At 56.5% G+C, this 58,228-nt stretch overlaps 1 protein-coding gene across 1 annotated transcript; it reads left to right on the top strand.

Annotated features, from left to right (window-relative positions):
- Nucleotides 1-7,626: 7,626 nt before the first annotated feature.
- Nucleotides 7,627-50,643, top strand: LMX1A (LIM homeobox transcription factor 1 alpha; the record flags this gene model as incomplete). The annotated part of the gene is made up of 8 exons (XM_082003230.1): nucleotides 7,627-7,702; nucleotides 8,310-8,496; nucleotides 44,205-44,437; nucleotides 49,359-49,528; nucleotides 49,681-49,758; nucleotides 49,871-49,940; nucleotides 50,081-50,251; nucleotides 50,483-50,643. 8 exons carry the CDS (start codon nucleotides 7,627-7,629, stop codon nucleotides 50,641-50,643), a joined length of 1,146 nt encoding a protein of 381 aa, XP_081859356.1.
- Nucleotides 50,644-58,228: the final 7,585 nt, after the last annotated feature.

Below are 58,228 nucleotides of genomic sequence, written 5' to 3'. Positions count from 1 at the left end.
ACTCTACCATCTTAAAAAGAAACCTATCTTAAAAAGAAACTCTTGGACTCTTTGAATTTTTTTAGGTAATTTAAAAAGTGACTTTTTAACGTGCTGCTTTTTTTTTTTTTTTTTTGCTGAGCTAGTCTAGCCACAGAGGGAAGAAGCAAAGTGCTTCATTCTGGACCAGGTGGACTATTTTGGAGTTACCTAAACCTGATGTGCTCATGGATAATTTTCATTTTTCTGAAACTTCATGCATCTGGTTCTCAGACTCCCCCCCCACCACTGAAAAAAAGGCTCTTCAACCCCAAATTTTTAATCTCATAGCTCCATAAATGAAACTTGCAGGGAGGGAAAGCACAAGACACTAACAAAAACCTGCCTCAAAGGTACTGCCTGGTCTTTCCCCTGCTCAAATGGCACTGCTGGAGCTTCCCATTGCAACCCAGCTAACCAGAGTCAAATGAGTTAAAGACATGAATTTGTTCAATACATGGAGCTTATTCTGGTGGGAAAATGTCCTCCCAGGAACCCAGCAAAACTGCCTGTATTATTATTCATAAAACAGGTGTAGTGTTAAGTGATCTGCCCCTTCTGACCCTCTCAGCAGACAGTGCAGTGAGATGCAGCCGTGCTTCATCTGTCTGCGTGACAGATTGCAATGCTGCTGCTCGGCGACTCAGGGAGGTTTGGGGGAAAGGAGGAGTGACAACAGGAAAGAAAGAGGATAAAAATGAAACATTTTGTTAGAACTCCCACATGGGGCTGTGATTCATTCTCCAGTATTTCATTGTGAAAACAAGAAAGTGAGAATCAAAAACGCAGGAGAAAGAAACAAAAAATCTAAATTTATAGAAACTCTAAAATTAATTTTTTTTATGATACTGGAGAAAAAAAAAAAACAGGGAGAAATTCAAGAGAGATGAAAAGCATTGCCCAAGGGGCTATTTTTAATTGAAAGGGTAATTTTCTGGTAAAAGGGAAGTGTTTAAAGACACAAACTATTCAACCTGCTTATTGTAAAACCTTTGCCAGAGTTTGAGAGACTGCATGCAGACTGTGCTGGGGTGGTACCTGCACTGTGCTGCTGGTTAAACAAAGCAAGAGGTTACCTCCAGCCTGGGTGGCTACAGGCTTCCTTGTCTATGAGCTGTCGGCTTCTGAGGCCTGGTCCCTAGCTAGCTGGGTTTGGGTTTCTTTTCTGATTATAGAGCCCTGGGTTTCTCTTGACCTGTCGTCTTCTCAGGTTTGATGGTTTAAATCAAGGAGGTTGGTTGGCATTAACAGGCTTAGTGAGAGGAGGGCTCCAGGAACTGATGCCACTGTCTGAAGATAGACCATGTGGTATTAATGCTTTTTGTTGAAATAGAGGAAAACCTGAGGGTCCTCATGCCTGCAGCAGCCCTCGTGCTAAGATGGTGTCTGCGTGCTATCGTGGAGCCCTGCAGTGCTCAGTGGTAACTTGGAGCGGGCTCTGGGATGAGCTGCTGCAGCCTAGTGGGCTGAGCCAGCTGGAGAGGACAGGATGCTTCCACATCAATAGTGCTGACTCTTTCAGGAGCTCACAGGCTCTCCTCGGGACACAGTTGTGGTAGCTGTGATCCTAAGTGTTTGCATGGAGCTGCAAGGTTGGAGTTTAGCTTGGCCAAGACATCCAAAAGTGCTTTGGGCCATGCAATAGAGGTTTAACGTAGATAAGTGTGATGCCTCTTGGTAGCTTAATTAGAGTTCGTGATGAGGGATTCAGAGTCCCTGATATTCCACAGTGGCAGAACAGCCCAACATCTTGGCAACGGAGTAAAATAAGCTGGACAGAAGAGCAGGATCCAGCACCTAACCCAGATGGCCCTGCACGTGCCTGCTGCAGTCAGTGCAAGTAGGGCTTGCCAAGTCCCGTGACCGATTCACCTGGGCTGTCTTGATGCTGATCTCAGTCCACTGTCTGCAGGCAAACCCAGACCATGGCCTGCAATATGAACAGTCGCTTTTTGAAGTTGGAAGCCACTCAAAGTGGCTGTTCGTGGCTCCCGGACACCCCTACTTTTAGCAGTCCACCCTGAGAACCTGGAAAGGTGGTCTCTGGGTTGTGGGCCACAAGGTCTCCACGTTGCACTTTGAGCAGGGCTTGTCCTCTCTCTCCAGATGACTCATGAGGTTTTTCGTTTTTTTTTAATTTCATGTTCTTGATCATCTGCTTACTGCCCACCCCACCACACACTCCCCCACCCTGTGTTTGGTAAGACCACAAGACACGGAATATGGCCTCTATAAATAAGAGACCGCTTGCTCATCTGGAAGCGTCGCTAGCAGACAGCTGTCCTATGCAGAGGAATGGAGTCACTGAGCAACTGAGCTCTAGCTGTGATCATCGCAAACCTGAGGTTTGATGTGGTCTCCTGGATTTGGTCCTAAGCCTTGGGTTCCTTGCTCATCTTGTGGGCCTCTATACAATGGTGTCAAAACGCGGCCCAAGAGCGGTCCTTCCCCCAGCTTTGCAAAGCAAAGGGGCTAGTCTCTACAGCCACCCTGAGGAGCAACTCCCCCAACAGTTAGTAGTAACTCACTGGAGTAGTTTTCCTTCAGCGTACATTGCTGCAAAACAGCAGCAGCTTGGCATGGCTGGAGCTTGCCCAATCTGCAGCCCTGCAAAAACCTAATTTTCATGAAATAGTAGAAATCACAGTAATGGATAAGCCAAAGAAAACTTCTATCCACGCACGTATGTTCAGCTGCATCTTGTGTGGAGTTATAGCTGCACAAAGAATTAAAGAATAGCACTGCAGAACTAAAAAAATCAAGAAATACCAAGTTAACTCTCTTCCACTGTAGGCATTTTTCCTTGCAGACATATGTCATGATGGTGCCTTTAAAATCCAGGCATCAGCCACTTTTCAGCCCTAACGAGAGCACAACGGGGTCTGGCTACCTACCCTTCCTACTGAAACCCGGCTCCTCCTATCTCCTCTGAATTTTGCTCTTGCCAGATTCCAGTTGCTGGGTCTTGCCACCTCTTTTTCTGAAGATCCAGACATTGTTTTCCCCATAAAAACCCTCATAGCCTCAGATTAAGCTCTGGCATTTTTTTCTGTGCTCTGGGAAGAAAAAAAAAAAACCACCAGGCTCTGGGAGTGGCTGCTACAAGGCAAAGTGTCATATTCTCTCTCCCGCTATACATCACATCTCATGAGCCTTCTGAGTTAGCAGCAGGTCCCCCCCACCATGGACAACCTTTGTTTTAATGCACAGGCCAGACGTTTCAAAGCATTTATTAATTCTGAGCTCCTCGCTCTGTAGTGCTCCATGAAGGGGACTTCAAAAAATGGTGGGTTTAGCCACTTATGATGAGGACCTTGGAAAATGAAAAAAATCCTTCATCTCCATTGCTTGTGCTGAGCTGGATTTGTTTCTTGCCCAGAAATGAAGCCGGTGTGTTTTCCTGCCCTGCCTTCGTTTGGGTTCTGTAGTGGCTGCTTCAGTTTTTGGTGAAGTTCAACAATTGCAGTTCTGGATTGGGAATAAAAAAAAAAATTAAATCCTAAACTATAAGGATTTGAGCTGGTTTGCATTCAGTTCAGCTCTGGGCTCCCTGCTGAATTTAGTGGTTCAAGGGCACATCCTACAGACCCCGGGTGACTTTCAGACACATGCTCACGGCGTGACTCAACGGGGTGCTACCACCACTGGCCTTTCCTCGAGGACCTCTTGTCTGGGCCGGACCCTGGACTTCTGGACTTCTGATGCCCTCCACCATCCCACCTGAGCTCCCCGGAGATGTTGTCTTTGCTGCCTGGTTTCTCTGCTTGTCCCCTTTCTGTCCCTCCCAGCTCTCTGCTGTCCCGTCAAAGGCCATCAAAAAAAGTCCCATCAAAAGCTGGGGAGGCTGTGCTGCCTTGGTACCCCCTGGAGCACCAGAGGGCATGGGAGGAGGAGGAAGAGGAGGAATTATACTGATTAGGAGACACGTGGGGCTCTCCAGAGCTGCTGGTGGCGGTGGGAAGCAGTGTGTGTTTCCTCTTTCAGGGGGTGACGGCTTTTATTTCACGGCGAGGTACATCATGGTGGAAAAGGATGATACAAAGACAGAGAAGCCCTGATAAATGTCCAGGCGTTTGTCAGCGTCAGTGGACAAGGACCATTCTATACCTGCGCGAGGCCAGTGGCTGCCACCCCACACCTCTCTCGTCTCTCCCTGTGCCCTCTGTGGAATTAGCTCTACCCGAGACAGGCATGGTTTGGGGGATTTCAGTGGTAAAGGGAGAGGATTTTATCACCCCGGGGATACTGGACAGCATTGTGGATGTGGGCTTGATTTCGAGCTTGCCTCTCTACCCAGGGCCAGCCCACCCTGGGTTGGGTGGAGACCCAGGTGCAGCCCACCCTGGGTTGGAAGGAGACCCAGGTGCAGCAGCTGATGCCTGTGAAGGGCTGTGAGTGTGGGAGGAAGGAGAGGGTGGTGTAGAGGGATGTCTCGGAGTGGTGGGCAGTGCTTTCTCTGCTGGGTCAACTTGGCTTCAGGCATTAAAGGCACCCTGACGATGCTAGGCATTGTGATGCCCAATGCCTCCTGTCCCAAGGGAAGTGGCTGGAGTGTGTGTAGGGAGCAAAACTCATTGTCCTCCTCATCTTCTTTGGTCTCCTGTGTGCCTGCTTCTGGGTCTAGCCCTCCCCGCTCCTGTGTGGTTCTGCATCTGCATTGCTGGGCAGAGTTAAGGTGATGTTGGAGGAAGGATCTGGCTCCCTGCTGTCTAGGACCACATCTGTTGCTGTGACTGTGGTTACTGACTCTTGGAGCTGAGTACTGTTGGTCTCCTTCCAGCAGTGAATGCCATGGACCTGCTGGTCCACCCAAGCTCCTTGGCACAAAACGTGAGCGCTGGACAACCCTGGTGGTTAGACTGTCGGGGGAGATGTGATCTTTCAGCACTGCAGACTTGTTAATTTGGTAGGCAGCTACTGTTTAATGCTGTTTTTCCCACACCACCCAGTTTTTGTAACACCTGGCTGCCTGCAGACCCTACAGCTAGAAGGAGAAAGCCTAGTCCTGCTTCTTCTCTGGTTTAATTCTCTTCTGCTGCTGTGGGCTGCTGCACCTAGGTCATCCCTGGGTGAGCTAATCGTGGAAACCCTGGCCTTCAGCGGCTGCAGGGAGCTGGCTGAAATACTCCCCCCATCTTCTGTAGGGCCATTGCTCGAGTTGAAAGTGTGCTTTGGGAGGGGAAGGGTGAAATTGCCAGGAGACCCTGTAAATGCTATCACTGAGGGGGGTTGGCGTGTTTTTCTTGCATATTTTACTGATTCGCCCAGTGACCATCCTTTGCACAAGACGGGGTGTGCTCCAGTACCTGTGATCTGCGTGTGAGCTGGTGGATGTGTGTAAATCAGGGGCAGCAACACGCTGCTGCAGCCCCCTCGGTGCTGTGCACTGGGGCCATCCCTCGAGCCTGCTCCTTCGTTAGGCTGAGCTGGGGATTGTGCACAAGAGCTGCCAGGTAAGGCAGTCTCCAGATCCCTCCTCGCCTGGAGAGGAGGAAGAGGAGGAACAACACAACGGGATGACAACGTCCAGGGGGAAATGACTCCCTCCCAGCTGTTCCTGCATCTCTCATCGGACAAAATCAGGTGGGCAGTTTGAGTATATAAGCAAGGTGCCCTGTACAGGGCCAGGGTTTTTGGCAGTGCTGAAGGATGGCATTCCCACCCCGTGGGGCTGACCCCTGGCTGTGCAAGGAAAATCTATTGCCCTGCACAGCTCTGCAGCTGGGCTGGGATGGCTGTGCTGGTTTGCACAGGGAGGAAAAGCAGCATGTGGTGCCTGGAGCCCTGGTCATGCTGCAGTCCTTGCTGGGCTGGTGTCTTGGCAATGTGGCTCCAACAGACCCAGAAACTTGGCTGGAGCTGCTCGGAGACCTTCAGGAAAGACAAAGACAGAGGCCTCAGAGCCCCGTGCCTCACTGCTGCAGCTGCAGCTCAGCCCTCCTGGATGCGAAGGATCATCACGCTGACCTGATCAGGTACCCTGATCAGGGTACCAATGCTTTCCTGCCCGGGCTCCCAGTGTAGTTATACTGGGACACAGTGGGGCTGTCCCAGGACCCCGTTTCCCTCTCCCATGGGATGCTGGCAGGGTGGTGATTCACCCTTGCTAACCTGTGGCCTCACTCCTTCCTATGAGCTCCCAAAGGACATGACCTTGGTCCTTGCATCACCCACCTCATCCGGCTGTGGGGAACTCTTGGTGACGAGGATCCCTCCCTCCCCCCCGGAGAGGCTGGGACCGCTCCAGCCCCTCGCTGCCAAGGTCACCGGTGAACACAGGAGGTGAGGCCCCGAAAAACCTTTCCCCTCCCCACCTCGAGGCAGCCGGGCTCTCCCCCGCCGGGCCGCTCCAGCAGCGGCAGGTACGCGGCCCCGGACCTGCGGGGCCCGTGAAACCCCCCGAAAAATAGCGATCCCCCTTCCCCCGGGGCAGGAGAGAAGAGGAGAGCCGGGCGGGACGGGAAACCGCCGGGGCTGAGGGAAGGCTCCAAGTTTCGGCTTCCCCGGCCGGGTGGGATCTTTCCTCCGTGGGTTTCCCCTCCCCAAAACCGGAGCGGCTCTTCCCGGGGCCGCCTCTCGCCGCGGTCGCGGCGATCACCCCTCCGGGGCAGCGCTCCGGCTTTGGGCTTGCTTTCTTTTATTTTATTTTTCTTCCTCCCCTCCTCTCCCAGCACTCCTTTCCCTTAAATTCCCCGGGGCGATGCGATGCGATGCGCAGCGCGGGGGAGCGCATCCCCGGGCCGGGGAACAGGCTTTCCGCCCCCCCCCAAAAACTCTCGACCGGGGCTTCTCCTGGAAGGGGAGCTGATTTCCAGCGGGTTTCACTACCGGGAGAGCAGCGGTGGCGGGCACCACCCTCCACCTTTTTCCTTTTTTTCTTTTCTTTTCTTCTTTTTGGCTTGCTTTCTAAGAAAAAGAGAAAACCCAAAAAGCCGGGGAGCGGAGCGGAGCCGGGGCTGCCGCGGCCGTGCCCCCCGGAGCCGGGCAGGGCCGCCGGCCCCTCGAGGCGTGGCGGGGCCGGTGCCTGCAGCCAGGCAGGAGAGCGGGGAGGAAACTTAATTTCGAGTGGGGTGGAGAGGGGAGGGCAGGGGGTGGGGGTCGGGCAGGGAGGTATCAGCTCCAGGAAATGTGCCTTGGCAGCAGTCGGACGGGCGCTTCCCCGCAGGTCGGTGCGTTCCGCTCCGCTCCGGAGCCGTCCCGGGCGCTGCGGCTCAGCCCCCCAGCCCGGGCAGCTCCGGGGGCGGCAGGACGCACCCCCCGCGCCCCGGTGGCTGTGGACACCCCTCCCGCCGGCTCCCCGCAGGAAGGCACCTCCCGGGCCGCCCCAGGTGAGCGGCGGAGCCCCGCCGACGGCAGCCCCGCGTCCTCCGGTCCCGCTGCCGCGGGGGGTCCCGGCGCCGGCCGCCCCCCACGTCGGGGCCTCGGGGCCGGTCGGGGGAGGCTGCGAGCCCGCCCCGGGGCAGCGGCCGCGAAGCCGGAGCGGGGGCCCCGGGGGGGAGGAGGGGAGCGGGGAGCCCCGGGGGCGGGCGGCCGGCGCTGAGCGCGGCGTGTCCGGGCTGGCTTGGCAGGCGGGCGGCGCGGCCCCCTCGCCCGGCCCGGCTCACCACCATGCTGGACGGGCTGAAGATGGAGGAGAGTTTGCAGAGCGCCCTGGACCCCGCCGCCCCCTTCTCCTCTCTGCTGGGTAAGTCGGGGGAACCCCGCTCGCCCTCCCTCCCGGGGACCCCCGGGGTGGGGCACGGCCGGGTGGGCCCCGAGCGATGGGCACGGGGAGGGGGGCCCGGGCAGCTTTTCCCCCGGCTTGTTCCTGCCCGGCGCCGCGCCGCTCCCTTCGCCCGGGGGGTGCCCCCGGCGCCCGCCTTCCCTGCTCCCGTTTCGTTCCGCCAGTGCGTTAAATTGTGTGTGCCCCCCCCGCCCCCCCCAGTGCAACGAAGGCCTTTCCTTCGTATCGAACGATAAAGAATTGATTTTATATTTTTCTTCTTCGTTTTAACATCGCTTTGAAACAATCGCCCTCTTTCCGAGCCGCGGCTCCGCCGCCGCTTTTCCAAGAGGAACGAAATTGGGAGCGATGTTTCTCCCCCGGAGCTCCCCTAAGGCATAGGTCCCCCCCGGATCCCGGAGGAGCACCCCCCACACCCCCCCGCCCCCCCAGCACCCCCCCCGCCTGCGTAGGGGAAGCGAGAGCAGCGGGGTCCTCCATCCCTCCATCCATCCCTCGCCCGGTCCGTCTCCCCGGCCACCTCTCCCTCCACCCACCCCTGCCCGCCCCCCCGGGTCCTTCCCCACAGGCCGAGCCGCGACCCCCAGGTCGGTGTGCGAAGGGTGCCAGCGAGTCATTTCGGACCGGTTCCTGCTGCGCCTGAACGACAGCCTGTGGCACGAGCGGTGCGTCCGGTGCGCGTCCTGCAAGGAGCCCCTGCAGACCACCTGCTTCTATCGCGACAAGAAGCTCTACTGCAAGCTGGACTACGAGAAGTGAGTGTCCTCCATGCCCCCCGGTGAGCTTGCCCCACTCCGCTCCCCACCGCTCGCAGAGCCCCAGCCCGAAAACGTGGGGGGACGGGGAGCTCAGCGTTCCCCTGCCCGCTGTGTCCCGAGAGGCGTCAGCTTTACGGTCACCTCCTCGCACCCCGGGTTCTCCCCTTTTTAGAGGTGTTGTGTTGCGCTTGGCTCATGCCTTGGGAATTTAGGAGCCTTTTGTCGGGAGTCTGTGAGACCCCGGTAGCCCTGGGGCCGCTGAGGGATGGGGCAAAGCGTTTTCCCGTCTCCTCTGGCTTTATTTTCCTACTGAGCATCCGCAGGAGGAACGTTACATCCTCCCTGACCCGGGCCTGGACGGGGCTGTTTTCCTAATATCCCCACAGGCAGAGCAATGCTATTGCTCCCCCGGTCAGGTGGGGAAACTGAGGCACTCGGCAGGGAGAAGGGAAGGCCCCACCGAATTCGGAGTGTTTGCTGTGACGCGCCGGAGGCTTTGCCTGCGTCTGGGGCCGTGATGGAGCAGGAAAATGGATGTAGGTGGTTAAAGCTTCCAGCCTCGATGCTTCCCCTTTGTCAAGTGTGGGGCAGGGGCAGGGGGAAAGGCGATGAGAAAATTATTTTTCTTTCTTTTTTTTTTTTTTTTAAAGAAGAATCTTTCCATTGGGAATAGGGAGAAGGCTGTTGATTCTGTCCTTTCCTGCAGCTGCTTTCGTTTTTTCCTGCTCATCCCGCTCTTGCCGTCCCTGCTAGACCCCGTTCCCTCGCCGGGTTTCGGAGCCGTTAAATTTGTGTTGCCTCCGGGCGGGTTGTTTCTTGAGGACTGTGTAGATGGGGGGGCTGGATCTCTCACTATGGTGATAGCATGGATGCTGGAGCCCCGCAATTTAATTCCCAGGGCGCTGTTTTATGAGAAAACAGTTGTCGGCGATGCTCTCGTCCCTGGCCTTCGGCGGGTTAGCGAGCGTGCGGGGGGCTAGCTCTGCTCCAGGCCTTTTTAAAGTTTTTTCCTTTAAGTCCCGTATTATGGGTCTGAGTTTAATCACTATGGATACAAGGCAAATTGAAAGCAGAATTTGTGCGCGTGACCTTGTTTTCAAATGTTTACGAAAGAGTGGAAGAATTAGCTGTCGCGAGAGTGGAAAGGAGAGAGCTGCATTACGGGTTGTTTTTAGGCAAAAATTTGTCAAGATTGGGTGCACTGCTTGTTTGTCCATGGAAATTTGGCTACCAGATCCCATAGGTTTCCATCACAATTTGATTCACGTTTTCTGCTTTAGCAGCGCCTCTGTTTGGAGCATTAAGGGGACGCTGGGGTAAATATTGCCGCCGAAATGCCTTTCCAGCTCGCAGCACGCGTGGGTTTTACTCTCTGCGTGTTTGACTGTGGCTTCTGAGCACTGGAAGCCGGCTCCAACGCGAAACCTTCCTCCTATGTCTCTTGGCCGTGAAAGAAATCGGTGCCGCAGTTGGCTTCTTGCTGTGCCCATCTTGCTGTCGGGATGGACAAGGATGATTGCGGGGGGAAAAAAAAATGTCACCAACATTTCCAAGGCTCCGGCAGTGGCACGGGGTATCCTGGCTATTTCCCGGCTGCGTTTGGGTCGGTAACTTCTGCTTTTGAGCCGGGGAACGGGCTCTGCGGCAGGCGGCTTCCCCGAGGCGTGATGGTTTTAGCTCTCGGCCACTGCCAGCCTCTTCCCCTCCTGCACCCATCTGCCTCTTGCTCTCATATTGTTGTCCCCTTGAATTTTATTTTATTTTATTTTTTTGGCATGGGGCTGCAGGGCTGTGTCCTTGCTCCCTCTGTGGTCCCGGCTGCTCACCCCATGGGGCTCTCCTCCGTGCCGGCGGTGCGACTCCTTACCTGGGGATGGCAAGGCCACGGGGCAGAGTCCCAAAGAGCCGTTTCCTTCAGCCCGGTGGAGCTTTGCATGTGAATCTGTATTTAACAAAAAAACCTCTTTCTTTGCCCAGACTGCCCACCCCGTCTTTGGGCTGAGCATTTTCCCGGTCCCGGGTGCAGGAGCACCGTGCCTACCTCCGCCGCGGCGCAGGAGCCGATACGGGGGCTTTCACTGTGAAACACGCTGCTGCTCTTGGACCGAGCTAATTATCTCGAGCTGAGAGCTGGTTAATTATCGCGGGTGACTGACGCTCCTTGCGCAGCGCGGTGGTGTGAAGCGGCCCATCCTCCCCGCGGTCGCGCCCGCGGAGCCGGGCTCGGGGGGCCTCTCCGTCGGCACAGCGGCGCTCGCCGGCTGGGAGGGCTGGGGTGTCCGCGCCTGAAACGCCGGTGCCGGGGGTGTCGGGGAAGCGGTCGGGATCCTGCCTGCCAGTGTCGTGGTGGTGTTGGGTTTAGTTTTGGTTTCTCGTTGGGGTTTTTTTTGGTTTGGTTTGGGTTTTTTTGTTAATTGAAAGAAGGGATTTCTCTTCCAGATGGTGACTGTTGGGATGTTTTACCAGAGATGAGTAGGTGCAGTGTTTTCTGACACGTATCTTCGCTCTCTGTTTGAGCTCTGTTTATAACGAGGCTGCAGAGGGTTAACGACGGAGCGTCAGACGGCAGAGTTATGCCTTTAGTTATAAATACGGTGTTAACGGGCTGTGTTAAGCGAGCGTCCGACTTGCCGGACGCTAGAAATTGAGGAATCATTTATTAAAACAGATGTTTTGCATTTCTTTTGTCTTTCATAAAGAGGAAGACGTTGAGAGAGGACCTGGAGAGGGATGGATTAAAGACTGGGGACACCGGGACGGGTCTCGGCATCTCTTTGGGGTGCCCACGGCCGCGGCTCAGGACCTGGGGGCAGTTCGGAGAGCGATGCTGGCTGGGGACTCGGGGGGCTGGGGGTCACTCTTGGACCAGTTTCCCCAGCGCTGGCGGGGAGAGCTTCTGGGGAGGGACCGCTCGAGGCCGTGCCCCTGGGACAGCGTCTATTTGGGGCAGAGGACATTCGTTACAGAACATCCTGAATCCCGCGGCAGCCCCCGGCGCTTGTCCAAACCTGATAAGTCTCAACTATGACAAGGTTCAGGCTTCGCCCTGGCCGGCTCCCCGACTGCAGGGCGGCCCCGGGGACGCGCCCCGGCGGGGAGGCCCCCATGCTGGTGACTGGGGGGTGGGCTTTTGTGGTGGCAGATTTCGGGGAGGGGGCTGTGGTGTGCAATGTCAAACCTGGCCATAGATGGGGAGGGGTGCCGGAGGCGACGGGAAGAGCGGGGCTTGCGAAGGGGGCTGCCCGGGGGGCTCAAAATCCATGTGAGGACGGGAACAGCTGAGCCCCGCTCGCCCAGAGGCCTTCGTGGTGGGCTTGCATGGGGCAAGCAGAGCCAGAGCCATCGGGAGGACCCGGAGCCGCGGGGACATCCCCGTCCCGAAGCCCCACCGCGGGCGATGCCGTCGGCAGGCAGGAACCCCGCCGCCCGGTTCTGGGGGCCGGGGGCGCTGACGGCGGTGCGGTCGTGACGGGGGGCGCAGCTGGGGAGCGTGGTGACGGCGGGACGGCTTGGCACGTCCCCAGCCACGGCGCAGAGCCCCGGCCCCAGCCCCGGCTGGCAGGAGCAGATGGCCAGCACATCTCCGAGCAGGCCTGGCATGTGGGCGCCGGCAGCGGAGGGGCGGCCGCAGCCCCCGACTCGCCGCCGCCGTGCCGGGCTCCCCGGCCGAGGGAGGCAGTTGTGTGATGCTCGCCCTGTCTTCGCACGGCTTGACGGCTCTGTGCCGTTGCCAGCTTCTGCGCCGTTGTTGCAAAGCTCCCCCCGCTTGGCGGGCGCTCCGAAATCCCCTGCTCCCAGGGTCATGGGGTTGCGTGGGTGCCTCTGCCTCTTCCTCCGTGAATTAAAACGAGGAGGCACATCCAGCTGTGAAGGAAAAGAAAAAAAAATCCTTCCAGCCTCAGAACGTGCACAAAAGAAAACGCGTGTGAAGGAGCCCGTCGGTGTTGGGTTTTAAAATCACACCCAGCGTCTTCGTATGGGGGATGAGCCGGAACCCCCAGCAGCGTGGTCCCAGCAGACCGCGGCTGGCTCTGCCCAGGGAAAAGGTGGGATCTGCCCGGCTCGGGGCAGCGCAGCCTCCTCTCGCCCGCTGGAGGCTCGTCTGGCAGCTGCTGCCGTAGAGGGGAGAGGTGGAAGAGCTTTGGAGCACGGTGGCTGTTTATCTTGCTTAACATGGGCAATGAATGTAATTGTGCAATTAGCTGCAAACCCTGCCGCTGCTTCCCCAGCCCGGAAGGATTGCGAGGGGCATAATCCCCACGGGCTGAACGAAGCAGGTGATGCTGATGCCGAACGCTTTAGGGCAGCCTGGTCCCACCAGCCGGAGACTTCCAATGGTCTGGGGGGTTTGTGCTGGCCATACGCAGTCCTTTGCCTTCTCTCTCACCTGGAGAAATGGGACTTTTTGCTTGTCTTGTGGCTGACGGGAGAGAACGATCCCTCCAGAAAGCCATGGATGAACCCAGCTATAGAGCACCGTGTCCTCTGGGGGTCCTTTTCCCTTCTTGTAGGGGATCCTATGGAGATGATGGTCCTAACCTGGGTTTCTCTAGCTGGCCAGGGACGGTCAGGCTGGCCTGGATGGGGTAGCGGAGCACATGTGGCAGCTCTGCGGCATGATGTCCCTCTTGTTGGTCTCTCTCTTCTCATCCCTCAACCTTTTCTTCTAGCGCTTCCCATCCTTCTCGCCGACGCTCCATCCCCACCCAGCCCCTCGTCTCCCCTGGCAAACCCCTCTCTGTCCTCACCCCCTTTCCCACAGCTCCCAGAGGAAAAAGGTCGACTCTTTGGGGGCTGCGATGAGTGCGGCTCTGGGGTAGCCGAATCTGGCCTTATCCCCGCCAGGGTTGCGGTTGTGGGTACCGCTGGGCTGGGACCAGGCGCCGGTCCTTTGTTTTTTGTTATTAAGTCGCCTTGTTATGCTGGCAGGGGGGAAGAGCAGGGAAGCAGCGGGATGCGGTGATGAGAGGGATGTTACGGAGGCTGCTGCGAGATCCAGGCTGGAAAAGCAAGGCGAGCAAAATACGCCTCGCCCCCGTCCCCACTGGCCCCCGTCCTCCGCTCGCCGGGCTCCCCCTTTCCAAAGGGAGTGGAGAGGAGATTTGGCGTCTTGCCCCTTCCCCCTGCCCTTAATTAGAATTGCGTCTTACAATTAATGTTTCATAGAAAGGCCTGGAAGGGAGTGATGTTTGGCAGCTTGGGAGCGAGGCAGCCGAATATACTCGTCATCTGTCCCTCCGTGCTGGGGACGGGGGTGGCTTTGGGGTCACCCTTTCTCCTGCTCATTGGCAGTGGGACCCTGGAGGCTGCGGGTCAGCGCTGGCAGAGCCGGGACCTGAGCGTCCTTGGGGCTCTCCACGGTTTCTGCCATCTTATTTTGGACCTGATTTCCCCCCCCCCCTTTTTCTTTCTTTCTTCCTCCCCCGTAGCACGGCGCTCCCTGATCAGCCCCTGACGGGGCGCTTGGAGCTGGGGGAGCCGCTGCAGATCTTTGCAGTCCCGGGGAAGGCGCCGAAAAGAAATCGGCTGGGGGAAGAAAGGGAGGTTTGTTTCGGTTTGATGAGAATTTTGTCTCCACCAGCTGGAGAGACAGCTGGGGTCCTCTCCTGCCCCGGCTCGCCAGCCCTCGCCTCGCCGGTTCTTCACCTGCTTGCAGCCGCCAGGCGCGGGGAGGGATTTTCTGAGCCATGGATTTAAGAGAGACCAGAATTTGGTTTCTTGCTCAGCCCTTCCTCGGGGAGCTTTCTGGCAGGGTCTAAACCTGAGGCTGCCGTCACCAGGTTTCGGAGAGGGTAGCAGCCTCGGGTATCCGCCGTGCTGAAGGCTGGCCGGCGCGCGGGCGGGATTTGCCGGTGGCCGCACATGCTGCCGGGGCGGCTGAGCTCCGCCGCTGCCCCCGTCCCTGCCGGCAGCAGTGGGGTGGCCTCAACATGCCCAAACCCGCAGCGGTTTCTGACTCTGATCCCGCACACTCGTCCCAGGGTGCGGCCGGGGGGGACCCTGAAGCACCCCTCTGCCTTGGAGGGGGAGAAAGGGGACTTTGGAGGGTGAAGGTTGGTCTCTGCTTCTGCTCGCAAGGGTACAAGTCCTGCTTTTGGCTGAGGAGGGGGGAAAACCCAACGATTTGAATCAGATTTGGCTCTGGATTCATGGTTCCCCACTTTTGGTGAACCCTGCAGTGTGCAGCCACCTCAGCACGCCCCGGTGCTGGAGGGTGTCCGAGGAAGAGGAGGCTGCAGCCACGGCAGAGGGAGGTGGAAATGAGAGAGGTGTCCCGGGTATTTTTCTTCTTAAGATGCTCTTTGTTCCTTTGTGCTCCGTTTTGTCTCTGGCTCGTGCCCTCTGCAGATGCAAACGTGAAGTGGGGACGGGGGCTGCAGGACTGTGCCTCTGCCTGCGATTTAATCAAGCATCTCCTCTGTAATAGGAGCAGAGTATCTTTAAAACAGGGAGAAAATATTTGGATTCTATTAGGGTGAAATACTGGGGTTGACCCACAGTAATTTTTTTTTTCCCCATAAATGTGTTTTCATGAGAAATTTTAATTTCTGTGTATTTGTAAGATATTGGGGCTGGGGTGGGGGGGGAGGAAGCTAGTGGCACTCCCTGACATGGCAGACACTGCGCAGACGTGTGCCAAAGCCTATAGCTACAGTCATGCTAGCCTGTAACTTCAGTTTGGTTCCTCAATACTTTTAACCTGGAAGGAATCCTGCCTGGGCAGAAGGAAGCCAGCGGTCCCCGGGTATCTTCTCCTGGTGCTGTTGGTCCTCAGGGACAGTGGGTGCCCCCGGGGTTGTCTCACGCATCCCTCTGAAACCGGCGGGCGTTTCATTGCAGCTCTGTTTGAGCTTTGGTTTGTTGGAGGCTTTTTGTTGGGTTTTTTTTTAGGTTCATCAAATCTTGGTTGCCCAGGAGAGGGGTTCTGTCATCCCTGGCTTCCCACCCTAAATATTTACGGACAGCCAGATCCCGAAGCTTTTGCGAAAGGCGTGGGGCAGGCTGACGGCCGAGCGGTGCCGTACCAGGGCTGTGCTGGCAGCAGCAGCACCGGTCTCTGTTTATTTGGGGGGGTTTCTGTCAGAGGGCTCTGTCTTCTGGCTTATCTGTTTTGCTGGGACCTTATTAACGAGTGACCAGTTTCTTCAGCTTGTCAGGGATCTTTCAGCTGCTCCACAGTTTGTCAGCTGGCTATGTGAAAACTGTATTTTCTCCCACAAAGGTTCGATTTTTCAGGAGGATGGCGTGTGCGTTTCTCAATACAGGGCTGAAATCATGTTGTGTTCAATGCAAACACTTTATTTTCTCACATTGCACTGTGTGCTTGCATGCACCTGCCTGTTTTCGGTAGAGGCTTAGCCTTTCCTACGCCTGCAGATACGATCCTGTGGTTGGGTTCAGGTCTCCTGCGCTTGGTACCTGGTTCAGCTACGGTGGGCCACGGTCACACCCAGGAGAAAGAGCTGAGACTTGGCTCCTTCCCCCATGAAATAGAGCTGGGAATATGAATATAGCTAAAAAAGGCTTCATTCATTGTCTCGAGTGCTTTGAGCATCTTGATGGGGAAGTTTGAAGACTGGGTGTGAATTTTCAGTCTTTCTCCAGATTTGCCAAATTGTTGTCATGTTTGCTTTTGTGTCCCACCTCGGGCTACCTTTGACCAAAGGCGACCGAGAGGTTGTGCTGCAGAGATACCAGCTTCTCCCCGGCGTTGCTTAAGGAGAACCAGTCTCCTCTGTATCCCGGCCGGCAGCGATGCTTCCCCGCATCCGAGGGTCACTGTGGCTCCATGGCCACAGACAAAAGGTTTGCCCTGCACCGACACATCCCGCTCTTCCCCGGGGCAAGTGCCTCGAAGGGCAGAGCATGCCGGAGGCGGCTTCCTTGGCCGGTACTCGTGCTTTGCGAGCCCATCAGGGCTCGGCATTGATCCTTCCCAGCTGTCCCCCCGTCGCCATCATCCATACATTGTCTCTCGCCGCTCCCGACCCCTCTCCTTCCCTTGTGGGCTTCATTTCCGAACGCTGCTCTTAGGGAGAGCTTTCTGTCCTTGACAGCGGAACAAATCCCTTTTCACGCGACCATCACTCCTCGGCCCATTGTCCTCCGCCCCCGCCGCCACCGTGCAAAATCTCCCCCCCGGTACGTCTGTTCCTCTGGAATGATAACCACTGGTGCGGTGGGGCAGCGAGCCCCCAAAATCCCTCTGGGGAAGGTCCCCAGCTCTGCGAGGGAGCAAAGCGGGGTCTTAAAAGCACACCAAGAGGCAACGGCCATTCCTGGAAAAGAGGTCTGGGACCATTTGGATGCGATTCATCTCTCTGGGAAGCGCATCCTCCTCTCTGGTTTTGCGCGGCAGAGCTCCTTGGATGAACCTGGCACCTGTGTGTGCTGAGGGCTCCTTCTTCCTTGCCTGGGGCCAGCGGGGCCATGTTATAAGTTGATTTTTCACTGCGTAGCATCACCCAAGGCGGCTAGCAGGAAGAGGGAGGTGGGAATTTTTGCTTTGCTATTGAAAGCTCAGGGAAGCATTTGGCAGGAAAAATTTGGAAAGGGGTGAGAAATAGGTTAAGGGACCTGAAGGCTGTTCTCAGCTGCAGCAATTTTTTATTTGAAAGAGTCGGTGTTGTCATTTCTTCCTTCCAACCCCCACCATCGTAAAAACATAGGGATGCTTTGATTGTCAAAATTTCTGCTTAGCATTTGCCGTCTCTGTTAAGTGTTTATTCCTGGAAAACAGCAGCTTAGCTGTGCAAAATGTTGCTGACCTCTGCAGTAATGTGTCTAAACAGGAGTGGGGAGAAGCAACGGGGCAAATGTTCGCAATTGCCTCCACAGTGGTGATTTTGATGCTGTTGGATGAATAAATTCACGGGTGCTGATAATGGAGGTGGCTGTTAGGTCTTCTGATCTGGATGTTTGTCAAGGCACAACCCCAGAACTCTTGCCCGATGAATTCTGTGTCAAGCCTGGATTGGGACTGCCCTACAACACGCTTCTGGGGCATCTTTTCCATTGCTGATCTTAGAGAGGACCCTCCAGGCAACAGGAGATGGGGGGAACAGCAGCTGTGCAGCGTGTGCGTTGGGTGTGCAAGACCCCAGCCCTGCGCTGGGTGTGAGGGTGGGGTGACAGTCTCTTCTCTGCTTGCAGACCACGTTCTGTAGGCTCCTGTAAGGGCTGAAAGGGAGGAAGACGCTCCTCTGGAGCACGCAGTTCAGGCAAGCCAAGGTCTGAATTGCCCAATGGAGATGCTGAACTCCAGGTCTTGGCTGCAGGGAGAGCTGAGAGCACCTTGCTGACCTGAACTGTGTCAGTGAACTCAACTGTCCCCTTGGCTAGGGCACCTGCAGTCTCCGGTGCAGTGGAATGGCTCAGGCTCATGTGTCTTGAGTCTTGCTTGTGCCAAATGAGTGGCCAGCTGGGTTGGTGATGGAGAACTGAAATACTGAATTATGTATATCTCAGCATCTCTGCTGCCGGGCAGAGCACTGGAGTGGTATCGAGCAGACCCTTTTAAACAGTGATGTGGACGTGGGAGCTTGGTTAGCAAAGCCATTAAGTGTTTGAATCTTCTTGATGCCTGCTCAGGTGGATGTTGCTCCTTCTTTCTGCATCCGTAATTACGAAAGGCTGAAAGAGCAACCTCAACGGACTGGCTTAAAAGTTTAATGAAGCTTAAAGTCTTGTAGGTTGGGCTCTTGAGTCTGAGCTTGTGTCAGCTCTCGCCCTAGGAAGGAGGGTTAACCAGAAAGGAGGAGAGGCTTCCTGCACAGATTACCTCAAGGACATTAAAACCTCTGTTGATGGGAGGTTCTGTTATGGAGATGGATTAGGAGAAAGTAATGGAAGAGGAGGTCCGAGATGGTTGAAGGGCCCTGCACGGGGAAAGTAGGTCCAAGTGAGGTGTTTATCCTTGGCAGGGGGAAAGCTGCCTGTGGCAGGGGTGAGAATTTCTGGTCCCTGCTGTGCAAGATGCGTGTGTGATGGATGCTCTCTGCTCTGCAGCTCCAGACCCAGGACTCCAAACCTGCCTGGCATAACGTGCTTCTCGCAGCACCCGCTGGAGGTGCTCCGGGCTGGGGAGGGTTGCTGGTGTGCCCACGCTGGCAGTCTCCGACTGGGTCCCAGCAAGAGCCAAAGTGTCTGTGCCCTTGGCAGGGTCTTTAGGGGAGTTCCCTCTGCAGCAGCAAACCCACTTTTGCACCTTTTTTGGCCAGCTGAGACATGGAGCTGAGGCCGGTGCGGGGCTGGGGGAGAAGGGCTGTCTCTCCAGATGTGCTGCGTTGCATATCTCTGCCGGATCTGGTTTTGAGTTTCATGGTAAGGGTTTGCAGTGGGAACAACCTCTGGCCAAGCGCGCTGGGCTCCCGCCTGCTCCCAGCACTTCACCCTTCTCCTCCTCTCTCCTCGTGGTGAAACTGCAGCTCTTTATGGCTGGAGTGAAGACGGAAGAAACGTGGTCAATGCTTTGATGCTGGGGTACTATGGGGACACAAATAGCTTCATGGGACCATTTCTCCACGGCCAACCAAGTTCAGAGACACTGATGCCACCCATCCTTATCCAGGCAGGTTGACATGAAGCGGTGAGTCTGGCTGCTAAACCAGAGAGCCCAAATCTGCCCTGCTCTGCTGGGATGGCCCATCCCCATCCTCCAGAGAAAGCGCGATTTCCCTGCCAATAATGTCTTTATGCTACTTCCAACCACATAACAAAAATCGCAGGAACTCCCTGAATCCTTGGCTTTTAAAGTAAATATACCTCCACCCCGAACTGATTTATTTTTGCCTGTTTCAGGCACTTCTGCCTCCAAACATCAGCCTTGGTCCTTCCCTCCCCAGCCTGGTGCCTGCAGAGCAGCCGCTGGCCTCACCTCAGGGCGACGCTTTGCAGGTCTCCTCGGGCAGCCGGGGAAGCACATCAGGGTGAAAGGTGCTAACGAAATTAAACCCAAACCTACGCCTTCCCCTTTAGTGCCTTTGTGCTGGAAAAGTGCAGCAAAAGTCAACTGACGATGCATCTTGCCGAAGCTGCATTTTTTTTTTTTTTTTCCATAAGGATTAGCGGTTCAAGAGCGGGGATTTTCAAACTGACAAGCCCTTGGCAGAGAAATAATTACAGGCTTTTTATGCTTTGTGTTTCCTAAGTAGTTCTAAATAACTTTTTCCCTCGGGGCGTTTTTTTAAAGTCTACAAAACGGAGGGGAAAATGTCTATTTCCTCAGCGTCCTTGAAAATATGCAAGATGTTTGTGGAGAGCATTTAAATTTCAACTATAAGATTTTTTGCGTGTGTTTGTTTGCTTTAACCACGTCCAATCAACCGAAGTTTCTTGGCCGGTGATGCTTCAGAAATGGATCTTAGAAATGGGAGATGGAGGGAGATGGATGCGATCACTTCTCAGCCATCTCAGGAATGCGGGTTTTGCCTCTGCAGCGTATTCCCCGGGGTTTTTACCCCGCTCCTCGCTGTAAGAGAAGATTTCTGGGGCTAGCGGAGCTGGTTTTCCCCATCAATATCCATTATCTGCTTGTGCCGAGTTGCTGCGCATCCCGCTGGGAAACCCTGGCCGTGCCCCTTTCATCAGCATCCCGCTGCCATTCCCGGGGGCTGCGGAGCCCAGCGGGGCTCGCCCGGCCCTGTCCTCCGCTGGGTCCTCTCCTCGCCTGCACCTCCACCCTAACAGTTTTTTAATTTTAAAAAAGGCAGCCCGATGTGAAAAAAGTCACCCGGGGCTGCTTGGGGGCAGCTCCAAGGTGCCCGTGAGCTCATGCCTTTCATCCCTAGCAAAATTCACCTCCTCTAAGTTCCTGTGCAAGCCCTTAGCGCGGTACCCTAATTTTCTGAGCACACCTGACATCTCCTTCTCGCAGCACGTTTTACCGTGGCTCAGTCCCAGCCGGAGCTCTTTGCTCCTGACTTTTTTGCCCCTCCCTAGGAAAAGCCCTCCAGAGGATGCTGTCCTAAACCCCAGCGGTCCCACGCCTGACCAGGGAGGGGATATCCATCTTTCCATCCATCCATCCCCGATACCAAACGCCGCCTGGGATGTAAGGGGGGACCTGGGAGAGGACCCCGCTGGCATTTACACTCGCCGCAATATAAAAGGGCAGCGCCGGGGCCCGGAGGGGACGTGTTATTGCATCCGCTGCCGGGGCAGCGCCGGGGCTCTCCCGCGGGATCACTGGTGCAATATTCCCGCTGTCGGCGGGGAGGGGGGGCCAGGCTGCTGTTAATAACGGCGTTGCTCTACCTTGGCTTTATTAAGTGAGGGAAGCCGCCGTTCCTCGTACCCCAGGTGTGTCTGGGTGCAGGCTTCGTGATGAGAGGGTGGGAGCGGAGCGGGGGCGGTGGGGAGATGGTGTTTGAAGTAATTAGAGCTGCTCGGTGGAGAGGGGGGAACTGCCGAGAGGGGTGGCAGTGATATCTTGGTGGGGTGTCCTGCCCTGCCCTGCTGCAAAACCCCGCTGCGGGTTCTGCCCAACCCACCCGGCTCCTCTCGGCCCTTCATCTCCCTGGGGACTATGGCATTTAGCGAGCAGGGCAGTGAACACCTCGCTTTCCCCACTCCCCCCTCGTTTGAAGGCCCTCTTATGGTAGCCAAAGTCCGGTTGGGGTTGTGGAGAGCCCACGCAGTAGACCCCAGGCTTGCGAGGTCCCTTGTGCCCTGCAGATGTTGCAGGTGACCCTGCAGAGGAACACAGTCCCGGACGGGTGGGAGGGAACGTGCCTGTCCCGTCTCCCCGCTGCTCCAGCCGTCATTTCTCAGGGGAAAGGGTTTTTTCTCATCTTCCCCCATCCAGACGCTGCGAATCCCACTAAAACTTTTGACTGGAGCAGGGATTACGTGGTCAGGTTTCAGCCCTTGTCTGCGAGCGGTGTAAACTTTCTGCCGGAGCTCGAGTGACATTTTGTGGGAGATGATAGGAGAGTATTAAGTGTTGGTCCTTGCAGATAAAAATAGCTGCTGGCCCGACGACGTTTTCTGTCGTCTTGTCGCTGGTCTGACCCGGCTCCATCGCCTCCACGCTGGCGCTCCCGACCCGTTTTTCTCTTCGCATCAAGTGCCGGGGGCATCCGCAGCCTGACGCGGCGCGGCCCCGCTCTGAGCATCCCCACCTGCCTGTCGCAGCCATGCTCCTCTCCTCCCGTAAGCATCGGTGCCGGCTCTCGGTGAGGGCGGGAGGACAAACCAGACTGGGAGCAGCGGGTCCCGGGTTTGTGCTCACGGGGGCTGGAAGGACACGGTTGCCGTGAGCCCACCCTTACCAGGCACAGCATTCCCCTTCCCTGAAAGCAAAGTAGGTGCCCCAAAATCGCCCGTTATCGCCAACCTCGCTGCTGAGGTAGGAGCAATCCTGATTGCAGGAGCCCTCCTGTGTGCACACGTGTCTGCCTGCCTGTTTTTCCCGTTGCTGTGTTTCAGAGCCGATGTTTTCATCCCGAGGTTGTAGCCAGAGCTGGCTCAGGGCCCCTCAGCAGCGTTGGCAGAGCTGACTCTTGCCGCTCCAGAAACGCAGGGCTGGGGCCGGTCGAAAGGAAAGGGAAGGAGAGGAGGAGGAGGAGGAGGAGGAGGGAGTGGCAGGGTCTGGCTCGCCGCTGAGCTGGGACCAGATCCGCTGCTGGGAGAGGCTCTCCCACTCCGCTTGCCTTTCCCGGGCCCTGCTTCAGAGCAGCATCCGCCTGCTCCACCTCCGAAAATAGCCAGCGTGGCTCTGGAAGAGCTTGTGCACAGCCGGTGGGATGGCACCAGGGACAATTTCTCCTGGTGTTGAGTCTTTTTTTTTTTCCTGTGGCTGGGCTGAGTAGTTCCCGGGCATTGGCTGTGGACTGGGCATCCTCTGAGGATGCCTCCATTCCCTCTGCTTGTTCTTCTGATGTCCACCAGAGCATCATTGTCCCCAAGGACCTCTTTGTGGACGTCCTAGCTGCATAGTCAGGCTGCCTTCAATGCAACTTTTTAATTGTAGCCCTTAAATACCTTTCTCAAACAAGCGGAGGCTTTTCGGAACAGTATCTTTTCCAGAATCCCTGTACTCTCTGCTTCAAGGCCCACCTGCCGCTGGGGGATTCATCGTCTTGCGTGGTGTCAGCCGTCAGCTGAAGCGTCTCTGCCATCAGAAATAAGGAACGAGGTCTTCATGTGCCTGGAGCCGAAATGAGGCGATGGCACTTGGCCACTTACAGTAGTGGGCGATTACTGAGCCCCTGCCAGGAATTCTTTCAGTGGGATCGGGAATGCTCTCGGGTGTTAAATTTGTCCTGCGGCGTGTAACCTCTAAGTAGAGCCCGTCGTGTTTTGTAACGGATCATATGATGCCGGCGATGGCAGCCGCCCGCCCTGCGTTTTCAAGGTCAGCGCTGAGCTCGGTGCCGGAGGCGCAGCTCCCGGCCGCGGGCTCGCCTGGCCACCGAGCCACCTCGCAGGGCTCTGCTCCCTCCTGGGGGAAAGCCTTGGGAGCCTCGGGAGCTCAGGCTTGGGCACGGAGGCTGTTTTGCTCCCGGCTGCAGCCTGCAGCTCGGGCTCTGCCCTCGCGGGGAGCGCTCCTGGGATCAGCGTGGCGCTGGGACGCGGCCCCTGTCCACCTCTGTCCCGCAGCCCCTGAGAGTTTCTTGTGTGCTGCTATAACACGCTTGTTCCCACATCTGGAAACCTCTGTCCCTTAGCCAGAGCCCCTGCATCAGGTGCGGCTCCGTCCCCTGAGAGCTCACGGCGTCGTGCTAAGGAGAGGAGCTCCCAGCGCGCACGTAGACAGTGCTCCCTTGCTCTCGGTGCCTTAACGTACCTTCCAGGAAGGGCTTCACTTGCATCCCTGAAGAGAACTGCTGTGCCAGGATGGGTTTGCTGGCGGAGGTGGGGAGCGCGGGGTCCTGGTCTTGACGGGCAACCCGTGCAGCGATGCCGCTGCCTGCCCCATCCCTTGGCTTCCTCGCAGGAAAGCACAGCCGTCCCCGTGGGAAGAGTCTCCCACGGTCTTTATCAATAAATAAATATTTTAGGCCTATCGCTGTATCAAGCAATTGCAAGGGACTTTTTGGACAGCTCGTTAAATAAGAATTAGCGGGGGTTTAAAATATTAATGAGCAATTGGCCCTCGCCAGTTCTCTTGTTACACGAACGTTTCGTTTATAATTTGGACCCAAGTCGGGATGTGCTGAGAGATGCTCAGGCTGCAGCCTGCGCACGGGGGTTAACGTGATGCTCTTTCCTGCCAGAAAATAATAGAAGCCAGGGACTGTCCAGGGACCGTGCGTGCAGGATTAGGAAGAGGATATGCACGGGCCTGTCTGCAGCTGGTTGAAGTCTAGTGCAGAGGGGTGAGCCTGGAAATCGTTGCTTTCTGATGGCTGCGGGGGGGCCAGCGCGGAAAGGGAGCTCGTCTCCTGAAACCTGGGGAGCTCTGCAGCCGGCCGATGTTTTTAGGGGGAGGCAGCGAGTGGTTCCTCTCTCCCTGAGAGATGAGGGTGCTGGTCAGGGAAGGGGAAGCACTGTGGGGTGGGTGCTTCTGCTTTCCCGGTGCTGCAGTTGTTTGGTGTGAGCAGAGATTGCTGAGCTCCAGGGACTGGGGTTTTCCAGCTTTCTGCAGGATGCCTCGTCAGATCTGCAGACTTTGCTGGCATCCTGGCTTCATCCACAGCGTTATCTGTGGCTTTTTGGTTTTTAAAGCTTCAGGTCCCAGAGTCAGGGGATTCAATGAAGCCCTCCCCTATGTTTCAACAGGGAGCACTTGGAGCTCTCTGGCTGCAGGAGAAGCTGGACGGTGCTCAGGTTGGTTTGACTTCACGACGTCGGCAGTGCCGTTCCCTGAAGCGGTCACCTGGCGCTGGCTCGGGAAGCCGGAGTCACAGCCCTCCGGGTTAGCGGGTGCATGAAGGTTTCCTAGCATCGGTTACCCAGCGTCGGGATCTACCTCGCAAACACCGCCCTTGTGGAAGGTGTCTGCCGAGATGGAATTCCCCGAGGCGAGTCAGGCTGTTACGGCCCTCGCCCAAGAGAAGCACGTTGCTTTTGTGGCAACTATTAATTGCTTCCTGAATTTAAAAAGCATAAACAAACTCGCTTGCCAGGGAACGAGTTACCCGGTGCATCAACGCTTTGCCGTTAATGCGTGGTTGACCCTGATGATGATGTGAGGACCAGAAGAGCTTTCAAAGAATTTACCAGAAACCATTTCAGGGGAGGTTGTGTGTTGTAAATCCTTAAGTAATGGGATGGAGGGAATTAAATTAGATGATGGTTTGCAGAAACCGGGCACGATTCCCCATTGAGGATCTTGAGATCATTAGAAACACAGCGTGGTAAGGCGAGGCCCCTGCGTGTCCTTATCCCGGCGACCGACGAGTGCGTTTACAACCCGGGAAATGAGATTATGGAAGGGTTTGTTTTACACGCTGCAATAACGAGCGACGTTAGGGAGCAAAACAGGGTCCTGTTACATCCGAAGGCGCATTGTAAAGCCACAGCGGTTCCTGGAGGAGCAGCCCAGGACGGGGCTGTTTGCGCGGGGTCGAGGATGCCCGTGGCATTCAGCACCCATCGCAGCAGCACCAGGGCACCTCGCAGCCTTCGTCCCGGGTGTCTCAGGTGGTCCTGTGCCTCTGCGGGGCTCACCCCAGCTCAGGGAGCCGCGTCAGGAGGACTCTCAGCTGCTCTAGCAAGGGAGGGGGTGTCCTATCTTGCTTTCACCATCTGCCCTGAAGTATATGTCCATCTCTTCCCTCCTGCCACCAGCTGTTCTGAAGTTTTGTGCAGGTTTCTAGGGTGCTCCAGCAGCTCCTCGCCACCTCCCCAGCCCGTGCGGAGCTATTTCTCAGGGCCGTGCTGGCGCGTGGGGCTGTTTGCTGCCTGCCCGCTCCAGCAGCGCCTGCCGTTCGCTCGCTGCCGCCGCTGGTTTGCTCTCCCCCAGGCTCCCCCCGCCCTGCAGGGACGGGGTTGGGCCAGCTTTTTAGGGATGCCGGTAGCTTTTGAGAAGAGATCTGCTTTTACCGTCTGGGGCACGCGGTGGGTTTTCCCTGGGCGTTTGGAGATGGTGCCTGCCGGGAAGAGCTGGGGAGCTGGGCAAACAGCGTTAAACCACTCTCATTTGAAAGGGCAGGCACGGGGAGAAAAATGTTTTGCCCGCAGCAAAAAAGGGTATTTCCCAAATCCAATATCTATGCAATGAGGGGTACCGCGGTGGGAATTGCGCATCCTTTCACGGGGCAGAGCTTGCAGGGAAAGCAGTCAGCGGCCAGGCTGCCTCGAGCCCTAATAATAGCCTTGCTGGCTGCCTGGGGCAAAGGGCTGGTGCTCAGAAGATCAAATCTGGAGGCTGATATTCGGCTGCCTGTCACTGCTGGCATGGCAGATCACGTCCGGCTTGTCCGTCTGTCGTGGGGCTGCCTGACACGCGCACGGGTCGCTGATGTTTTCAGGACGGCAGCGCTTGACACCGGGGAAGGTGTAAGTCTAGATTAGCTTTGGGGTGGGTGTGTTTGCATCTCCAGATTCCACTCTCTCCAGCAGAAGGACGGAGTTCAAAGGGGCTCTGGCCTTCCTGGAAGAGGAAACGGTGGGATCCGCCCTGGAGCCTTTTCTCCTCTTACACAGAAGGGTCCCGTCCCAGCTGAGAAGCTCTAAATCCAGCTGGGAGTGGAAATGGGGGTGGAAAGGTCTATGCAAGGACCGTGCTTCATTCCCACCACTGCTCCTTCCCCTCGAGCCTGTGTGAGGTTGTGCTTGATCCGGGTCTGAGCTTGGGGTTTGTCTTTATTCTCCTTTAGAAAGGGGAGAAAAGAAATTCAGGAGGCCCCGGCGAGATGGGCTTGGAGCAGGGCGGCTCTCGCTCCACGGAGCAGGCACTGGCGTCCAATATTCTGTCTCGCTTTGCTTAACAAATCTGCGAACCCATCGCAAAGCCGAGGTTGCACAGGCGATCGCCCCGCGGCCAGATTGCAGGGTCCTGCTTAACCCAGCGCTGCCGGTTCCTCCCCGCGGTTTTCATGTGAGGTCTCAGCTTCACCTTCCCACCAGTGAGAAACTCCCCAGCACGGCACGGCCGGCCTGGGCGACGGGGTTTTCTTTTAGAGGTGCGTTTTACTCGGCCTTATAGATGCTTTCTGGCGAAATTTAGGTAGAGGTGGGAAGTACCTTGAGATGGCCAGAAGGATGGAGAGGCTGCTTTGCACTGCGTGGTGGAAATGAGCCCTCTGCTTTCTTCCTCTCAGGAGATGGCTTGGAGGCACCTTTCCATGCTGGTGATGCACAGCTCACTCATTGCGTTAACCAGCTCAGGAGGTATCGGCTCAGAAGGTGTTCAGTGGGTTGGCAGATGACATCATTAGGTTTCAGTGGTAACATGCTGTGGAAATAGGCAGGGAGACTTGCTCAGTGGTTGATTCCCTAACCAGAGGCTCCGTGTCGCCTTGATTTGGACTCTATTCATTTGCTCAGATGGTTTTCCTCCTGATGGGTACCTTCCCCCCAGGCTCTCACAGTGGACTCGAGCAAGTGCAGGCTCTCAGCAGGCTTTGTCTTTCCGCCTGCAAATACGTGGCCTCGTGTCCTGGGGTGACATTAGTGCTGTGTTTTGGCTTTTTTCCCACCTCTGCATCCTGCAGAGGACTTCCAGGGCAGAGGAGGCACCTGAGGGAGGGGAGACGCTGTAGAAATTAAGGCACGGTGAGCTGGTGTGCCGTATCCACCGTGTCCACCACCCCTGCCTGGTGGGTCACATCCCTGCCCGGCTTTGGGGACCAGAGGTCCCAGAGGCAGGGAGCATCCAGTGTGGATTTTCTTCTGGGAAATAGGGGCAGAGAAATACAACATCCACATTGCCAAGCCACAAGGGATGTCTCTGGAAGACGAGGCGTGGGGGTGCTCGGGGTGCAGCTTGTGGAGGGGCTGGCGGGAGTTTTGGAGCCCTGGGGTCCCCACCGCGTTGATGCTGCTGGGAAAGGCTGTTTTTATCTGGCATTTTCCACCTTTCCGGAGGGTGAAGGGTCTCCCTGCCCGCCTTGGCTGCCGGCAGGGCCGCACAGGCAGGAGACGGGCAGGGAAGGAAAGGAGGAGAGAATAACGCCCCGGCTGTGGGCCCTGGCCATTTCTGGATGAGTAGGTCATCTGGGTGTGGGAGGGGAGCCGGTGTCCAAGCCAGCCCGGAGAGGCTGAGGTTGGGTGTATGTGCGATTTGGGGGAAAGTGAGAAGGGATTTCTTAGGCGAGAGGAATGCGAGTTTCCTCCTTCGCATATGTCTCCTGTTCTTCCAGTTTGCAACAAAAGTCATCAAATTGCCCAAGACCTGGCAGCAAGGACAGCCCGAGAACAGCCCACAAATCACGGGAAAGCATCTCCCCTCCTCCCTGCCTGCCTCCAAGACACTCGTGCATCAGGAACCGCTTTAGTCCAAGGGCGATAAAACTCCTGCCCCTTCCCGATGCCGGCAGGCTGCGCAGCCCAGCGCCTCCAGAGCTTGTGCGGGCTGTGGCACCAGTCCTGGCGGGTTAGAAATCGAGGTTTCCGCTGAATTCGTTGCACTTCTAAGCCCTCCGAATGGTCCAGGGAAGGGCTGGGGTGCTGAGACGTCAGGGGTGACAGCAGCCGTTTGGAGGAGACGGTGTGACGTGGCTGGCGTGGCTTTCCGTGTCCCGCGGTGGTGGGGACGAGGGGCAGTGGCTCAGGTCCTGCTTGGTCCGCCTGAAATTATAGGGCACGGAGGGAGGACACAGGGATGCCCAGCTGGGGGTTTGGGGGTGTAGGGCTGCAGCTGAGGGGCTGAGGAGCAGTTGTATGTCAGGATGAAGGCTTTTACTGAGCCCAGCCCTTTCCTGGCGGTCCTGCTGGCTGCGGTTTCTCATTTGGCAGAACGAGACGCTGGTGAAGCAGAGCTGCAGGGACCCGGCGAGGCATCCCGAGCTCTCCTCTTCACCCCGTGCACCACGGGGACGGGCAAGGTCCCTCCTGCCTTCCTAACTGTCAGGTTAGATTGCAGCTGAAGGGGTCTTTCGCGGCGTTTCGTCTGCCTGGCCCGGGGCTCCCGGCGCAGGGCGAGAGCAGCTCCAGCCCCGCCGTCCTCCCCCCGCGCGCGCTCGCATCCCGCCTGGTTTTGCGGCCGCCTGGGTTGCACCAGGAGGTGCTGGTCCGTCAGGATCCCCGTAAGAAAGGCACTCGGGTTACCCCATTTCGGTCGTTTCAGTTATTATAGTTTTTACTTACTTAGAAGAAACCAACTCTGTCCGTCTTATTACGTGCAGACTAGCGGTGATACCGGGGCTGGGACCACCGCAGGTGTCCCACCCTCGAGGGCCGCCCCTCGTGCCATGTCCCCTAAGACAGCACTGGTGCAGCTCTCACCGGGCGGTCCAGGGGCTCGTGTGATGGAGGAGACACGGAGCGGGGCTTCAGCGTGGCCGGAGGGCAGGGCCACGGGGCACGTCGTGCAGGTCGGTGCGTGCCGTGCGGCGAGCGAAGGCGGCCGTGTGAGGCTCGGCAGAGGAGGAGGAATTAGGCCGGGATGGAGGTGGCGGCCCTCTCCCCTTCCCGTCTGTGGCCGATCCGCCGGGGAAGCAGGCGTGCGGCCGCTGCTCGGAGGGGACGTGTTCGTGCCGCAGGGCTTCCCGAGCCCAGGCAGGGGGCAATGGCTCCGGCTGAAGTTGAGTTGCATTTAACAGTCCTACCTGGGATATTGCTTTTTCCTACAAGGCACTACCCCGCGCCGGCAGGATCCCCTGTGGGTCGCCACTGTGCGGTGCCGGGCCTTCCTCAACCCTCCGGGTGAGACCCTGCGGGCCGCCCGGCTCGCCGAGCCGCCCAGGGGCGAGACCCGCGACCGGGTTTGCAGTGGAGCCGGCGGGCCGGCGGCTTCCTTCGTCCGCCCGACGCGCTGCTCCCGCGCCGCTTTCCGCTTCCCTGCTCCCACCTTCCGCCGCAGCATCTGCTCCGGATGTTTTTGCCCCCAGATTGCAGAAACGACATGTTTCCAAGCTGAATTTACTTTTTTTTTAAAAAAAAAAAATCTCTCCAGGGTCCCCTTCAGATTGTTTTGCTCTGTTCCATCCTCTCCAGTTTATTATTTCCTGCTAATGTTATTAACATGCTAATTAGTCCTCAACTGCAGCTGCCAATGAAGATGTTAGATAGGGCTGATACTAACCCTGATCCTTCGCATCACTCTTTTTCTCCGAATTCTGCAGATTACTCTGTACCGCTCCCATCGTCCTGATTATTTTATCGGGTTTGGCTTCACAGAGGGATGCTCAGGTCTGTGTGTAATTAATCCCCTGGTAGAGACTCGCTGAGGCGCAGCACGGGGTGGCTTATGAACCCCCAGGGCCAGGTCGGCGATGGATGTGTCTCTGAGAGGGGTTTTCTGTCCGGTCCCACGGTCTTGTCCCACAGGCAGAGTGGGACACCCTCCCCGCGGCTGCCCCCTCGGGAGGCAGAAGGAGAAGGACTTTGGAAAGTTTAAGAGCGGCATTTGCCATCCCGCCTATACAGTCACCCCTCTGGCTGCTTGGGCATCGTGCAAAGGTCTTCCATGACTATAAATAGGCAGAGAGGTAGGCAAAGAGCTGGTGAGATGGGACGAGGACGGGCGGCGAGCCAGCCTTGGCCGGCATCTGGAGCTCTCATCGCCTTCGTGCGCAGAAGAGGTGCGGTTTGTTCCGGCCACGCTGCTCTCATCAGGCGAAGTTTGCCCCCGCAGAGCCTATTTTTGAACACCCCCCCACCACCACCACCCCCCGGTTACCTCTTGGAGGTGCCACAGAGAACCGGGGCCGGCTTACAGTGAGGTGCCCAGGCGCTGCCGCGGGACATGGAGCCACGTGCTTCGAATAGCTCGGTGCAGACGTGGCCTATGGAGATGAAAAGTGGCTCTTGACCGATTACGAATAAATCAGGGTCAGGAGCTTGAATGCTGGCCAAGAAACCCAAAGGGATAAAATATAGCCTCTCTACAGACTGTTAGCAAACAGCACGTGGGCTGAGATCTGCTAGATAAATTTATGTGCTGTGAATTGTTCACCCAGCTGTAGTGGAGGGGTGGACGGACCCACGGAAAACTAATCACCGTGTGTGGTGGACATGCCTTCGGCGCTGACCTTTAGGGGGTTCAGCAAGGCTGGGAGGCCGCTGGTGGCACCGTGACGTCTTCTTAGGGATGTCACAGGGAGGGAATGGATGCACGTGTCGCTTGGTGCGAGGGAGGGGGACTCGGGCTGCCTCTGCCCTGCACGCCCAGGAGACGGGCTGGCAAAATAAATTAATACTCCCGACCTTGATTTTCCCACCATGTCATTTGGCATGAATTGAGGATAAATGCTGGGATTTTTGACTTTGCCTACACGTTTCTGAGCTCGTGGGACTCACCGGCCTGAGAGCTCCTGTCCCCGATGCAGGCCAGGGAGATCAGTGTAAAATGGGAGGAGATAACAGGGAAATAGCGAAAAGGTGGGGTTCTTCCCCGATCCCAGGCTGTGGGCATGAGGCCTCCAGCACTTGCTGTCAGCTGTTCCCGCTGCGACGCCGGGAGCTGGCAGCACTGCCCCGGCTACGGGGGCTGCCTCCTCTCGCTCGCCCCAAATCCCTCGTAGCCGCAAAGGGAAACATCGACTTCACGTTGGGATGAAACGTCCTGGCAGCGGAACCAGCTCCAGGCAGACCGACTTAATGAGCCTTTGGGCTTGGTTCAACTGCTTTAAACCAGAGAAATGGGCCCGAGCCCAAAACAGGGAGCCAAACAGCCTCGTACTCATCCAAGCTGCAGAGGAGTGCGAGCGGTCTGTGGCTGATCCCTCCTTTCTCTAACCAAGCATCTGCTTCCCACCCTCCGCCCCGGGACGCTGGGTGAGCGCGCGCCGTCGTTGGATGGGACCGGCTTATGTACTGACGTCTTGTACGTCAGCATCTTCTATATCGACACCTCTGTCCTGGCTTGAGCTCAGCTTGCAGGGGGGACCCGATACCCCCGTGGGTACCAGACCCTGCGCCCGGGGTCTGGCTATGGGAGGGCGACTGCTCTGTTTTCTGGTCTCATTTTACCCCAGCGCTGCCCGGGGAATGTGAATTCCTCCGGCTGTGATTCAGAGAAATACAGGGGGGGAAAAAAAATATCCCACGTTTTGAGGGAAAAAAGCTTTTCTCCCAGATGCTGGGCCAGTCCTGCACTCCCGGGCTGGGCTGGGCAATCCGCCTTCCCCAGGCTGCGGGGGATATGGAGGGGGCTGCGGACCGCCTCTGCTTTCTGGGGTTTGCAGCACTATTTTGAGGTTGAGAGCTGGGAAGAGAGGCTCTTCCCAGGCTGGGCATCCCTGGCAGCCTGGGAGTCCTCTCGGGACCAGACCGGCTGCTCGCCGTGCCCAGCACCTCTCCTGCAGGGAAGCCCCGGGCCAGCCCTGGCAGGCTGCGGATGGGGACTGCCACCTCGGTGGCTAATCCAGCAGCCCCCGCCGCCCTCCCTGTGCCTTTGCCTTGGGCTGTGACTTTTGACACGGGCAGGACACATTTAACAGTGTGCTCTGAACGCTTCGCCGGTGGCAAGCCGGCCGGTCGCGAGCTGCCGGGCTGTGTCACGGCTCCTGCCAGAGTGACACCAGCGCTGGCATCGCCGTCCCAGCCGGTGCCAGGGACCCCCGTCCCAGCGGCGGGCGGGCGCGGATAAAAGCTGCCGAAGGCTGGTGTGGCTCTCCGTGTGCAGGGTGAAGGATCTCCACCTCGACTCGCACCACCGTGTGATTCAGTGATCTCATTTGTTCTTTTAGAAGTTGTTTAGACTGCGTCGGAGCAAAACACAGCAAGTTTTTAACGCTGACTGATTTTTCCACTGAGATGTCTTTCCTTTCTCCTTGTGGCAGTGAGGATTTCGACAAAACCTCCCAAGGAAACCACAAATAAAACCCAAAGCAATGAAATCAGTGTGAAAAAGTGTGACGTGGTGCTTGGGTTGGACGTGCCCATTGCTTTTGTTTAGGCAGCTCAGAAAAGCCCAGCAGTGCACTGGCAAACCCTAAAGACATTTTTGGGGGAAAAACTTCAATTTTTTTTCTTTTTTTTTTTTTTTATTTAAAGCATGTGGTCCTCTGTTCTTTTATCATCAGGGTCTAGTCCACTCTTTAAAAAAAGGCATCTGCCAGCTTTTCAGAGCAAATGTTGCCGGGGCAGGCAGGCAGAAGTGTGCCCATCCTGCTGCCCAAAGCCGCCTGCTTATCACACAGCAGGCAAAAGAGCAGAGCTCAAAGGGACTCCCCAGCACCTGGGTAGCAGGAGGGGGGTGTCTTTCTTATCCCACGCCCACCCCAATGAGCTGGTGTGTTTAGTGTTTCAGTGAAAGAAATGAGGCTTCTGCTGGGGATGGGTGGCTTCAGGTGTTAATGGATCTCCCTACCACCTGGACACTTTTGTTATTGCTGTTGGTGGCATTTACAGTCTCCCTTGGTTGCAGTCATTAGGTTCCAGAGTGAACGATAGGCACAGGGTATGTTACACTTGTCTCAGGTGCAAGGGGACACCCCAGCATTAATTTAATACCCTTCAAAGATGTTGCCTTGTAGCCGGAAGGATTAGCAACATCATTTTTGCTGTTGTCTTCCAGAGGACCCTGCTGGGGGTTTGCAGAGCCCTGGCCTGACGTTGCCGCTCTGTGTGCTCCCACCCCACCAACTCCGTCTACCAGTGCGTGTTTCGGGGCCAGGAGAGCCTTCTCCTGGCTGAAGGCATTGAGCCATCTTCCGCGAGGGGTTCGCAGCTAATTGGTACAATCAATATTTGTTTTGCAAATGCAATTGGAGGGGAAGAGGGATTGAGAGCGCCAGAAATTCAATTGACCTGTAAAAACAGATACTGTGTAAAGGGAATCCTTTCCCTGCCAAGCAAATATTTAGAAAGGAGAAGCAATAAAATGAATAAGCAACAAAGTAATATCCTGCCTCGCCGGCCGCCGGAGGCTGCGGGGAAGGGCTGCTGCCCCCGACGCCACGATAACCCCCAGCAGGTGAGCGGCAGGAACCTGTTTCCTAGAGAAAGCGTGTTTGCTTTTACCGTCTAATCCATCAAAAGCTCGTCCTGGTGCCTCGGCAGCACGGGAACCTGTCTCGGGTAGCCCGGCAAGCTGGGCACCCGCCCCGCATCCCTGCAACGGCGACCGCGGCGCGAGCCCGGCGGGGGCACAGGGCACGGGGCTGTTCCTGCCCCCGTGTCCCCCCTTCGTAGGGGTCTCTGCTTTTTACTCCCAAAGCCGCACGCAGCCTCCTCTGGCACCCCGGCGATGGGAGCGCGCTGGGTAGGTCTGCGAGGGATGTGGGTGCTGTGGGGTGCGAGGGGTGCGTGGGGCAGAGCATCGCTGGCTCGCCGCTGGAAGGAAATTCCAGCGCACCTTGGCGAGGAAATCAAAACGGTTAAGGCGGGGGGGGAACCAAAAACACAAAGAGATTTTTTCAGATCAAAAAGCTCCAGAAAAATGTTTTGGGTAGGGAGTGGTGAGATGGGGTCCAGCCAGGGCTTTTGCCAAGCGGTAGCAGAGCGCTGGGGTCCCTCTTCTCCAGGTTGCTCAGCATCCCTGTGCTATCCCGTCAGTAAACAAGTGACTCGGACCAAAAAGGTCCCCTTGGGCTCATGTCAGAATTGAACAAACTGTGGAAAACAAAGATTTTTCAGAAAAAACACATATAATGCGTGGACTTACGTGTGTGTATATATATATTTTTGTACATAAAAATAGAGCAAGTAGAAGGAAGGGAAATGATTTTATGGGAAAACTCTCAACCAGCTCTGGTGCTGAGCACCTTTAGGCCAGTTTGGAGCCTTCTGAGCATCTTTCCCCCCACACGAATACTGACCCCTCTAATTGACATTAAGATCTGAGGCTGCTTCTCGTTTACTGGCATCAGCTGGAGCCTATTTTGGGGGCGTTCATGGCTACCGAAGCTACCTTGAAATGCACAGAAATCAAAACAAGGTTTGGGTTCGCATTGGTGTAATACTGAATTTTCAAGAGCGTTGGCTAAAAATGTAGACTTTCCTCCCAGACTTCCCCAGACTGAAGAGGAAGAAGCTGTAAGGAAGCAAGTGAATTTTAAACACTCGATAATCACGTTTTCCTGAAGTTTTACCCCCGTTTACTATGAGACTGAGCTCCCTCGGGATGCTCAGCGCCTGTGGGGGAGCCGACGCGCGGATCTGCGGCAGGGCTCCGCGGGACGTCGCCTGGGAGCAGGTCGCTTGCCGGGATCCCGATCGCTGAGCTGCCCGTCCTGGCTGCCCGCTGCCGGGCTGCCTCTGCCGACGCGTCCCCGGGACCCCGATGGCACGAGAAACCCCCCCGCGCGCCCTCCTCCGCCATCGCAGCCCCGTCTCGGGTGCCGCTGGGGTTGCAAAACACGCCCCAAGCATTTGTTTCTCCTGTTTCTCCCAGCCCGAGAGCACACGCTAGGAGAGGGCTGCAGCATGAGCTCAGCGGAGGGGGGGGAAAAAAAAAGATGGCTTAAATTTAATGTCTTTTTAGATGAATATTTCCATTCATTCCAGAGCATATTCCTCTGGCATTTCCAGTGCGCTTGTTTAGCTGAGTAGTTAACAAACTTCATCGAAACACATGTTATAGTGCTCTCTAGTGCACGGAGCTATGAATGAAGGATGCCTCTTTTGAGATATCTCGATGTGCAGTGCAGCTTTCGCTCCGGAGCAGCCTGTTAACCACAACAGCTGCTTCCCATTGTGGAAACGCTATTGAAAAAAAGAAAAAAAAAAACCCAACCCCATCCCAATGACTTGACAACACACGCAGGTGATATTTATGCAAAACCCCGCGTGAGGGTGAGCTGGGGCACATGGAAATAAAAGATAAGGCAAGAAATAAGCCAGCCGGGAGACTGATATCTCCCCGCCGGCAGCGCCCGGTGTGCTCCCGCAGACCTCTGTTTGCCGAGCCGGTCCGAAGCAGCTGGTCTCTATGTCTGACTTAGTTTGCTCTGTTTAGCTTTTATACAGCCGAGCGATTTTTATAGCCGCCGGAGCACCGGGAAGCTCGGCAGGATAGCGGCCGCCTCCTAATGAGAGTTTGCCGCGTTGGCACACCGGCACGAACGGCCCGTGAATTTTAAACGCCTGGGAAACGGCGGCTCCCGCGGCCCCGTCCCCGGGTGCTCGGAGGGCCCTTGGGGGTTTTCTGGTTAATAAAGGAAAAGGCAGGCTGTGATTGTAGCTTAGGAGGCTCGAGAGCAGCCGGGAGCCCCAGCGTCGGGGCTGGACCCGACACGCGTCCACCCGTGCTGCCCTCGATGGTGATGCTCCGGGAAAGCCCACCAAAACCCGGGGGAGCCCCCCCTGCCCTGGGCAGCCAAGGGTTTGGGTGGTCCTGAGCGTGAGGTCCGGCCTGAGGGACCAGGCTGGGGGTGGACTCGGTCCCCTGGATGTGCCTGATCCCTTTTCGTACCTGTTGGTGTAAGGTGGAGGTGAATTTATGGCATCATGGGGAGGTCGGGGTGGGAAGGGGCTGGAGGTCCCCAGCCCTTCCTCTGCTGAGAGCGGGGCTGGCGTGGACGCTGGATCAGGATGCTCAGGGCTGGGGCCAGTCGAGTGCTGGCTGGCCCCGAGGAGGGAGATTTCACAACTTCTCCATCTGAACGTTTGCTCTTTTCCTTTCTTTTGTTTTTTGTAACCGTCCTTTCGAAATTCTGAACGGAAAATAGAAAGGTTTTAATTTTTTGTTTTGTTTCTGTATTTGTTTTCCATCACAGGAGGTTTACAAAAGATTCAGAGGCAAATATAATGACTTGCAAGAGGGGGTACCCTAAACTGGAGCAGAATGAAAATCGTTCCTTCCCCCACAGTGGTAGAGCACATCAAAAAAACAGTGGGTGTGTAAAACCCCCAAGGGGGTAGGAAAACCAGCCTGCAGGACTTTTTTAGCCAGGATTTCTGTTTCTTGGAAAGCAAAAAGAAAAAAAAAAGTTTCAAGATCATCACATTTTTGTCCCCCAAATGAATGACACGAACAGCATTTCCTTCTCTCCTAGTTATTCCTGCCCCGCTTACAAAGCCGGCCACATCGGGGTGGTGGCGGCGATGGCACATCCTCTTGCTCCTGGTGACTTTGCTTTTCCATCATTTGCCTCCCCATTAATCTCAGTACAAACAAAGGCTCTGAAGAGACAAGCTGAAAAGCTCCTGGGGGTACGTTTAAATCAGTCCTTTCTAATAATGTCTGTCGACCTCTCTGTGGAAGCACTGCTCCCCAAGGAAAGGACACGGAGCCGCGGCAGCGTGCTGAAATATGGTGGGGTGTAATTAATTCTGACCTCTGGCTCCCGCTCGCTCACTCTCAATATTAAATTTGACTAGTGATATTGTGGTTTTTCAATTATCCTTGTTTTCTTGGGGGCATGGGGAGGGGGCAAGGGGGTCGCTGCTCGAAATGCAGCTTGGTGGGCGATGCATGGGCTGGGATGCAGAGCCGCCGTGCCGCGGCTGGAGGGGATCAGTCTTTGGGTCGTGTCCATTGGGATGGCGTTTGGGCTTGGATGCAGTGCTGTGTGTGCCTCTCCCCCTGCTACCTGTGCCCCTCCCGCCTCCAAAACCAGGGTGCTGTGATGGGGCCGGCTCCCTGCCCGACGCTACACGCTGTTATGGAGCGGGGACACACAGAAATAAGCAGCTTTTGGGGAAATGGGCAGGAAAAGCGGCGTTTTGGTCCCGTCCTTGCCCAGGAGGTCCCTTTCTGCCTGCTCCAGGAGCCAGCAGAGGCTTTTTATCAGACTCCCCAGGGGCCTGGAGGGGACCCAGAACCTTCAGCTCCTACAGCACCTTGTTGGTGAAAGTCTCATTAGTATGTCCTTGATCAGAAATGGAGCAACTTAAACCAGCCTTGGAAGCCGTGCAGTTGCTCGACATTTTATTTTGGTGTAGAGAAGGGTTGGGGGTTGCTAGTTAGTGGATTTTGGCAGGGGCTGCGTGCTTGGAAGGCTTCGTTTGTCTGTTTGTTTAACCCTATCCTTCTAGCAGTGCCCCTGCGTATCCTGGCACGGTCTCTGGAGGGCCCGGGGGTCTTAAGTGACCACTTTTGGACCTCATCCAGGAGGCAGGGACGAAGGTGCCCTTTCCTGGGCAGGCTTGGGAGGCTCGCGTGTAGCGGAAGGAGGGTTAAACAGCGCAGTGCCAAGCCCCTCTCCTCTGCTGCCCGCCTTTCCCAGCACCTCCCGGCGTGTCCCTCGTCCCCGGTGTCCTCTGCCATGGCACCAGGTGCCGCGAGGGGACGTGGCACCTGCTTAGGTGCCAGTGAGCATCAGGGCAGGAGCTCATATGGGGCTGTTCCTGCAGGACACCCGTACGAGTTAACACCTCCAAAGCCTCTGGGGTCCCTGGATGGGGCTGTCCTCCTCCCCCGCGCCCCGGCCGCCCCCATGGCGGCTCTGCCTTTGACAGCAAGCCGTGCTTGTTCGGCACCCGCCGCGCTGACGGGCTCCCTGGGGCCGGGGGGTGCGCAGGGCTGGGGTGCTCGGCAGAGCGGTCCCTTCCTCGCTTTCCCCGGCCTCTCGGAGAACGCAGCCACGGGCCAACCACCCAGGAGTGGATTTGCAAGAGGCCAAGGGTTGGCTTTTTGGACTGCCCGTCCCCGGTTGCTGGCAGCGGCTCGGCTGGACCCCGGGGAGAGCTTGCACCCCGGGGCTGCGGAGGTGAGCTCATGTCGGCCCCCGGGGTGAAATAAGCCCGTTTCAGCCCGGTTGCCATGTTCCCTTGACGCGTCGGAAGACGCATTCAGGCAGCAGGAGTGAGAAGGGCCTGAGCCGGCGAGGGGGAGGGAGGAGAAGGGAAATTAAAAAAAAAAAAAAAGGGAAAAGGCCACTTGCTGCAAAGTGAGTGAATTCTCCAATAAACCCGAATCTGCTGAGAATACATTTTACAAACATGCAGCGAAGTTGGCCGCTTTTGTTTGGGCGTTTGTTAAGCATTAACTAAAGAATGCCATGGTCCAGCCTGCTCGGTGTGAAACCTAATTCTCCCCCTTTCTGGAGCCATGGCATGGAGTGCTCAATTTTTTTCTCTCTGTAGGACTGCAGCCTTCTGGTACTCCAGCCAAAAAACACTCATATTTTAGCAAGCTTAGCCCCGGCCCCGTTGCCAGGCAGTAAAGCGAACACTTGTCCGCCTCGGGGGGAGGGAGCCAGGAGCCGGGGAAGGGTCAGGAGAACAGCCCCGGGGAAAACATCCCTCCTCCGTCCCGCCGGAGAGCTCTCCGAGGGCTTGGGGCGCGCGGGGAGGGAAGGCGAGGGCGGCCGTGGGGGCTTTCCTCCAGCAGCCTGGGAGCCCGGAGACCTGGGGTGGGTTTGGATGTCCCCCAGGGACCGCCGGTGCCGGGTTGCCCTCCAAAACGCTCTCCCCATCCCCAGGATGTGCCAGCCCGCTCTCTGCAGCGCTGAGACGGACTCAGCCCTTTCCTAGTTGCTCCCGTGGCCTCGGCACCCCTCCTGCCGGGGCCGAGGGTCCGCGTGGGCCCCCCGTGGCTGCGGCCGGGGGATGCCCTCGCAGGCACCACGCACGGAGTGCGCATCCGTCCCCTTTCCTGCTCGGCCACGGTCCGTGCCCTCCACCTCTTCCTTTCACCCCACAGGGGCCGGAGGGGGGACAGGGTGGCGTGAGCCCAGCAGCAGCAGGACAGCGGCTCCTTCCCGAGCCGTGGGTGCAGGGTTGACAGCAACTGGCGTTTTTCCGCTGCCAGCCCCTCGAGAACCGGGTGCTGCCGTCCCCCCTTCTGACGAGTGACAGTGAGTGAGAAGATGACCCGGTGCCAAGACAACTCAATCCGGCGTCCTCGCTCCCCGCCGAGCCCCGCGGCGTGCTGCCGGCGCCCGCTGCCAGCCTCCTCCCGCGCCTCTCGCGCCGTGCGTGGCCGTCGGCTCATCCCCATGCCGAGGTCACGGCTCCGGGGGCGGTCGTGGCTCTGCTGTCTAGAGAGCCATCGGTCGGGAATGGCTGTGAGCGTGGCCGGGCTGGAGCTCCCAGCACCTCCAGTGGGTCAGTCAGGGTCCGCTCAGTCTCCTCCCGAGCTTTCGTGAGAGCAGGAGATGAGTTGGTCAGGTCTCTGCACCGAGGTGCCGGAAAGCCCGGCATCCCTGCGGATGCGTCTGCTGCGGGCAGCCCTGGCAGGGAGGCGAGCAGGGCAGCTGCCCGCGGCGCCCGCCCCAGCCCTCAGCCAGGAGCCCGTGGGGTCACTCGTGGGACGCCCCTGCCCCGCTTATCACGTCCCCGGGCCAGGCTGGCACGGCCAGGGAGGGAAGCATCCCCTGCCCGGCGGAGCCGCCTCGCCTTACCCGCCGGCCGGGCCAAGCCTCCGCGCGGCGTTTGAGCTTCGTCCGTCAGTATTTAATATCGGCGCCCCTGACCCGCCGCCCCACCCCGGGGAGGCTCCCGGGGGCCGCGTTTGTATGCGGCGCACGCAGACAGACAGCAGCCGGGAAGCGCCCGTCAATCACGGCCCCTTTCAGCCTGTCACCTCAAAATAAAGGGAGAAGGAGGGGGGGGTGGCTCCGACGGGAAACCGGGGCTGCCTGCGCCGGTCCCCCTCCACCGGCGCGGGCAGGGAGGTGGGATGTGCCGCCCCGCAGGTGACTTTGGCCACGTGTCGAAATTTCTAGGTTTTGGTGGTGCTGCAGGGATGGAAATCCCCAAGGCAGAGGTCTGGGACGGATTTCTCAAGGAATTTCTCAAGGAATTTCTCAAGAATCGTGCGGAGAAGTGGGACTGTGGGGAAGGGGGGATGTCTGTAATGCCAGCTAGCTTGCTTGGGGGTCTTCCAGCAGAAATGTTGCCCGTTGGGAAATGGCAAAATGTTTTGTTTCAAGGTTTTCTTGAAACCCACCACCTTTCTGTTTCAAAACCACAGACTGTAATTTCAAAAGGGACCTAAAAAAAATAAATATGCAGATTAATCCATACAGGAACAGGAACGTTTTTAAGATCAGAAACAAAAGGTTGGGTGTTGTGATAAAAATTGCTTGCATCACCGTATTTTTGTTCCGATTCTTCCTAAGTTGAGTGGTTTTATTTACAAATATCCACTGCCAGCGCTTCGATGAGGCTCTTTCCGAGCCGTCTGCGGCAGGCAGGGTTTCTGCCGGGCGTTGCAGTGCTCGAGCGGGTCACCCCGTACCGTGCCCGGCCAGCCAGGCCTGATTTAGCCTTTGAACCCCATGATACGGAGGGGAAAAAAAAAGAAATATACTGAGACCTAAAGCCCGCAGCATCCCTAGGGTGGCAGAAATGAAGATGCAGCAGGAGGGAACTGGGCACAGAGCTGAAGATCCCAGAGGTGGAGGAAAACATCTCTGGATCCAGGCTGGCGCGTCTTGCCCAGGCACGAGTATTAAACGAATTCCCAGATCTGGTGCTGGAAGAAAATTTTCTTTCTGCTCCACCTCAGGCTGACGAGGCGTGTCTCAGTTGGGTTATCCATGCTGGAGTTATCCCATCTGGGGCTGCCCCTATGTGGGGTTATTGCTGAGTGGGATTATCCATGCGGGGGGTTATCCGTGCATGCTCTTCCTCCCCAGTCCCTGTAGAGGAGCTGGTACTGTCCAGGGCTGGCCCAGGGCCGTAGGGATCTGGGACACCAGTGATGCCCTTTGCTCTCTCACCCATTACTACCTGTGGTAGGCTGCGGTTTTTACGCCCGTGACCTTTTAGTGCCTAAGATCTGGGTTTATTGTGGGTTTATAAGGAGCTCTTTATGGCTTCATCCTGGGAAGAGGTTTTATGGGGATTTCTCTGCATCTCACGTTGCCCAGGGGTGGAGTCGTCCTGCACTGGGCAGTGAAGGATGCCTGGTCCGTCCGGCATCCCTCAGCGGGAGCTGTTGGAGACTCAGCAGCTTGGAAATAAAGTCATTTATTCAGCGACCTAAGTATGGCTTTAAGTGTCTAATATTAGGCAGGCATTTACCTAAATCTCACACCTTCCGGTTCTGCAACACGCTTTGGGCTTAGAAATATCCATCGCTCGGTTGGTGCCGCTGTGCCTAATTGGCAGAGGTTTATGGCTCCCTAATCAGTGCCCTGGAAATAGAGATTTTGGGCACATTCATTCATGCAGATTAGATAGCAGTGATGTAATAGCATATCAGTATTTTATTACTGAGAGCAGTTAGTAATCCCAACAGGTAGGGCTTAAACTTCATTTAAACAGGATGAGAATGTGTTACCAGATGAATACAAATTGCCTCCGCTTTGACATAAAAGAGACATAATTAAAGACAAGAGGACTACAGATAATATTAGCACAAGCCTGCATTTCTCAGAGCTGGAACAAGAAAAAAACGACCCTTCAGAAGGGGTACTTTCAAGGGAATGGAGATCCCTCTCCTCCCAGGGCAGTCACAGGGATGTTGGAAATACATACATCTTGGAGACAGTTGTATGTAACCTGGGAAATTAAAGTTGAACGTACAAAAATAAAAGCTACCAATGGCATTGCCTGGAATTATAAACCCCCTAACCCCCACCTTTTATTTGATGATTTTCCGCTTTCTGTAGCGACAATAGTGTTTTATAAAAGCTTTGCGATGCTGCAATTTGCTGAGCGTGCCCGGGATTTGGCTGGCACGGGGCGAGTGATGCACCCCATCCCCGTGCTCGCCACCACTCTTTTGGGAAAACCTGGGGGGAGAGCGGGCATAGCCCACGTGCTGGCATGAAGCATCTGTGAGAGGACCCCAAGGTGGGAGGGAGCCGCTGCCAATAAAGCAGGGTACATTTCGGGGCCCTATTCGAGCCCTCGACACCCCGTCCCAAAAGCTGGCGGGCGGCAGCGTGCCCTGCCACCCCGCCAGCTGTGCGCACATCTGGCGGGCAGCTGTTTGCCTCCGGAGCTCGGTGCTCGCCAGCCGCGGCGCGGGGCGCAGGGCGCGGGGCGGTGATGCCTCGCTGGCTCCACGAGACGGGCACAGATGTGACCCGCCGCCGCTGCCGCCGGGCTCGCTGCCTGTGCGGCGGAGCCCGCCTGGCCCCCTCCGGCGGTTTGCACAGCTGACCCTCTTGGTCATTGGCTTTTGGGCAACTGACATGGGGAAAAGAAAAGGTGAAATGAAGCCTGGCTGGGATTTCAGGGGAGCGGAGGCGTCTCCTTCTTTTATGGGCTATCGAGCTCATCACAAAAACTTCTTAAAGTTTTCCCCATTTTCTGATGGTTTTGCTGCGAGGGTTTTGCGTACATCTGTTCCTCTCCTTGTTGGAATGGGGCTGGCTCAGCGCTTTTCGTTTCCTATGTGGTTTGTTGTAACGGCCAAAAAAAGAGACAGGATTGAAAGCCCGCTGGTGGCTGCGGGCTGCCCTTCCTCTCCTCAGCCAGGCGTCCCCAGCCCCGCAGCCCCCAGCCCCGCAGGTCTCCCCCGGGGATGACGCGTGGGACGGGGACCACGGAGGTGGGAGCCGCCCGGGGCCGGCGGAGGGCTGGATGCAGCACTCCCTGCGCAGGTCCCTGGGGCATCCGCGGGCTGGGACACGGGCGATGCTCGGAGATAACCTCTGCAGGATGTGTGCTGACTTCTGACTTCTCTTTCTGGGCCAAAGTCAGGGGAATTATAATGTCCAGTTCCCACAGATATTTAGGACCAAGGTTGGTAAACAGTGATTTTTGCCTTTATGGGGCCCAAGCCAAAAACCCAGATATCTGGGGGTGGTGAAGAGGTTCTGGTTTGGTACCTTCAAACATCTGTACTGGGGGAAACATCCCATTCACGTAAAACATCCAGCCCAGGGTTTAGCTCCAGGTGCCTCCAGGTCCTCTCAAGGCAACACTGATGCTGCCGCCTCTGCTCCGCTCGCCTCAGTTTCCCCAACTGTAAATCATTAATCATGCTACTGAGCTTCTTGGTGAGGACATTTAAAGTCGGAGAAAGAAAAGCTCTGTTTCAGCCTAAGTGTTATTGCCGTCATTATTAATGGCTTTTAAGTATAAAGCCAGTGTGTTGAAACCTGGGAACTGTATAATTATGGATGCCTCAACTACCGTCACATCAATGTCAAGGAACAACTGAGCTTTTTCTTTTCCTTTTGACACATCAAATCTTCACTCTGTCACCAGCCTGAACCCAAAACTTGCTGCCATGGAGATTTTGATGATACATTAGACATTCCTGATGTGTTTGCAACCAGGAACGGGGCTGTTCCAGTGACCCAGGCCAGAGAAATGGGGCGGTTTGTGTGCGATCCACAGCACAGGTGCTTTCTACAGCTGCTTGTTGGGAGGCACAGATGAGCTCCATGGCCCCACTGCCATCACCAGCATCTCCCTGTGTCTAGGTGTGAGCCGGAGGCAGGTGGACATGTGGGGCTGGCTTGATAAAACTCATGTAGATGAGGTGTGTCCCATGTCTGGTGGTGGTAGCTGGACTCTTGGGTTTGATGTCTGTTTGCTTTTCACTTGGAACATCCAGAAATTGAGGTCTTTGTCCTTTGACCGCATTCGAGGTGAGCACCTGGTAACAGGTCAACCAGAAGTGCCAAAGTTGACCCAAAGACAGCGTCCCCCATTGGCACGGGGCAAGCTTGCAGCACGTGCTATGTCACTGTGGGGTGCCAGCACCGTTGTGCCCTCAACGCAATCAAAGCACTAACGGGGTGACACAGTGATCCTGCGCCGATGCCCGTCCCCCCACCGCAGGTGCCCTTGTCCCCTACGCCGTGCCACCCGCCGGGTGCTGCCGGGCGTCCCAGCGGGGTCTACTCTTGCTCCCCCAGGCTCTTCGCGGTGAAGTGTGCCGGGTGCCTGGAGGCCATCGCACCCAGCGAGCTGGTGATGCGCGCCCAGAAGAGCGTCTACCACCTGCGCTGTTTCTGCTGCTGCGTCTGCGAGCGGCGCCTGCAGAAGGGCGACGAGTTTGTCCTGAAGGAGGGGCAGCTCCTCTGTAAGGGCGACTACGAGAAGGAGCGGGAGCTGCTGAGCTTGGTGAGCCCGGCTCTGTCGGATTCTGGTAAGGGGCCGCCCGCGCCCGGCGTCTCCCGGGCTGGTGCCGCTCTGAGGTCCCTGCGAGCGCGGTGGGGTCTGGAGGCGAGGTTTGGGCTTGCTGCCTTAAACCTCTGCCCCGTGGTCCAAAGGGAAAAGCTCTGTAAGCACCTTTGCAGCCTCCAGCCAGAGTCTCTTCCGGCTCGGTGGCAAGGGCATGAGCGGGGACCTCGGCAGCAGAGGGGCTGCAGGGCTGGAGGATGCTCTGGGGACCATCCCCGTCTCATTAGGCTCTGTGAGGGTTTGTGCTCCTGGCCTGTGCAGGGCACCAGCAACCCATCCCGAGGGGCGAATGGCCTCCCCGGGCGTGGAGGGAAGAGCCGTGCTGGCTGAAGGTGACATCTCCCACCTCTTCGCCTGGGAAATGGAGGAGCTGCCCCGCGGGACTGAGCTCTGGCTGCCCCATGGTCTCCCCAGCGGGGCAGAGCCGGCCCATGGCACTGTGCCGGCGGGCAGGAAGGTGGTTAGGATGCCATGCCCGTGGTCCGGCTTCTCCGGGGAGGACTCCAGAGTTATTAGGAGAAAATTGGTCTCTGTTGTGTTGCTTACGGGTCTCCACTGGTCCAGAGCCCGTGATATAAATACACTGTAAATGAGAATTTTCTTCCAAAAAAAAAACCCCACAGTCCCAAGCATCCCACTGAGTACCTTGGGGTAAACCTTCTGTGTCCCTCCCCTGTGCCTCACCGTCCCTGCCTGGGACTCTGGAAAGGCTGAGTACAAGAACTGAGGCCCTTCTGCTGTGGCCACTCTTTTCAATACCGAGGGGAAACTGAGGCACAGGGCCAAAACATGAGCTGCTGGCAGGGAGCCTGCAAATCTTTTGTCCCCAGCGGCTTCCCAGGCGGCCGATGGCCGGAGCCAGACCGCAGACCCAGCGTGGTGACACTGCGGGGACGCCACGGAGCCAAGGGGGGCTGCGGGAGGGGCGGCTCCGCGGCTGGAGGCGGGCAGGGGTCTAGCGTCCTGCTCCAGCCAGGGTATCACTGCCGGGGTAGGTTGCCCAGAGCACCGAATCAGCATTAAAAAATGTATCTCCCGTTAATGCAAATCAAATCTGAACATTTCCCAGGAAGACAGATTTAGTAAGAAAACCCAGCAACAGGGGCCAGGGGGGTGAAACGACCTGCTAGCAGAACTCCTCGCGTTAAGGCCGTCCCCGCAGAGCCCTGCTCCTCGCTCGGCTCCTCTTAAAAACCGTCGTCGGGGGAAAACCTGCTTTGCGGAGGGAAGGATTTACCTTCGAACCGCCGCGCTCTGGAAAGGGCAGCCGGCGTGCCGGCGGGAGCGTGTCTTTTCCCTGCTAGTACAAAGCGATGCTGCAGCTGGGTGCGGGTGCATGGGGGGACAGGGATGGTTTTGGTGGGGATGGAGCAAAAATTGCACAAAGCTCATGTTTCTCTCCGCTATCGTGCTCCTCTGCAGCGAGAGCCCGGCTGCTCTGCAGCGCTGCCTGCAGCTGGCTCTGTCCGGGCTTTGCCTTCTGCTCACTCAAAAGAAAAAATCCTTCCCCCAGATAACAGTGATGATATTTAACAAATAAAGAGTGAGGCCATGGGAGGAGGTGGCTGACGGGAACCAGTGAGTGATGGTCCAACGCTGGAGGAGCAGGAGAGGCAGGAGAGCGGCGGGATCCGGCACTGGCTCTTGCCTTAGCCCTGGGAAAGTCTGTAATTGATGGAAGAATTTTTTTTTTTCCTTTTGGGATGTGCAAACTCTTTCAGTTAAAATAGGAACCAATGAGGAGACGTCATGCAGGAAAATAAGTGAATCGGCCATGTTTTGGGTTTATTCCTAGTGGGGGGAAAGGGCAGTTTGGGAAAGGTTGGGGAGCTTTTCTTCCCCAGCGACTCATCGGCCCGTGGTCCGGCCGTGCTGCCTGGGGCTCCGGCCAAACCAAGAGCTTCAGCTAGCAAAAACCTCCAGGGGAAATACTTATTTTGGTGGAAACTCCAGCTGAGACCCGAGGGATGCGAAAGGCCAGTGTGGGATCAAAAGGGCACGACAACCGCTTGGCTGGTCGGAAACCCAACCCGAAGCCCCCGGCATCCCCTGGCAGCCCTTGGCTGGGGGGTCCCGGCCCTTCCCGTCTCCCCACAGACCCCGTAGCTCAGCCGCACCGCCGTCCCTGCCCGGTTTTGGCGGCCACCAGCAGTTTGTCTGGGGGTGGCTCGTGGCTCTGGGGACGGTGGCACGGTGGGGGCCAGCCCAGGTGCACGTCCCGCCTGGATGCTCAGCGTGGCGCGGCTTTGCCCCCTCCTGCCGCGTCCCCCCCGGGGTCCCCGCCGCCACGCAGAGGGGTGTCCCCGCTCCAGCACCGGTCCCGGGTGCCTTCCACCAGCGGCGTGCGACGTGCGTGTCCAGCCTCTCCCCTGTCCCCCCCTCGCTGCTTTGAAGCCCCCCGCCCTCCCTCCCTCCCCCGGGCCACCGCGCACCAAAGGCCGCTTTATGAGAAAGCGCAGATAAAAAGCGAGCCATATGCTGTCTGTAATCTCCCAAACCCTCGCTTCAATTACTGCCTCCCCCGTGCCCCCGCCGCCCAGCCTAAGTAAACAAGCCCCTCTGAAAGAGGACCCCGCTTTCCAATTAAAAGCGTCCTAACGTTTCTCCTCTCCCTAAATCCTCCGGAGCGAGGAATGTCCTGGCCCCGACGGCGGGATGCGGGCTCAGCGGGTCGGACCGAGGGCACGCCGCACAATATCCATCGCCCCGGCCCCTTCCCAGGTGACGTCAGGGGCAGCCCCAGACACTCATTAATTTCTCCCTGCTCCTTGGTGGGGAAAGGCTTGAAAGGGAGAGTTAATTAAAAGTAATACCCCGCCAAATCCGGCTTCGCTTTTCCTTCTTTCCCTTTGACATTGGGAGGGATTTGGGGAGCAGGTGTTGGGGGGGGAGGGCTCGGGGAGGCTGCTCCGGGCGGGTTTTCCCCCTTGGTGTGGGTTTTGAGCATCACTTGCTTGATAGAGTACATGAGCCTCTGGCTCCCCGCTGCCGGGCTCTGTCCCTCCCGCACTGGGGGGGGATTGGGGCGCCCGCCTTGTGTTAGGGTGCAAAGGGACTCCGGCACTGAAATATCTCTGTTGGTTGACATCTCTCCCCTCAATATTTGTAAAAAATCTCTACCCCTTCACGAAAAATTAAACTCCTTCAGGTTTCAGGAAAGCAGGCAGCTCGGCAGAGCAGAGACCCTGCTTGTGCGGGTGCTGAGAAGGAGGCAGCGGCGGCCGCTGCTCAGCCCTATTAGCCATCAGAGACTCCACACCCTGGGGGTCTCCAGTGCTGGGGCTCTCAGACCTACTGCATTACTACCTCTCTCACGTTGGGACATACAAGAAGGCAGCAGTTTGTCTGTCCTGTTGCCATTGTGGCTGTTGGCTTGCCATGGGTGTGCTGCGGGAGAGCGGCAGCAGCAAGGCACTGGCTCCCAGGGGCCAGCGCCCAGCTCCAGGCTGGTTTTGGGACCACCAGCATGGACATCTCTCCTTGTCCCAGCCCTCCCAGCCTTCATCGTGGGGAAGGTCTCTGTATCGGCCAGTGAGCCCAGGAGAGAGCCCAGCAGCACGGAGGGAAGAGGTAACTGGTACCCGAGAGCATCCTTGCTCCTCTGCTGGGGCCATTGCCTCCCCTCGCCCCGGAGGTCTGCTCCGGTCTTTCCCCATTCCCAACTGGGCTGCCGTTGGATTTACACTTAGTTCTGACATGTGTGATCCATGATTAGCTCTTGCCTTGGGGCGCGACCTGACCGGCGTTAGCTGCGAGCTCTGGGCCAGCCTCACAACCCCCTGGTGCATCCCCATCTCCCGGAGACGCGGCAGAGCCGGGCCGGGACTCAGGCCAAGCACAGCCTCGCAGCCTGCGTCTGCGTCAAGCCACCACCTCAGCTCCCTGACCGGTTCCCAAACGGGCGGTGGCGGAGCTTTCTGGAAAAGGCTGTAAGTGATTTACGGCTCGTGAGGGGGAAGGACCTGTGCCGCCAAACCTGCATGACAGCCCCCCCACGCAAGCGAGGTCATCGGCACGGCGGCGATGCGGTAGCTGAGGCAGGGCAGCGCTGCCTGCCTCACCCGGAGCAACTCCCGCCCAGAGGCCCCGCGGCCCCGCGCGGCGCAGAGCGGCGGGGAGGTAGACGCCAAGCGCCTGGGAACGCAACGGAGCAGCAGACCGCAGCGAGTACCCCGGGGGTGAAGCTTGAAGCAGCCCGGGCTTCCGTCCAGGGAGATGTAAAACTCCGCAGAAGGGGCGAAATAGAGGCGAAAAGGTGCCCCTGACGTTTGTGCTTAAAACTCTGTGCCCTGAAGGGAGTTGGCCTCCGTGGCGGGGCGGGGCAGGAGGGGCTTGCGGGGTCTTGGCGAACGCCTTGCCCTCTCTGAGCATCTCTGCTCACCCTGCGCCCTGACCTGGCCCAGCCTGGGCCGCCCGGGCAGGGCGGCCGGACACCCGTCAGCAGCTGGGCCGGGGGACAGCCCCGGGGGCACAGCGGCTGCCGTCCCCTCGCGTGGACGCGACCTGCGTGTCTCCGTCCAGATGCGTCCCCAGCTGTGGCCTGGCAGGAAATCCCTGTGGACCGAGCAGGGATTTATGTCTGATGGAAGAAAAATCGGGCGTCCCAGGGTTTCACGTTGCGGCTGCTCAGACTGGTGGGGAAAAGAAGAACCAAAAAGCACCTCTGCAGGCTGGGCGACCCCAGACTACCAGCCACAACAGCTCTCCCCCTCTCTGAGCTGCCATGGGGCAGCCAGCCCCAAACCTCAGCTCCTCACTCATATTCACAAGAAGATCCCTGCCAGCACCAGCTTCTTTTAAGCCTCCCAGATTATTTTGGACATGCTGGAAAAACACGTGCACTGCCGGCTGTCTGTAAAGAACCTGCATTTTTTCTCCCCACTTAGGCAAAAGTGACGATGAGGACAGCATCTGCAAGCTGGGCCAAGCCTCGGGGAAGGGCGCCGAGGACGGGAAGGACCACAAGCGGCCCAAGAGACCCCGGACAATCCTGACTACGCAGCAGCGGAGGGCGTTCAAGGCGTCGTTTGAGGTCTCCTCCAAGCCCTGCAGGAAGGTACGGGGAGAAGGGCCCGTGCTCAGCCACCTCCAGCCCGCAGGGGTGTCCTGGATGCTGGGCAAGGACTCGCCCTGGCTGCTCTGTCCCCTCCTAAAGTCCCTCAGAAAAGCCGAGGGGGCTGAGAGGCCGCTGTCGTTCCTCTCTCCAAGGTGCGGGAGACGCTGGCGGCTGAGACGGGGCTGAGCGTCCGCGTGGTGCAGGTCTGGTTCCAGAACCAGCGAGCAAAGGTGGGTACGAGGGGTAGCCCCCAGCCAGCGGCCGGTGCCGGGGCTCCCCTCCCTCCTTGCTCCGGCGAGGGGGGATGATTTCACCCCATTTTTTCCCCTTCTTCTGGGCCAGATGAAGAAGCTCGCCAGGAGGCAGCAGCAGCAGCAGCAGGATCAACAAAACACGCAGCGCCTGAGCTCAGGTACCCACCTCGCGCCCGGCTCTCCCCGCCCTCAGGGTCTCCCTGTTCCTCAGCCCTTTCCGGGCTTCCCAGGGGAGCTGGACCCCCCACCCCAAAAAGCGGCAGCCTGACCTCGCCGACGGCTTGCTCTTATCTTCCAGCCCAGACGAACGGCGGCGGCGGCGCGGGGCTGGAGGGGATGCTGAACCCATACACCGCTCTGCCCCCGCCCCAGCAGCTGCTGGGCATGGAGCAAAGCGTCTACGGCTCCGACCCGTTCCGGCAAGGGCTCACCCCGCCGCAGATGCCCGGAGACCACATGCACCCCTACGGTAAGGCTCCAGGGCTTGCCTCCTGCCTTCTCTCCTTCGACGAGGTGCCGGGTCGTGGCAGGGGGCTGTGCGGTGGGGGTGTGCGTGGGGGATGTAGCCGTTTCTGGGAAGATGGTGGTCCCCTCATCCCTAAGCCCTTACGCTGCAAAAACTGGGGGCATCGGGCACTGTCAGGGTGCTGGAGGAGAAAGCGAGGTCTGAAGTCCTTTGGCTCCTTTCCTGCTTCCCAAGGTGCCGAGCCCCTCTTCCACGACTTGGATAGCGACGACACCTCACTGAGCAACCTGGGCGACTGCTTCCTCGCCGCGGCAGACGCGGGGCCGCTCCAGGCGCGAGTGGGGAACCCCATCGACCACCTCTACTCAATGCAGAACTCCTACTTCACCTCCTGAGCGCGGCGTGGTCCCCGGCACGGGGCAGCCGCCGCCGCCGGGCCGCCCCAGGAGGGGCTGCCGAGCCCCCAGGGTTGGGAGGGAGGGGGAAGCAACACTGCTGGGATGCTGTCAAACTATATATTGTAGCTTGGGATTCCCAAGGAGCGAGTTAAGTTATGGGTTGCATAGTTTCATGTTTCTCTTAGGAGCCTAGGATTAGGGACAGGAGTGGTTTTTGCAGCTGGCTGGTGGGTTTTCAAATTTCAAACGGGGAACCAAATTTCTTGTTGTGGCAGGGGGAAAGGCAGCGGGAGGGGGATGCTCCTGCGGGAGCATCCCGGTGCCGTATCCCCTCCACACCGCCTTCGTCTTCACGGGGAGAGCCTTCAACATCAGCCAGGCTTTGAAATTTGAAAAGCTGACAGCGCTTTGGGGGGAAACACAGGGAAAACGTCACTGCAGGGTTTTCCCGCTGTTCCCGCGACCAGCTTGAGCGCTCGCTGTTTAAACACAGGGACTTTTAAGATAGATGTTCCCATGCGAATATAGAAAGCTAGAAACCCCTAACATCGTCCCCGTCCCCGAGGACGGGGCTGTGTGTGTGTATGTGTGTGTGCGTGGGCACACACGTGTGTGTGTGCAGAGCTGTGTGGCTGTGGGTGATGTTACACAGCCACACCTGCCAGATTGTATCAACAAAGTTTATTTCTAAGTCTATCAGAAATTTACTGTACAGCAAAAGTAACTTTATTTTCAGCGTGAACCATATTTAAGGAAATACTCAATGCACTTAAGTTATAAGATGAAATAATTTACTTTTTATAAACATTATGTTTAGGTTGCAAAAGCCCAGTGGCAGGGAAAGAACATCAGTTCATTTCAGGCGATAGGTTTGGGTTTTGGGGTTGGTTATTTTTGGTGCTCTCAGGTTGCCCCACTGGTTTTGAGGTGCAGTTGAAACCCAGAGCAGGGCTGGCTCCAGGGACCTGCTCCTCCGCCAGCGGATCGATGGGGACAGCGTGGTGGCCAGGTCCTGTCCCCACCGCTGGACGTGTCCAGGAGGTCGGTGCGGGGTGGACAACACTGCTGGAGCTGGTGGACATCCCGGCCCGTTGGGGCTCAGCCATGCTTCTCTGCGTCACCTCCCTCCTTCCCACGGCGGGACCCAGCCTGCCTCCACCAGCGACCCCGTCCCGTACCCTCAAATATGGGTTCTAGACCAGTGTGAGCTGCTGTGCTGGCTCTGGAAAACACCGCAGCCTGTCTCACCACCCCTCGGGCGAAGGAGAAAGGGGAAAGCCTGGCATTTCCCACCCCATGCTCTGGTTCATCCCTGCTGGAGCTATAGGAACCTGGGGAAAGTTCTCCTTGGGGTTGAGCCTTCAGCTGACCCTCACCTCATCCCCACTCTCGTTTTCATGCGTTGTGTCCTTTTGTGCTGCTGTTCACAAATGATGTAAGTGACAACCCGTAAAGACATGCAAGTGACTGCGAGGCTCAAAACACTGGCTCATCACCACCGTACGATCTGACACTGAATGTAGCGGGGTCCGGAGATGGCTGACCCGGTGGGAGATGCTGACATGCTGTCAGAAATCGCGTACAAAGATGAAATTAAAAAGGAAAAAAAATCTCTGGGGAAAAAAAAAAAAAAAGCCTGGTCTTTTCTTACATGGGGTGTCCCCTTGACTCGGAGAGGGAAAGGGTCTGAATCATCTCCAAAGTCAGCAGGGTGTTGGGTAGGGTATAGCGAGACCATGGGGGAAGCTTCTGCTCCTTGGGTTTTCGATATCAAATATTCTCAGATCTGGGACTGAACTGGCCCTTGAGGGTCGTCCGTGGCCAACAGACAGAGGTTGGTGGATTTGGAAGGTGGCACATCTATCTCTGGCTCCTCTGGCTCCCGTCCGAGGTGGCAGTGAGGGGCTTGCTGGGGCTCTCTGCTGAGGACTGCGCAGGACTAGCCCAGCTGTGGACAATCAACTTGTAGACATCTGTAGGCAGCGGAGATGACTCCCAGCCAAAATGACAAAAGAAAAAGGGAGGCCAGACACCAGGCAACCTTCTTTACAACAAGGAGCGATCTTGTAGAAAGGGTGGGAAAAAAGAGAAAAAGAAAAATGTTTTGCACATTTGCCAGCTCTCTACGTGTGTGTTTGTACCACCACAAAAAATCTGCCTCGTGTTTACGCCTGCCCACAGTGTTTCTATGCTCTCTTTCTATGCTTTCTTTGAAGGAGAGCTGGAGAAGCCAGGACAGCCGCGTTACTAGCAAAACATTTTCCTGAACGCATGAGCTCTTGGCTTAAATCGCCCTGCAGACCTCCTTTGGTGCCTTCACATCCTTGGTTGCCATCTCAGCTCACTGAGCAGAGCATGGCTGGGAGGCATTTGTCCTCCTCCAGGGCAGGGAACTGCAGGAGCAGGAAAGCATTTCTGCAGGCCAGGCTACCCCGTAAGTGCTTTCACCCGTACTATCACTTCACCGACACTCCATGGGCCAGTCCATGTTAGGACTGCCTAAAAGCTACGGGTGGGTATTTCCCAATAGGAGTTGCTCTCATCACAGTTCCCTGATGTGGAGAGGTTCCGCAAAGATGTGCTGGTGCCACCAAATTGGGGGTGGGGATCCACAACTCATTGTCTGAGATGTTCAAAACAAGGCGTTCTCCTTCTTGCCCTTCATCAGTCGCTGCTCTGCTGTTCCTGTGCTATAAAATGTTTTCCAAGTCCAACCTGCAGAAAAAAATATTCCAAAATGGTGTGACTGTGTGAAGGGAACTTGTGATTTTTATTCTGCAAGTTGTAGTTTCCTAGGAACAGCCTGGATTTCTTGGGTTGGTTTGGGGTTTTGCACTATTTCAGGACAGAAGAGCATGGCACCTGACTCTATGAACGGCAACTGCTGCAAACCCCCCCGCAGCCCCAGCCCAGCAGTGTCCAGTTTGTTCCAGTTGTGTCTTGGGACGCGGTGCTGGGCAGCCCGCCTGACCCAAACTGCTTGGGACTGTGTTCTTGTCACTTCAGGACATGGTTTAGGGAACATGGTGGCGCTGGATTAATGGTTGGACTTGATGATCTTGAAGGTCCTTTCCAACCTTAGTGATTCTGTGATTCTGTGATCCTGCAGCTGAGTGTTTCCCCTTGCTCCCTAAATGGAGACTTATTTTTAGTCACTGCCCAGGCTCTATTTTCACTAAACAATACTATTTTGATTACAAAAAAAAGTATCTGAGCCCTCATCTGGCCTCTGTCGCCTCAAACATGAGCTGAAAAAGCACAGAAAGAAGGCTGGAGAAATGTCTAACATGTCGGAGAAGCCTTTCCATGGAGGATTAAATAAGCTGTATAGAGCTGCGAGGTCTTCTCTTCCAGTAGAAGTATCTCATCTGTGCCTGTTTGCTCATTTAGGATCTAATTAGTGAGTCACCAGGTGAAGGTGTTGCAGGAGGGAGGGTAGAGCCCTATAAAAGCAGGATTCACAGGTTGCCTGGGTTTGGGAGGAGGTGGGAAGGTATGCCCTAGGAAGCTGCCTGGCCTGATTTGAGATGCTCTTGTGAAGGACAGCAGGGTAGGTGCTTGTGTGCAAATTTTGCTGCGTTTCTGAAGCCCTTGCTCTTTTAAAGAGAGAATTATGTGTTGGGGAATCTCTTTGTAGAGGCTGTGGTGTTTGTGTGTACTTTACTCTTGCAAAGCATGAGGCTGATACCTGTTACAAGTGCTGGTATTTTTTAATATTGGGTAAGCATCATTTTTTAGCTGGTTGTCTCCAAACCCAGCTTCTGGGTGGATGACATGGAATGGCAAAACCCTGTCTTTTAGTTTGGGTTTTTGGCACAGGACGGCTCCACAGCAGCAGGGAAAAGGGTTGGACCTGTTCTGGCATGGACAGGTTGGGGAAATCATGGCTTGAGACTTCTCTGTCACTGGGCTTGGCGGTCTTGGAGAAATGCTGGCTGGTGCTAGTGGAGCAGAGGGGATCTGGGCTGGGATGAGGCTGATGGTCGCTGCGGGCTGGAGATGTGCTTTGTTTGTGGCAAGGGAGCAGATCTGGGGGAGGTGGAGTGTTTGTGGTGTGGAGGAGCTGCTGTGACCCATGGAGCCAGCATGAGTCTGACTCGTAGGATCCGGCTGTAGGTGATGGCTGGGTTAACACCACCCAGGCTTGCAATAGAAAAATGGATGTTTTCATTAATGGTTATTAAAATTGCCTTAAAAATTCCCCTCTCTTGGATGCTTCTTAAAACATCATGTTTAAAGTTTTTAGTGTTTTTTTAATCTTTTAAAGATAAAAGGCTTGTCTTTGCCACCCACAGCTATCTCTTCTTTGAAAAATGTTCACCTACATCAGTCTGGCTTTCCATCAGCCTAACTATCAATTTATGCTTACCAAATTACTTCCCCCAAAATAAAACCCCCATAAAAACCACGTCATACAAACTGGTTTCCTACTTTTAAAATCTTGCAAAAACTTAATGACATGCTATGATAACAGTATCTCAAGGTATGTGTGTGTATATGTATAAAATTATTACATATATACATAATTCTGGGGAAGGGGGCAGATACTTGCTTAGTAAAGTCAGCAGAATTCATGGTCTTAAACCTGTCCTCCTTCTGCAAGTTGGCCTGTGTGCTTGACACAACTCGAACACAAGTCCAGCTTGCAGTTGTGGGTCCTCCTGTCATCTGGATTTCGTGTTCTGTTGTGCCTTATTTCAGGGTGTGGATGGATCCTGCCAAAGCAAAACTGGCTGGGCCTTATCTTCTGCAGGTGATGCGGTCGCTGCATGACAGATGACTTCTTGTCAGGCTGGGTGGGTTGTTGGATGTCGCTGGGTGGGTGGTGGGTTTGCTGTGGTGCTGCTTTGCCATATTGTGCTCCATGTCTGAGCCTGCTCTTGGCCTGGGGAGCGACTCCTAGGACAAACGATACCTTCTTGTCAAAGCCAGGAAGAAAAGAACATCTGACATGAAAACAGGCTCTACCTTGCTCTCCAAGGCAAGGGTGGTGCCAGGAAAAGGTTGGGAGCTGACCTTCGTGTCTCTAGTGACTCAAAACAAAGCCCTCTCTGTTCAGGCACTGCTTGGTGGCCAAGGAAAGATCAAGTCACAGATTACTTTTCAGTTGAGGACACTGATTAGATGATACTGATAGCCAGGAACAAGCTAGCTCTGAGTGATATTATGTTAATTAACTTGCTCTTCATGAATGGATGGTACAAGAGCTTGTGGCAGATGCAGACTGGAGTGAAACTCAAAATGGTACTGGCCAATGCTGGCTGGGTTTGCATCTGGAGATTTAAATCTTGATGGTATTTTTAGGTATTTGTGGGAGACTTGTAGTGCACGGACATAGGAGCCGGAGCAAGCAACCTTCCTGGAAGCATGTCACCTTGGTATTGGATGCTGTCTAGGAAAATCACCTCCAGTTGAAAGGTTGGATCCTTGCCTTGCTCAAAATGGCCTGGCTCAGCATGCAACTGAAGTCAGCGGAGCCGTGCTGGCTCCTGCCAGCTGAGATGTGGGCACTGGCATTAAGAGACCCCAAAGCAGACGGCTTCCTAGCGAAGAAGAGTGCAGTGAGGAGGTCCGTGCGTGATTCCCCAGTGCACGGCCACCTCCCCAGCCCCTCACTGCACGGGGTGTTTGCGGGCTGGCAGGGTGGGGGCTGCTTTCTTCTGTGATGTGGGCATGCGCTCACGTACGAGAAGAGCCTGCAGGAGAGTTTCTTAGGTGCCCACATCCGTGGGTCGTCTCTCTGCACACCTGAGGCAGAGGGCACGAATCCCAGGCAAGCCACTGGCAGGGCCTTTCCCTGGCGCTGGCCGCGGGAGGTAGCAAATGCTGCTTTTCTAGTGGGAAAAGACCCAAGCTTTGGTTGCTTCTGTCACCTTTCCAGAGTGAAATAATTTGCCAGATGTCTGATATCTACACTGATGCTGTTCTGGGCACAAAATGTCACCCATCATTAGAAAATGCTTGTCTTGTGACACATGATAGGGCTCAAACCACTGAGGATGAGTGCCTTGGCCTTATGGTAGGTCTGTGAGCAAGATCCCAGGTAATGCCAGCTGTCCAAATCTGTGACTTGCGTTTGCTAAGTCTTTTCTTCCACTGTTCATCTTCTGCATGGAAAGTTCAATTTTAAAAATAGCTCTATGAAATGCTAAAGATTTGCAATGGAAAGGCAGGAAAAGGGTTAGAAGCTCCTCAGGTGTAAAAAGGCAAATAATAGCTTCTTATCTTGTTGGAGATCAGACTAAATTCTTGTCTCCATTCCTCTGAACGGCGATGTGTTGGTCATGAAAAGGTTATCTCGTCAGCTGTAGACCTCCTAGACGCTGATGTGGAGGCTGACATGTGCTTGCCTGGTTGACACGTATAAGTTCACAGGCTGAGGATGAGCGTATCCAACTGCAAACCACGTCAAAACACTCTCAAGTGATCAAATACTGACAGCGCTATCGGTGAAGAGCAGCAGACTCCCACTGCCTCGGGCCCTCTGAGCTGCTGCTTCAGAGGGGAGATCAGGTTTCTCCTCTGATGACCCCGAGCACTGGGGGCTCATTCAGAGGGGTGCTTGGTGAACCGAATCACGGTCTCAGGGCAGAGTAAATCCGTGGCAGGAGGCAGGCAGACCCCATGGCACAGAGATGGGGAGCCGGTGGTAAACCCCAGCAAGCAGTGCCCGAGGGTCCTTATCAACGTGGCGACGTCAAGTGGGGTGAAGAGCTAATGACCCTTTTCTGACAGATCTTATTTGGGACTCTTGGAGATCCCAGAGAGGATTAGTGCTCTGGAGAGCTGAGCTTCGGTTTCTCAGGTCAGTGCTCTGAAACTAGCTGGCCCCCAGCAGCTCTGGCTCTCCTGTTGCCTCTGTTCCTTCCAGTACAGATGCAATTATCTGCTTCGGAGAGGTGGGGCTGTGAAGGGTGGTATCCGCGGGGCCTCGGGCTTCTCTGTGCTTCCCCGAGAGCATCAGTGAGGAAACAGGTCTGCACTCATTGAAAACTCAAAATAGTATGTGAGCACGGAGGGCGCTGAGGCTGCGCACGGAGAACGAGGAGGAGATGGGAAACGGTGAGCAACCACTCGTTCGCTGAACAAGGCAGGGACCGTATGGAAAATATAGCATGAGATCATGGAACTGGAGATGTAGCGTAATGCCTGTGCCTTGGGTAGCTGATTATGTTGTCCTGACAACCTCAAGCTGGTGTCCCAGGGTTGGAGGGTTTGGCTCTGCAAGCCGAGTGCATGTAGGTATTTGGGAAGTAACTGGAGAGCCCCTGAGGAGTTTCGGAAGAGTAGACTGGTGAAACCCTTCCAAAAGGATTAGCTGGAGCCTGCCAGAAGCCACAACTGACTGTTGGCTGCTCTGTCTCCTGCTGGAGTAGGTGGAGGAGTGAGGAAGGAGCGGTGACATCCCAGCACTGCCAGCAGAAGACCCGGGGGTTGGGGCACACCTCATCCCATGGGGCAAAGACTGCCGTTGCAGGGAGCTCTTCAGCAAAGGCTGGGGTGGGGGAGCTTGGAGACAGGGTGAGAAGCTCAGGCAGGACACAGTGGGTAAAGGACAGCAGCAAGTGTGGCAGAGCAGCTC

Source organism: Phaethon aethereus, assembly GCF_964289735.1.
Source record: "Phaethon aethereus genome assembly, chromosome: 8".
Classification (NCBI taxonomy): Eukaryota; Metazoa; Chordata; class Aves; order Phaethontiformes; family Phaethontidae; genus Phaethon; species Phaethon aethereus.
Note: the sequence above shows the minus strand (reverse complement) of the source record. Positions and strands in the feature narration are given on the sequence as shown.